Genomic DNA, 57,500 nt, shown 5'->3' with positions numbered 1-57,500 from the left:
CAGGGCCATGTAGGTTTGGATTTTGTTTTCCCTTAATAATAACAACCTTCATTTAAAAACTGCATTTTGTGTTTACTTGTGTTATCTTTGACTAATATTTAAACTTGTTTGATGATCTGAAACATTTAAGTGTGACAAACATGCAAAAAAATAAGAAATCAGGAAGGGGGCAAACACTTTTTCACACCACTGTAAATTTACTTGAAAAGCAAACTGACATAAGATATCAATTTTACCAAATTTAGCAGCGTTTTCCTTACCCCATTGGCAAATACTTTTTCTTGTTTTAAGTATAATCCACACCAAATGTTAGATTTCTTTGAAAGCATGACTTAATGTCTCATGCCATTTTTTGTTTTTAATATATACGTATTTTTACCAGATATTAAGACAAAAATACTCTGTAAGAAAAAGTGTAATCAAATCTTAAAATAAAGTGTTAAATGGAAGGCTAGCTATATTGCATAGATTGAAAACTTTTGTTGATTGGTTGGTCTCTGTGCGAATAAAAGTCATACCTTTTCGTACGAGCCAAGTTGTACGATATCTTGCGATTTCACCCTCTTTTACGAAATATTATATACTGTATGTACTGTATATATGGATCTCCAAGCATCAGTTTTTTGTTTTTTAGCCGTTCATTATAATTAGTTGGAGGTGAGTTTGAAAGAATGCTAGTGGAAACTGGAATGAGGCAATTGTTGCTTCACTTTCGTGCCATTTTGTACCTATTTTGCAATGTCAGACAATTGACCATCGGCTCAAAGTCTGGTCCTCATTTCAGCTGATTCTGGTAAAGAACTGCCCAGGATGATTCTGCCTGACATGTAAAGTGACCAACCACAGTCCTCTTTGTTTTTACAGGCTGTTAGAGGAGGGTTTGTTTGAAATGGATGCTATGATAATAGACTGGCATGGGAAAAAAACGTGCAAAAAAAGTGTGTAGACTTGTGTGATGATGGGAATTTCTGGTGTCCAAAAGTAATACGTACTGATTATTTCAAAGACAGTGTGCATGCCATCTGAAACAGAGATCGTTTTGTCCCAAATAGAGGCAAACTAAAGGCGAAAAAGAACTGAAAATGAATCATGCCTCTTTATAGGCAAATGTAGTTCAAGCTCTCACGAGGGACGTTCACCACATCAATAAATAAAACCCCAGAGACCTCGTTCATCTTCATACCGCTGTCCTGATCAGACGTCTTTATCTGCTGAGAGTCAAATTATTTAATGGACTCCCAGAAGGCCAGAACATCTTTGATTAAACTGTGCAAGAGGCCACAGTGTTCATCAACCTGAATTTTACAAACAAACTCTTCAACCATGTGTCCTGTTTAATGTGCTAACACAGAGACAGATTGCATTCAAAGCACAATTCTTTGGCACAAAACGTGTCTTCAAATCAATCTGTTTAAGTTACAAAAGCATGCAGTGAATGCTAAATTAATTGAGTCCATTTTTAACCATTTGGAAATGAAAATTAACTCTCTGTCTCTCTATTCCTGCATTGGCATCAGTGTTAAGTGATTTAAACCCATGCATTCTCACTTCAGTGCTGTATCCGTGTCACTGGGATTTACACAGACAAACGTTCACTGTCAAACACTCCCCTCGCCCACAGAATCCCTCACTTCTCAAACTTAATGTTTGACAAAAAGCCATTTCTCCCTTGAGAGATGTGTTTAGCTCATGATACATGCAGGTCGGGGTCAGTACACATTTTTTATTCAATTATGGAAAGAGATGAATGGATTACTGGAACTATCCGTGTTATAATGAAAGATATTTAATTTTATAGCATGACTTTCCAGTTTTTGTATTCATTTTTGCAAAATAGTATAGTATGAATAGGCATTTGTCTCTTTTGAGCAAATGCCTCCAGAATGTTCCGCAGCAAAGTGTTGAATATTACAAGAAAATGTTTCATATCTTTACAGGATGTGAGATGTTGAAATAGCAATAATCGTTTGGAAAATAAATTGACATGTATTTATTTGCAAGTCAACCAGTCTGCTAATTCTTCTATTGTTTGGGTGGTTTGCACATGTAACAATGAACAGATGACAGACAGATGGTGATTATTACACTAATGCTTTAATAAATTATTAAACATGTATTAAGTTATGATGCTCTTCCAGTGTAAGTCATAATGAGATATTGTGTAACAGATGTAGACTGATTGTTTACTTTCAAAGTTTAAACTTGCAGTGTGTCGTCATTTTTTGTAGTTTTTATTCTTAATATTAGCTGAACTTTATTACAGTATTGATTCTGTATATAAGGGAAGTTAATAAAGCAATTAAGAAGGAACCATTATCAAAAATCAAAGCACAATATCTTTTTAATCAGTGGTTTTCAACTGGTTTTGCTTTGAGAACCAGATTTTACTTTGGACATCAAGTGGGACCCGTCACAGTTTTAAAATTCTGTATCGTACAAAAACAAAAATGTTAACATGAACTGCATAGGCCCAAGAATATGCAAAATACTTCACATGACATAGGCTGAGTAGAAAAACAAACAACAACAGCAGAAGAGATTTACCAGCTTTACCAACATAGTCTCATAACAAGATGTAATAATTAGTACGAAATGGTGAAAAAGACTTGGCTCGTACAAAAATCGTTATCATATTGTTTGTTGGTTCTTTTATCTTTATCTATGAGAGTAAAAGTTTTTGCACGAACCAACTTGTATGATTTGGCAATCTCCAACTAATTATTATGACTTATCGCAAGACCGGGTTGGAATCTGTTTTTTGCTTGTTCCAGCCCCCAAATCATAATGTATTTTGGGTTTGTTTGCCATCTTCATTCCTTGATGTGGATGTCTCTTAAATTTTCTTCACTTTTTACCACCTTATTCCCTTTGGAATATCTGGACTGTGTCCCAAGAAGAAAGCGCTCCCCTGTCCATAGTTCACGTTCATCTGTGTCTGGGCAGAGACGAGTGGAATCGTTTGTCATAGCCGGGACAGTCCCATCACTGCGACGCCAGTGAAGTGTGAAGCAGCTTTTCAGAAATGCTGTGACGCTAAACGCTCGAGTTGTATGTAGTCTGTCTTCATTCACATCTATAGCTCTCACCTCTGCTCCTCATCTGCCACTCGTTTCCTCTATATGATCTCCACTTCCTCTAGAGAGAATCGTCAATTGATGAGGAACTTAACAAGAGTTTCTGAACTGTACTGGACATTGAACGCAGTGACCCTTAGAGAATAAAAGAAGTTTGATTGTCTTAAAGCCCCTGGTTTTCCTCAGACAATTTATAACCACCCAAACCACACGTCAGATATCTGATCTATTACTGTAAACACGACTATAGACACTGAACTCAGATTAGCTTCTCTTACATGACTCAAATCATTTGATTTCTAAATATAAAAACTAGATTGAAGGTGTAATTTAATATCCATAGCACAAACGGCTTTGGAGTTACACACCCAAGTTTAACTCTTAGGGTTAGGGATTTGTGCAAAATCCTAACTCTAATTGTGAGTAATAATAACAGTGATGCTTGACTTTACAAGCGCCACTAATAATCTAAAACCCAGCAGGAACTGACAGTGCAACAGACAATCTCACTGTCTTATAAGATCAGTTCACACAAGCGCTCGCCTGTAAACGTGGATAAACTCAATGTGACAGCAACAACTGGCACAGTTTTGAGCGGCAGCTCCCTGTGGAAACGTTCACTTGAAACATTTGCCACAAGAAGCGTTCAATCCAACTTCCAGATTTTTATGTCTCACCTCAACATGAACTCAATAAGGAGAGGAGATGGAGATATTTTTGTAGTGATTTTTGTCTACTGCACTGATTTTTGTAGATTCTGACTAGATACTGGTAGTATTCGTAATAGCCTTTACGGTAATAACCGAAGAGATGCATAATGATTGTAAATATGAAGACTTGTACAGCATCTTTAAGGATTTAATTTCTATTCAAAACTATTTTAAACAGCTCCCACCATTTTCACCCTTTCAGGTATTTGGTCAAAAACTTTGTAGCTTCATTAATTTCAGTATGCTTTTCCTCTGTCTTCTTCCTTGTACACCATTTTTATCAACATTTAACTTACTACTGATTTTATGTGTAGGTTATGGTTAGGGGTAGGACTAGTGGTCGACCGACATATAATTTTTTATCGATATATCGGCACGGCTGATAGTTGCTTTTTGGAAGACTGGTTTTACCGATATATTGGCACTGATAGTTGGTTTTTGGAAGACCAGTAGTTGCTTTTTGAAAGATTTGTTTTACCGATTTATTGGTGCTGATAGTTGCTTTTTGGAAGACTGGTTTTACCGATAAATCGGCACTAATAGTTGCTTTTTGGAAGACCAATAGTTGCTTTTTGGAAGACCAGTAGTAGCTTTTTGAAAGACCGGATTTACCGATATATCGATGCTGATAGTTGCTTTTTGGAAGACTGGTTTTACCGATGTATTGGCACTGAGAGTTGCTTTTTGGAAGACCAATAGTTGCTTTTTGGAAGACCAGTAGTTGCTTTTTGAAAGACCGGTTTTACCGATATATCTATGCTGATAGTTGCTTTTTGAAAGACCGGTTTTACCGATATATCTATGCTAATAGTTGCTTTTTGGAAGATAGATTGTTGATTTTTGGAAGGCCAGTTTTACCGATATATTGGTGCTGATAGTTGCTTTTTGGAAGACTGGTTTTACCGATAAATTGGCACTAATAGTTGCTTTTTGGAAGACCAATAGTTGCTTTTTGGAAGACCAGTATTTGCTTTTTGGAAGACCGGATTTACCGATATATCGATGCTGATAGTTGCTTTTTGGAAGACTGGTTTTACCGATATATCGGCACTGAGAGTTGCTTTTTGGAAGACCAATAGTTGCTTTTTGGAAGACCAGTAGTTGCTTTTTGAAAGACCGGTTTTACCGATATATCTATGCTAATAGTTGCTTTTTGGAAGATAGATTGTTGATTTTTGGAAGGCCAGTTTTACCGATATATTGGTGCTGATAGTTGCTTTTTGGAAGACCGGTTTTAACAATACAATAGTTGCTTTTTGGAAGACTGGTTTTACCAATATATTGGCACCGATAATTGCTTTTTGGAAGACTGGTTTTACCGATATATCAATGCCGATAGTTGCTCTTTGGAAGATCAATATTTGCTTTTTGAAAGACCGGTTATACCGATATATCAGCACCGATAGTTGCTTTTTGGAAGACTGGTTTTACCAATATATCAACGTTGATAGTTGCTCTTTGGAAGATCAATAGTTGCTTTTTGAAAGACTGGTTTTACCAATATATCAGCACCGATATAGCTGATTTTTAGAAGGCCGGTTTTACCGATATTTTGGTGCTGATAGTTGCTTTTTGGAAGACCGGTTTTACCAATATATTGGCACCAATATTAGCTTTTTGGAACAACAATAGTTGCTTTTTGGAAGACTGGTTTTACAGATATATCGGCACCGATAGTTGCTTTTTGTAACTATTGATTATTGGAAAATATCAGTGCCGATTGTTGCCGATAGTTTTTGTTTTTTATTATAATTATTTTCCTCTGTTTCTGGTGCTGGAGGATTCTAAAGTTAGAACTCCTTGGTTCTACAGTATAACAGTGGCCTCTAGAGGTGAAATAAAAACAATCACTTCCTCGTGTGGACTACAATTGATAAATGTTGATTTACAGTTAGAGTTGCTGCTCATACAGCATTTATTAGCCAATGTGACATTGTTTACTTTATATTGTTTATATTATAATACATTGTAGATGATTGTAAGAGTGCATGTTTTGTTTCCCTTATGTGTTTAAGTGAGTGCCAATATTTCAAAATAAGAGTCCCCTGTGTATTGCGGGCTTGTTCATAACTTGACCTCCCACGTGCACCAAATCTTATTTTTTCTGGTTATTATTGGGATTTTGGTTGCACAATAAACTGCATCTGGGATTTTGTTAATTTTGGACTCTTTTTGCCTCTTTGTCTATGCCCGTCAAAGTAAGGAAAGACTTTTTTTAATTTTTTTATTTAACATTTAATGTTAATACAGTTGGCTAATTAATCAGTTATCAGCCTTTTCCACTAGCTTAGTTGTCAGTTTTGGCAAAATATACTGTTGGCCAACCTCTAGTTAGGACTATGCTTGACTAGAATGTGTTTCCAGGACCAACAAAACAAAAGTTATAATAATAGTACAAGGTAGCAAAATCGTGCGAGTTGGCTACGAGGTACAAAATGTTTCACTTTTACACCCATAGAGAAAAAACAACATCAATGTTTTGCTTGGTCTCTATGGGAGTAAAAGCTGAGTCGAGCCAAGTCGTACAATATCTAACGAGTTCGAGTGGTCATGAGACTGTGCTGGGCAACACATCTTTGACACTTGGCAAAGTCACAGTGACCTCGTTTACACCTTTGTTTAGCGATGTCCACTTGTGATCGGATGGCCCAAAACGGATCTTATACAGGTGTAAACGGGGTCTAAAACAGGACTGACAACCGTATTCTGCTGCTGTGTGAACGTATAGCCAAAGAGGAGGTGATGTGTGAGGGGAGGGTGACCGTATTTCCACATCACCGCAGTCCTTCTAAGCTTTACCTCTTGATTAGCCTTTTCAAACTCTCCTTTATTGTCATCTAAGTGCATTTTCTTTCTCCCATCACCCACTATCTCTGTCTCTCTCCAACGATGCAGCACAAAGCAGCACCACCAATGAATCTCAACCTCATTTCATTTTCTCTGCCTTTTTCCCTACAAACCATTTGAGAGCATGATCATTGGTTGCATATGCATGCAGAAACGTTCCTTACCTTGCCGTTGTGTGATGAATTCAGAAGCCTCTCCTTGGAAGAGGCTTTGTGAGGCTGAATTAAAACACGCTCTCACACACGGTCACACAAGCGCTCAATCAGCCTCCCCACTGCAGGCAGCCGCTCACATGAGAGCCCAATGCATTTGTGCCTGCAGCTGCATGCATGCACGACCATCTCATCTCAGTGCTGTGTTATTGCAGATGTTACATTCTGCTCAAAACTGCCCATTGTATCTCCCAGAAGCCCTTGTTTCTTGTCCTGTGATGGTGCCATGTTAAAAATAAGATACAATCCACATCTAGAGGATACGAGAACAGCTTCCTCTACCCTCCCCTCTCTCTCTCTCTCTCTCTCTCTCTCTCTCTCTCTCTCTCTCTCTCTCTCTCTCTCTCTCTCCCCTGTGGGTTGTCTTTGGTGTGTGTGTGTGTGTGTGTGTGTGTGTGTGTGTGTGTGTGTGTGTGTGTGTGTGTGTGTGTGTGCAGGTTTAACCTCCATTGTGGGGACCAAATGTCCCCACAAGGATAGTAAAACCTGAGATAACCTACATTGTGAGGACCAGCGGTCCCCACGAGGGAAATGGCTTAGTAAACATACTAAACGATGTTTTTCTGAAAATGCAAAAAGGTCCTGTGAGGGTTAGGTTTAGGGGTAGGTTTAGGGTTAGGGGATAGAAATTATTGTTAGATCCGTATAAAATCCATAGAAGTCTATGGAAGTCCCCACAATGATATAAAACAAAACATGTGTGTGTGTGTGTGTGTGTGTGTGTGTGTGTGTGTGTGTGTGTGTGTGTGTGTGTGTGTGTGTGTGTGTGTGTGTGTGTGTAGTGGCAGAGACATGGCAAAGAAAGCATCCCCTAGGAGACTGTTCACACCCCCTCTGTCGCCGTGGTGAAGCGTTTCCACGTGAGTGGGTGATTTGAGACTGCAGGTATGGCCTCAGCTGAGAGGTGTCCTGCACTGATAAACTGGTCAGTTCATGAATAATTCATGAGATGATGAGAGTCATTATAGGATGGTGATGAGCTGTGTGACTTCTGAAATAACAGCCGTGTCATGACAGGGTATGAATCAAATTTCATAGACAAAGGTACCATGGTGACCATAGTTTCAACCAAAATCTCAGAAATACTGTACAAATACTATTAAAATGAAATATAAATACAAATTTAAAAATAATTTAAAAAATATATATATTTTATTTATTTTTATAAATGTAATATTTGTAAACAAAAATTCTATCTAAATATTAATCTAATATCTAATCTAATATCTTTATATCTAAATATAAAAAATACTTTATCAATGTTTTTCTCGGGTAAAATGTAGTAACATCTGAAATAGCTGGTTTTATTCAGTTCCAAAAATATTGTTTAATATTAATAATTGTATAAATAGCAATAAGTATATATATGTTTATTAATATCTTTATAAATATATTTTTAGAAAATATTATATGAATATAAAAATACTGTGAAATATTATTTAATATTATTACTATTATTTATAATGTTATTAAATAATGTATTAATCTTATTTATAATATTTGGCACACTTAAAAAAATATTATTTAATTTTAATATTATAATTATTCAATCACAATGAAAAAATATTATTTACAATATTATTTAATAATAAAAATCTTATTTACTTATTATTAAATGAATAATTTTAATGCTATTTATTTAATATTAATATTATCCTAAACTATTAAATCACAAAGTGAAATTTTTTTTTTTTTTTTTTTTACATTTTCTTCATTACGATTTCTGGGCGATTACACCACCAAGACATTTTTTACCTTAACCATAACCACTACAAAAAATATAAAAGATTGGTTGGTCTGTTAGTTAATCAGCAATAGTGTGAATTGCTTTGCTGTTAGCTGAAGTGTCCTTCATGAAATCTTTTGTTATGCAGTGTTAGGAATCAGCCAGAAACAAAGACATCAGGACTGGAGGGGGCATTTAAGTCCATTGCACAACAATGAAGCCCCAAAAGACTTTTGGGTGTGTTTTTAGCATATTAAAAGTACACAACCATCCTCTATTCACTGACTGAACTACATGATTTAAGGGATTTGGCTGATGTGGCATGTGTACATGATTTGGGCTTTCTCTCCCTAAAACATCATTCCAAAGCAAAAATATAAGTGTAACCTTACAGTGCAGTCAGTGTAGAAGCATCTAACAAAAAACAAAACAAAAAAAAGGAGTTTTAATATTTTATTCCAGATACAGTGTAAGCTCTTGGCTTCTTTGGCAGTATTGTAATATTTTACAATATATTTTTAAAAATCATATTTTTTTGAAAATGTAAAAGAGTTGTACGATAACAATGTTAAATTGGTGCAGCAGGTCATGTTGCAGATTTATCAGATAACATTTTTCTTTTTTATAATTTTTGCTCACTTTGTTTCTCCTGAGGGAAATGCTCAGTGTTTACTATTTAAAACCACAACGAGATCAATATTATCACATGAAATCATCAACTCCATTAGATACTCAAACATCATTAGCTGCTGGAAGGCTCTCAGAGGGGCCCAACATCACACTTCACTCCACCTGCTGACAGAGGAATTAATGACATTCACAATTTTCTTTCTTAATTGTTTTTGAGGGAGCCAACATCTTATTTGTGCACTTTTACAACCACAACACTTATAGAATAAGACATGAAATAAAAATACATTTAGACTTGAAGTGAGCAGACTGTTAATATGTCAAATCACAAACTAGTGCCTGAATTGCGATTGTTGTCTGAATACGAGTCTTGTTTTTGTCAGGGTTCCCGCCCCTTTTTGATCAATTAATTTCCATGACATTTCCGGACACAGATTTTTAAAGATTCATATAGATTCAGACCGATTTGTGAACCATTTGAACAAATTCATTGAAAAGATCTGACTCAATAGAACAAGTCACTGACAAATCAGACTAGAGGTAGACCGATATATCGGTTTTACCGATTAATCGGTGCCGATAGTTGCTTTTTGGAACGATCAGTTATCGGCAAAAATCAACGATAGTTGCTGATAGTTTTAGAACAAAATTCAACATTCATTCAATATTCATCCATATTTTTATCCGTCAATGCATGTGTTCTTAATTGAAGTGAGGGCATGCAAAGAAAAATGCGACTATATCAAAATGTGCCCTGACACGACATCATGTCTCCAGCTTCAAATCTTGTGAATAATAATGTAAAAAATTCACCTGGTGATATATATATATATTTAACCCTTCATCTGGTGAATATATAGACTATAAAAAGCTTAATTTGGTCAATACTTAATCTATTCTAGAGCATTGTAATGGGGCCAAGTCTCTGTCATTTCCCTAGTGTGTTTTGGGTTTGTATCAGCGAGTATTGACGCTGACTACCACCATGCTGAGTGACTCCAGCCAGGTCTCCTAAGCAACCAAATTGGCCCGGTTGCTAGGGAGGGTAGAGTCACATGGGGTAACCTCCTCGTGGTCACTATAATGTGGTTCTCGCTCTCGGTGGGGCACGTGGTGAGTTGTGCGTGGATGCCGCAGAGAATAGCGTGAAGCCTCCACACGCCCTAGGTCTCCGCGGTGACGCGCTCAACAAGCCACGTGATAAGATGCACGGACTGACGGTCTCAGACGCAGAGGCAACTGAGATTCGTCCTCTGTTGGATTCGTCCGGATTGAGGCCAGTCACTACACCACAACGAGGACTTAGAGCGCATTGGGAATTGGGCATTCCAAATAAATAAATAAATAAATAAATATCAGCCGATTAATCGGTTTTCTGCCTTTTCCATCCACTATTTGTTCAACATCTAAATCAGACATCACTATGGCTTGCAAGCAACTTTTACCCTCTACACAATTTCTACAAAAGAGCAATATTTACCCAATAAAATATTTTAAAACAGTAAAAAAAAAAAGTATATTCCCTATCAAAGTTTCTGTGATTTTCCCAGGCAACACTATTGTAATATTTCCAGGATTTACATGCTTTGCACAACGCACACTTAGACAATATAGTCACTCACGGTTAATAAAATTACTTTTTCCAAGAAAATGTTCTGATTATATAATTCGACAAAGTGCAAGCAATTTTGATGTTATGGCATGTTTTGCATTTATCCAAGTGTCAATTAGCACACCTTCAACACTACAGTATAAACCCCACAGAACAAAAATCACTTAAAGCAATGTTTAAAATGTGAGATATTCAAGACCGCTCTGTCCTCAGTGATCAAAATGTGGTTACAAAAAGCATGTACAAAAAATATACATCTATATATACACATATGTACAAAAACTCAGAGACTGTTACACACAAATATCTAAAACAAATAATGACTACATTTCTGCATTTCAAAATCTAGCGAGCTACCTATCCAGTAAGTATTTTAAGGCGTGTTTGGACTTTCAAATTATCCCAAAACTGTTGTCTAGGTAGTAAGCTCACTAGACTTTAAAACGCAGCCCTTCTGTCCACTTTTTCAGTTTGAATTAGAATCGAAACACTCTTTTTCGTCTGGAGCGCTGCTGTTGGTTAGTAGTTTGAGCGTTTGTTGTTTCTGTTGACATCTCTCGGCTCGCAGCTCTTCGAAGCAGAACTCTGTGGCTCCGCTGTAAAGCAGCTCTTTACAGTACATGCTCTGTTCACGCGTCTTTCTGTCCTCATTCTGCTCCAGCTGCATGTGTTGTTGTCGCTCCTGTAGCATCTTTAAGGGTGTCTGCTCCAGTTTACAGGGTTTCCTGGCCGACAGGACACTGTTCACCGCTGGGTTGATTTTACACGGAGTCCTGAAGAAAAATGGGCAAGAAAATAAATAAAAAGTACATCGAAATTGTAGGCATGCAAACACATTCATATTTGTCACTCACATTAACCAAGATGGAATTTTTTTAAAATATATAATATTAAAGTTAATCATATAGCACTGATTCGCAAATGAGTTGTTCAGACTGATTCATGAACTGTTAAGACCTTTTCATTGACTACGGTCTCCCCATCATCAAGTGAGCAAGTTTTACTCTAGCCAATGAGAAGAGGAAAAAGGTCTTCTCCAGGCCTGGAAATAAAAAAAATGTAATCTCCTTTTAAAATATTCGACGTGAACTCTAAGTGATGTCAGCTGAAAATGAGCGTTGTTGTTTTTTTGTTTTTTCAGAGACTGAGCAAGTTATTACATGATTAAAAATTACAAAGGCAAATGTTTTTTTTCTTCTTAAGAATAACTTGCAATGATGATTGATTCACAATAAGACCAAGGAACAAAATGACAATTCTCTCATTATTTACTCACCCTCATGATATCTCAGGTGTGTATGACTTTCTTTCTTCAGCAGAACACATTTGAAGAAAAATAGTAAAATATCTCAGCTCAGAAGGTCCTTAAAATGCAAGTGAATGGAGATTTCTCTTATGAAGCTCCAAAAATCACAGACAGTCAGCATAAATGTCATCTAAACGACTCCAGAGGTTAAATTAATGACTTCTAAAGTGACATGATCACTTTTGATGTGAAACAAGATCAATATTTAAGTACTTTTTAACTATAAATCATGCTTCCGGTCAGCATCAGTATGCACGTGTGATGTAATCATGTTGGCACGTGAGAACTGACACACGTGCGACACAGCCGGAAGAGCAGCGCTGTTTACAAGTGAGAAGGAGGAACACTGCACAGAAGCTTTGTTGGTTTTGGTTTAGATCTGTTATTATCTGTTTGTTTACTCACAATGGTGCGTTTGTGTGCTTCTCCTGGATGTCTCAAGAGAGAGAAGAACGTGAGATTACGTCCAAAACATGCCAACGTAAATACGTCACACGAGAGACCGCTTGAGCTCAGCGCTCTCACGTATAAGGCTGCTGACCGAAAGCATGATTTAGAGTTAAAAAGTACTTAAATATTGCTCTTTTTTCACACCAAAAGTGATCGTGTCGCTTTAGAAGACATTAATTTAACCGCTGGAGTCGTATGGATGACATTTATGATGACTGTCTGTGATTTTTGGAGCTTCATAAGAGAAATCTCCATTCACTTGCATTTTAAGGACCTTCTGAGTTGAGATATTTTACTATTTTTCTTCAAATGTGTTCTGCTGAAGAAAGAACGTCATACACACCTGAGATATCATGAGGGGGAGTAAATAATGAGAGCATTTTCATTTTTGGGTGAACTATCCCTTTAAGAAAGTACCATTTTGGGGGGCCTGGGTAGCTCAGTGGTAAAGACGCTGGCTACCACCCCTGAAGTTCGCTAGTTCGAATCCCAGGGTGTGCTGAGTGACTCCAGCCAGGTCTACTAAGCAACCAAATTGGCCCGGTTGCTAGGGAGGGTAGAGTCACATGGGGTAACCTCCTCGTGCGTGGCGAGTTGAGCGTGGTTGCCGCGGTGGATGGTGTGAAGCCTCCACATGCACTATGTTTCCGTGGCAACGCGCTCAACTAGCCACGTGATAAGATGCGCGGGTTGAGGATCTCAGACGCGGAGGCAACTGGGATTCGTCCTCCACCACCCGGACTGAGGCGAATCACTACGCCACCACGAGGACTTAAAAGCACATTGGGAATTGGGCATTCCAAATTGAAAAAAAAAAAAAAAAAAAAAGAAATACCATTTTTATTTCAGTTAAAGCTGATGCATGTATCTTTTTCTGTGTTAAAATACTTTCTTCTATTCCAGCTTAATGTGCAGACAACTATTAGCTGGCCATTCATAGGTTAATGAAACTGTAAACAAAAGGTGTCAAAAATAAATAAATAAATTTAACAAAATTTGAAGTAAGTTACAGCTTTATAAGGTCTGCACACAGCAGCCTTTACCCCTTTTGCAGAAGTGTGTTTGTTGTCACGAAATCAGACTGACCATTTGTGATCAGATCATCTGATTTGGATGCTAATATGAGTGTAAACAAAACATAGTATGTATATCTCTGATAGCACTCACACAGCAGGAGGCTTGACGTCCTCTTCTACAAAGGGCTGGAAACTGGGTTTGGGAGGCGGAACCACGAAACTGAGACCCGATCGTGACTTCAGAGGCAACTAGAATTAGATAGAGATAGAGCAGCATTTACCAAACAACTGATAACAGGTTTTTCCATTCTCTTTAAACTGCCCCAAGACACAAAACTAGCTAGAATACCTGTCAGGCTAACAGGTTAAGCAGGTATTAGATACTCATTTTTATCAAATAACTAACCGATTTGTACCTTCACATTGGTCCATTTCTCAGGTTTCTGTTCGTTCTCTTTGGCTTGGGCTGTAGGTGGTGCCATCCAGATCTCTAGTTTGGGTTCTTGTGATTCAGTTTCAGGTGCTTTATTTTCATCAAAGATCACTAGACGAGCGTTCTGTTTAGGGCCTACTGGCTGTTTAAACTGCAGTCCACGTGCATCTATGTCACAATACAGCAAGAGCAGGAAAGAACAGTTTATTGTAATAATATTAAGTTCAACCTCAGTTTGTTGAGATGCACATCTGTGTATATGATCTTTAATGGCCTGTTTAAAGAAAGTAATGACATCCAACTCACATCCAACTGACGCATTCACTCGGTTTATGGGAACTACACCTTTCTTCTTCCCTTTAGATTTCAGCTCAGCCAATGAGAATCTTTGAGGCTCTGTGGGTCCTTCATCTCCTCCATCCTCATCATCATCGTTCTGTTGTTCAGTCATTGATGACATCATCTGTCTGCACACACGTGCCTGCAAAGCTCTGGAGGTGAACACGTGGAATTATAAGACATAGTACACAGACATTAGTGCACAGGAAACAATTTAAGCAGTTAAAGCAGATCATTGTAATTTGAATACTTTCTCATGTCCCAGCTTAATATGCAAAGTTAACTACAAGCCATTTGTAGGTTGATTTCCCTGAAAAGTCTAACACGGTGATGCTTTTAAAACACTTTTCTGTTTCCAGACCTGTGAAAAGAGTGGAGTTTATCCGTCGGTTCTGCGCCACACTTAATGCCATCTTGAAATATGCTGTTGGCCATCTTTAAATTCCCCCTCTTCTCGTATTCTTCAGCCCAGGCGATGTACAGAACAGCCTGGGCAATCCCGATCCCTTGAGCTTGCATGTAGCGATAGACATCCATCGGGTCTGAACAGTTCACTGCCTGAATAAAAACGAGGACATTTAAGTTGTATTTAGTGTATTAAAATGTCCTGTGCAGGAATATTTGGGCTGTCACTCACATACTCGATCCAGAGTTCAATGTAGCGGATGTCATTTTGATATTTCTTGTCGTCTGTGAAGCACATGACCGCTCTTTCATAAAGAACCGATAAATTACTCTCCTTTCCTCCCTGCGGGTACGTCTGCTTCGTCCATTTTATATATCTGCAGAAAAAGAAGAAAGGTGTGATTTCCTATGAGTTGCAGCCCACACTGTACCAGATTATATCAGTTTTAATGATACATCACTGCCGATAGCTGCTTTTTGGAAGACCGGTTTTACTGATATATGGACGCCGATAGTTGCTTTTTGGGAAGACCAGCAGTTGCTTTTTGGAAGACCCGTTTTACCAATATATCGGCACCGATAGTTGCTCTTTGGAAGACTGGTGTTCTGACAATCTGTGCTACCTGCTCAGGTTGTGCTACCAGCAGTAAAAACAGTGATGTGTAAAGCTACAACATGGGTAGCACAAGTCGGGAGGCATGGGAGAACCTGTCGATATGTACTACAACAGCATGAAAAATTTTAAAAACCTAGGTAGCACATCTTGACAGGCAGATAATACCTATCAGGATGTGCTACCAGCATAACTATCATGTAGTGTGATATGGTGTGAGGCTATACTAAGCCCTAACCCTAGCCCAAACCCTAACCCTAAAACTATTTGATTATAGCATTGGTAGCTCATCCTGATAGGTAGCATATATTTTCAGGACACCGGTTTTACCAATATATCGGCACCGATAGTTGCTTTTTGGAAGACCGGTTTTACCAATATATCGGCACTGATTGTTGCTTTTACTGATCAGTTGCTTTTTGGAAAACCAATAGTTGCTTTTTGAAAGACCGGTTTTACCGATATATCGGCACCGACAGTTGCTTTTTGGAAGACCAATAGTTGCTTTTTGAAAGACCAGTTTTACCGATATATCGGCATTGATAATTGCTTTTTGGAAGACCTATATTTGCTTTTTGAAGACTGGTTTTGCCAATATATCGGCGCCAATAGTTGCTTTTTGGAAGACCTACGGTTGCTTTTTGGAAGACAGGTTTTACCGATATATCGGCACCAATAGTTGCTTTTTGGAAGACTGGTTTTACCAGTATATGGGCGCCGATAGTTGCTTTTTGGAAGATTGGTTTTACCGATATATCGGCACCAATAGTTGCTTTTTGGAAGACCGGTTTTACCAATATATCGGCACTGATTGTTGCTTTTTGGAAGACCGGTTTTACTGATATATTGGCACCGATAGTTGCTTTTTGGAAGACCAATAGTTGCTTTTTGAAAGACCGGTTTTACTGATATATCGGCACCGATAGTTGCTTTTTGGAAGACCAATAGTTGCTTTTTGAAAGACCGGTTTTACTGATATATCGGCACCGACAGTTGCTTTTTGGAAAACCAATAGTTGCTTTTTGAAAGACCGGTTTTACTGATATATCGGCACCGACAGTTGCTTTTTGGAAAACCAATAGTTGCTTTTTGAAAGACCGGTTTTACCGATATATCGGCACCGACAGTTGCTTTTTGGAAGACCAATAGTTGCTTTTTGAAAGACCAGTTTTACCGATATATCGGCATTGATAATTGCTTTTTGGAAGACCTATATTTGCTTTTTGAAGACTGGTTTTGCCAATATATCGGCGCCAATAGTTGCTTTTTGGAAGACCTACGGCTGCTTTTTGGAAGACAGGTTTTACCGATATATCGGCGCCAATAGTTGCTTTTTGGAAGACTGGTTTTACCAGTATATGGGCACCGATAGTTGCTTTTTGGAAGATTGGTTTTACCGATATATTGACACTGATAGTTGCTATTTAGAAAACTGGTTTTACAGATGCATCGACGCCTATAGTTTTTTTTTCTCCGTTTACAACGCTGGAGGATTCTAAAGTTAAAACTCCTTGATTTTACAGTATAAGAGCGTCCTCTAGAGGTGAAATTAATACAATCACTGACAATGTTTGACTATGACAATGTTTACTTTATGGTTTTTATATTGTAATACATTGTAGATTATTGTAAGAGTGTATGTTTTGTTTCATTTATGTCTTTGTGTGAGCACCACAATCCACTATCGGTCGACCTCTAAAACAGATAATCCTTAAAGTCAACATGAAACAGGATTCGCTAGCCATTTTAGGAAGGAACAGGTAAAGTCATTGTAGAGGCAGAGCAAGTTGTTACAATTTAATGACAAACATTTTTACCATTGAAATAACATGCACTGTTGATTCATTTACAATAAACCCAGGAATCTGCATTAAGCAAGTTAATAGGGTCAAATTTGATTTCATGTTGACTTTAAATTGTGTCTTTTTACCTTACCTTGTTTTCTTATTTTCTTTCTGCACTTTTAATATTGTTTTCTTCAATTTTTCTATCCCTAATTTTAAATGCCCTGTGAGGATTAACAAAGTTACTTACCTGACCCAAACATCGAGTGGGTCATCTCCATCATATAGCCGCAGCTCAGACTCAAAAGCTCTGAAAAAAGAAAAGATAATATAATTGAATTGTTCCAAGAGCAGAACAAGTGTCTTCTGTTGGGTTAAAAACACCACTCACTGTTTCTTCTGATTGAGAACAGTGTTGTTTCCCTCTTGTTGCTGACTAAGTGCCTGGTGCAGGGCAGAGATGGCACGACCCTGTCTCAGCGGCTGGATGTTTTCTTTACATAATTCCCATTCGGCATTGCACTCTGCCATGACTGATAATCTGTTCTGTCAGAAGAATAACAGCAAGAGTCAGAGCAAAAACTCAAAGTAGAATAATTCTAGTTCAACTGAAAGTGTAGGTAACTCTACTGGACATTCAGAGTTATTTGAGTGTTTAAATGCTTGAAAAACACATCAACATGAAATTTCAAGTACTACAGCCCGCAGGGTGAAACATTAAACTGTATAACTACTTCAAACAATCTTTTCCCATTCTTCTGTAATGATAATAGGCCTACATCGACTTTTATATGGTGAAAAGCTTAAATTAAATGGTGACCAGTCACAGCATGTCAAGTATACATTCTCCCTTAAGCTATACATGTCTAAATTTTAACCTAAAATATTGATGTTAAATTAACCCTTGTGCGACCTTCGGGACATTTTTGTCTTTTTCATTTTTTTGATCATTTTGGCTGTGTTTGATAATTTTGCCAAAGGTGTGTATTTTGGGGGGAATTTTAATATTTCAACCTCAGTTCCTATAATACATCTATAATACACTGTGTACACAAAATAGTTACACTCAGGACCTTCAGGACAAAAATGTCCCCATTGAAACCCATTAAAACTGTAATAATTGATCCCAGTGCCATTAAAGCATAAAATCATGAATTCTATGATATTATGATTTAATTCCTGAGCCCTGGCTTCAAAATTTACATTTAATATTTTCCACCAGATGGCGCCATTTTTCTCATGTTTAGCCTATGGAGCAAATACATGCTTTTCCCCTATTTTTGTTTGCTGTATTATAGAGCACTGCAGGCCAGGTGAATAAATGATGCAGCTAAAACTATGTGGGTGTGTTGGTATGGACGTCAGAGTGTGTTTTGTATGTGTGTATTGAGAAATTTGTGTGTCTGTAAAAAAACAACAGTGGCATTATGCAAACAAACTGGCATTTAAAGGGTTAAAATTCTGAAAATAGAAAATAATATTAATATATAATATTTTTATGCCAGTTTTTTTGATGCTGACATTTTGTCCTTTAAGGTCCCGAGTGTGTTGTTTTTTTTTGAGTTTTTTTTATTTTTATATCTGACACTGCACACAAAATAATGCATCAAAATCAATGTTTTAACTAATCATTGACATATCCCAGACTGTGATAATCCCAAAAAAAAATATTTCCCTTATCATTTAGTATATGGATATATGTTTTTTTTTTTCTTCATAAAAAAACAAGTTGCATTATATAAACAAATATTCATATTAATATATCATATTTGTATGGCAGTTTTGTCCTCTAAGGACCTCTGAGTAACTTTTTGAAATTGACGCACAAGGGTTAAAACACTGATTGTTTGATGGTCAAACATATAAAACACTGTAAAAACGCAGTACAACTGCCATACCTTTATAGCACATTAAACACATTTAATGAGGTGATAAACACGCAGTCGAACACATTCAACTGAAATATAAAGAGGAAAACAAACACCATAACATACTTTTTCACCAATAATCTCTTGATATGCTTCTATTCGCCAAACTCAGCGTCTTAACAGAGTAAAAGTGTACAAATATGAGTTTTATTTAATAAAATCTCTCACTCTATTTGATGCTGTTGACCAGAGATTCATGCAGCATCAGACATTTGAACATAAACCGGAAGAGCGCTTACGCGATTCCGATTGGACGGACCGTTCACGTGACAAAACGGGAGCCAACCGGGTGAATGCTAAATAGTAATCAATAATTGTTTTACTTAATTTTTGTGTGTGTTTCAAATGTATTATAATCGCTAAATTGTGTTTTGAACTTTATTTATGTACCTTTAGATATTTTGTCTAAAATAGAATTTCGTTACGTATGCCGTAGTATTTGCGTCATAATGCTTTCTGGGAAATGTAGTTTTATATTGTCATTTCAGCTTTAAAGTTTTACTCATACTGCTCGTAATTCATCAAATATTTTAGATATATAGTTTAATTATTAACATTCTCATATAATTCAATACTCATCTTGCATTGAAAATGTCAAACGATTCTTTTATTCACGAAGGTTCTTACAAAAAGACTACATTCCCCACAATTCCAGTTCTCACAGTGTTTCCTGTGTTTACATGCTCATGCAATCGAAATGTCAACTATTTCACATTAACTGTAACATAGTTTTAATATATGAAAACGGTATTTTAAGGATATTTAAGTTATAAAAGCGGATTACAGTGCAGTTCATAGATTAAAACCCGCTACTAACACATGCTACTGGGGGATAAACATATTAAATCTTGATGTTTTTGACCATCTAAAGTGGCACACTGGTGATATCAGCTGTACAGTATAATTGTTTTCTTGAAGAATTAGAGTATGGATCATCGCTGCTACTGTTGTGCATCAAAATTCACTCTCTTCAGGAAAGAGGTTTGCTTCTATAAATATATATGATTTAATTCAAACATTTACATTGAAATTATTTGACTCAGTTTTTTTTGTTTTTTGTTTTTGCAGTTGGGATGTAAAAACTGTGGCCATTCTTTCTGCTCTGGGTGTCTGACATACACTGCTGTGGTGCCAAAATATGGAAACAGTCAGCAGAAAGTGTGTAAACAATGTCATGGGAACTTAACAAGGTGTGGTAACCAAACACAGCTGATTTTCCAACGTAAACACTGTTTATATGATCTCTCTAATACACAACTGACAGATCCTTTTGTATATCTAGTACAGGCAACCAGAATGATGCTGGCAGATGGTCCCCACCAGAAAACTATAAAAAGTAAGATGCTCTGTTTACCTGTGAAATGCACCTGTATGACACTGTATGACATTTAGATGTTGTGTTACAGGCGCGTTGCTGCTCTTGAAGCCAAACAAGCTCAACAGAATCAGCCTCCAAAACCTGGAGGTGGTAAAATCAGTTCTGTGGGTCGCATTCCAACCAGAGGTCTCAGTAAAGAGGACCAGGTCATCGCAGAAAGACTGCAGAAGCTGAAAGAGGAAACCAAGCCAAGTAAAATGTGTTTCGTCCTGTGGTTTTTGGTCATCTCCGTGCCATCTTGCGTTGTTGAAGCATAATAACCGCAACCAGATGTCTCTCTCTCTCTCTTTCCTAACAGAGTCCATACCATCAGAGAAAGAGCTGGAGTCTCGTCTAGCTGCGTTAAAGGCGCCGGTTAAGCCGGTACCATCGGCTAAAGACATGGAGGAGCGTTTGGCTGCCTTACAGGGGGTACTCCCGCCCTCTCAAGCCCCACGTCCAGTAATTACACAATCAGCTTTTACTTGAATAACACTTAATGACATATTTCATGAATTTGACTCAGAATCTCATGGGATGTTTAACGTGTGCAGGTTCATCAGCCGCCCGACAGCAGAACTCAAACCGAACAGACCAATGATTTAATCACACAGATGACAGAGGAAGTTGCTATTGACAACCAGCATCCATCTGCGGACGGTAGATTCATAACTGTATTTAATTTCCTAATGTATTTTAAGTGCTTTATGTGAAGTGGAATTCTCTGAATTGGTTTCCAGGATGATAGGGGGAAAATAACTTTGCTTCCAACACATTGTTATTGGTTTCAGGGCACAAAAGGAGAGATATTTATTATTAAAGGAATGTTCCGGGTTCAATACAAGTTCAACAGCATTTGAAGCATAGTGTTAATTCAAAAAATTATTTTCAACTCGTCACTCGTTTATAAAAAATAAAAAAAACATGGAAGTGAATGGGGCCAATCCGTAAACATTAAAATACTCACTGTTTCAAAAGTATAGCCATAAGATGTAAACATTTTATCACACTAAAATCGTGTGAACACACGTATTGTTTATGTCTTTTGGCTATTTTTTTTTTTTTTTTTTTTTTTTCAATGTGGAATGCCCAATTCCCAATGTGCTCTAAATCCTCGTGGTGGCGTAGTGACTCGCCTCAATCCGGGTGGCGGAAGATGAATCTCAGTTGCCTCCACGTCTGAGACTGTCATTCTGCGCATCTTATCACGTGGCTTGTTGAGCGCGTTGCCATGGAGACATAGCACATGTAGAGGCTTCACGCCATCCACCGCGGCAACCACGCACAACTCACCATGTGCCCCACCGAGAGCGAGAACCACATTATAGCGACCACGAGGAGGTTACCCCATGTGACTCTACCCTCCCTAGCAACCGGGTCAATTTGGTTGCTTAGGAGACCTGGCTGGAGTCACGTGGCTATTCTTTTGAAACATTGAGTATTTTAATGTTTACGGATTGACCCTATTGACTTCCATTGTAAGTGTCTCACTGGAACAGCGATTATTGCTGCTGCTGCTGAGCGACAAGTCAGATATTTCTGTGCAAATCAATATTATGCCAAAGGGGCCTGGGTAGCTCAGCGAGTTAAGACACTGACTACCACACCTGGAGACACGAGTTTGAATCCAGGGCGTGTTGAGTGACTCCAGCCAGGTCTCCTAAGCAACCAAATTGGCCCGGTTGCTAGGGAGGGTAGAGTCACATGGGGTAACCTCCTCATGGTCGCTATAAAGTGGTTCTCGCTCTCGGTGGGGCGCGTGGTGAGTTGTGCGTGGTTGCCGTGGAGAATAGCGTGAAGCCTCCACACGCGCTACGTCTCCGGGGTAACACACTCAACAAGCCACGTGATAATATGCGCAGATCAGACGCGGAGGCAACTGAGATTCATCCTCCGCCACCCGGATTGAGGCGAGTCACTACACCACCATGAGGACTTAGAGCGCATTGGGAATTGGGCATTCCAGATTGGGGAGAAAAAGGGAGAAAAAAAAATGGATCTATTAAAACATTTTAAAAAATAAAATAAATATTATGCCAAAAAATGCTTATTGAGTTCATTGAAACTAGAACATTCCTTTAATAGCATGGTTTTACCACAGTTAAAGGCTGTTGTAAGGCTTACCATGGTAAAATCACTGTATTGCAAGGTCTCGAGTGGCTTATTGCTGTATTTTATGGCTGATTTTATCTGATTTCAGAGATTGAATCTGTTTCATTATCTATATTTTAAAGTAGTGCGTTCTCATCTGGTTTCGCTTACATTGAACATCAAGTGGTGACCCGTTTCCAAAACTGTTTATTGGACAAAAGTAACAAAAATGTTCTTGAAATCAAACTTTGAGATTTATTTTGAGATACAGCACAATGACATTATGGTCGGCACAAACCATATTTATCCTTGTTGCAAGTGAATTTGTGCTTAATGTAGTCTAGGTGCTATTTCCTTTTACCTTGTGTAGTTTTGTCCTGGCCAAAATACCATAGAGTTTGGCTGGATGCTCGGCCTTTTACATCAACAACAAAAGATATGGGAAGTGTTTTCTTTTCCCTTTTAAAACTTGAACAGCCTGCCGTACTCATTTTGCTATTCTAAATGTGCACGATTATATGGTTAGTTGCATTTCATTATTTGCACCAGTTTTCTTACTGTAAAAATGACAGAAAATGATGATGGGCTTCAGTGTTTATTTGGAGGTTTCACCATGTTTTCTTCTTTTATACTCTGTAAATACAGACATGCCACTAAATGATCTCAATAAGCTAGAGGGCAGGAACTTCAATGAGAATCTAGATGACACAGAGCTGTCAATCAAACAGCTGCAGGCGGAGAAGACCCATGTGCTTGAGGAAGCCATGCAGGAACTGCAAAAAGACCAACAGAACCAGGAGCAGATGCTGCAGATAGCCAAGAGACTGGCACTGCTGCAGGGACGAGACCCAGAGCAGGGTACACTCGCCTCTCCAGACTAGTTTAGTAGTCAATGGCTGAAGTTGTTCTGGTTTTAGACCACAATAGAGCTGTAAACCAGCAAAAACCTGGAAGACAATTCGTGTTTTTGAGCCGTGGGTTCCCTCTGGAATAGTAAAAGAAGTCCTGTGGAGAAAATGACTTGAAGAGGCTTCCACATTTTGTTCTAGAAGATCAATTACACACAGTCAGACCTCAAACGTTATTTTTAAAGCTATTGTGTTTGTTACAAATGCATGTTTCTATCACAGTGCTAATTAAGGACTACAACTCCCATCAGCATGTATGCTACTTTCTTTACAAAATGGACGATTGTTGTAGTCCTTATTTAGCGACGGGTTAGCAACATGCATTTTTAAAAGACACAACGGCTTCAAAATCCACGATTGAGGTCTGACTGTGTGTAATTTATGTTATAGTACAAAACGTGAAAATTTCTTCAAGTCACTTTCACCACAGGCCTTATTTTACTCATAATTTGAAAATGATCATTTTTGGGGGTTTGAGTAGCTCAGCGAGTAAAGACGCTGACTGCCACCCCTGGAGTCACGAGTTCGAATCCAGGGCGTACTGAGTGACCTGAGTGACTCCAGCCAGGTCTCCTAAGCAACCAAATTGGCCCGGTTGCTAGGGAGGGTAGAGGCACATGGGGTAACCTCCTCGTGGTCACTATAATGTGGCTCTCGCTCTCGGTGGGGCGTGTGGTGTGTTGTGTGTGGATGCCGCGGAGATTAGTGTGAAGCCTCCACACGCGCTATGTCGCCACGGTAACGCACTCAACAAGCCACGTGATAAGATGCACGGATTGACGGTCTCAGACGTGGAGGCAACTGAGATTCGTCCTCCGCTACCCGGATTGAGGCGAGTCACTACACCACCACGAGGACTTAGAGCGCATTGGGAATTGGGCATTCCAAATTGGGGAGGATACCTGAAGGAAGCCACGAAGAATTAGCCTTCCGGGTTTGTCTACAAATTGGCGTCACGTCAATAGCTCTAGTCCTCCATGATTATCTTTCAGCATTGGGTTGGTCACAAGGAAAATTTAGGGGGGCAGTGCCCCCCCCCAGTCCCTAGTCTTAAAAATAAGACCGCATCATGCTACAACTTACACCAGTGCTGTTTGTCTAATGTTTACTTTGGTGTTTGTGGGCATCATTTTGTGTGTGTGTCACACCTTAATTTGTTCATATGTGGTTTCGCTTTATTTTTCATTTATTTTTAGTCAGACTGTTAGATTTCCAACAACCTGACAGTGATGAAGAGAATGAAGAAGAGGCCATCAACAGAGTTTTGAAAAAGGTTTGTGACATAATAGGCAAAAAATTATTATTATAATGTCTGTGGCTCCTTCTAGAATTTATTGAAAGACTCTTTGTTCGTAATATACTTACTGTGAAACTTTGTCTCCACAAAAACGTTCTCAAGTCGCAGTTAACCATTACGGAGATTAAAATACTATACACTGCCAATTAAGTACACTCGACTGTATTTATGTTTCTAATGAACTTGATCTAAATGCTTACGCTTAAATGTTTGTAGGCAAATATGAATTGAGCATATGTATGAATTTATTTACAAAAACTGCAATTCTGAATAGATGAGTTGGAGCAGATATTGAAGGAAAAGTGTGCCACGAGTATGTAAAATAGACAAAGAATGGCTACATTGAGGATCATAAATACGTGTTTTTAGTCACTGCATACTTCCCATTCTTAATTGGTGTCATTTCATAGTTTTGAGGACTTTGCCATTATTCTAAAATGTGGAAAATACTATCAATAATGAGCAGGTGTGTCCAAACTTGATTGGTAGTCTGTTTATTACCTGTTTAATCAGTTTATTTTGGCCATTGCAATTCTCAGAAGTACCACAAGAGACTGCTGTTTAGATGTTTGTCAGTAGTCAGTAGCTCAATTTGAAGATATCATGTTGTGTTGCACACTGTCAGTTATCTGAGGAGGCGGCTCTAGATGAGGCCAGCGGCTACAACATCCCACCTGAGCTCAGGGGACCAATGAACAGAGAGAAGGACTCGCCCAACAGGAAACTGGTAATAAACCTGCAGTCCCACACATGTGTGCATCACACAAACACAAGCAATATCATCCTATAGACGGTCAGTGTGTTCATTCTAGAGTCGCAAGTAAAGAATAAAGGAATATAAATATTTTAAAAATATATACATATGTATATATATATGGATAAAACTACTTGGGAAACAAGTAATTAAATGTCATTATGATATTAGAATTATTATATTAGTTTTAATATAATAAAAAAAAATATTTTTAATTTTTTTTATGTTAGAAAAATAAACATACCAGTGGGTAACAAGTAAGCTCATTCTGGTGTCGCATTTAAAGACAGGAAAAAATAAAATAATATATATCTGTATTTTCTTTATCCGTATTATTATTTTTTTTTTACAGTTTTGTCATGTTTTCCTGAAAAATAAATAAAAAAAATACTTAAAAGAAACTGTGTAAGATATTTTTAGAGAATGTGTATATATACAGTATATATGTACAGTGGAGGTAGACCGATATATTGGATTTACAAATTAATCGGTGCCGATAGTTGCTTTTTGGAACTATCGTTATCGACAAAAATTGATGCTGATAATTGCCGGTAGTTTTTTCATCATTTCGCCATTTAAAAATAAGAGTCCCTGGTCTGTTTCGGGCTTGTTTAGACTTAAAAGTCCCGTGTTATGCACCAAATCATCATTGTTTCTGATTATTTTGGGGATTTGGTTGAACAATAAACTGCATATGGGATTTTATTCATTTATGACTCTGTCTGTGCCCGTCATAGGAAGAAAAGAGTACGTTTTGTTTTATTTATTTTTTTTACATTTTATAAATACATTTTTTAAACGATATGCAGATTAATCATTATCAGCCTTTCCCACCACCTTATTACACAGCTGCCTAGAATACTCTATTCTGATTGGTCAAAGGCGCCATCCAGGAGCCTGGGTATCTCAGCGAGTATTGACACTGACTACCACACCTGGAGTCACGAGGGCGTGCTGAGTGACTCCAGCCAGGTCTCCTAAGCAACCAAATTGGCCTGGTTGCTAGGGAGGGTAGAGTCTCATGGGGTAACCTCCTCGTGGTCGCTATAATGTGGTTCTCGCTCTCGGTGGGGTGCGTGGTGAGTTGTGCATGGATGCCGCGGAGAATAGCGTGAAGCCTCCACACGCGCTATGTCTCCACGGTAACGTGCTCAACAAGCCACGTGATAAGATGCGCGGATTGACGGTCTCAGACGCGGAGGCAACTGAGATTCGTCCTCCGCCACCCGGATTGAGGCGAGTCACTACGCCACCACGAGGACTTAGAGCGCATTGGGAATTGGGCATTCCAAATTGGGAAGAAAAGTGGGAGAAAATCCACACAATAAAAGGCACCATCCAGCGGTCAGATATTGCTCTGTGACAATCGCACATCCGGGATCATTCAGGTTCTGCTTCTCGGATCACTGTCCGAGCTAATAAAATAATTCCATCAATGTTTCATGTCCGTTTATTTGTTTATTTGGCAAGTAGTCTTGTAATAGTTTGAATTATGAGGAGTCAGACTGTAATTGTAAGTAAACACCAACAGAAGTCCGACACAAACCGGAGTTTGATTCCAGCTGTTCAGCGATTTCTTCTCAAATTACATCATTTCAACGCTTATCAATATTTTATGTCCTTGTATTTATTTATTTGGTTAGTAGCTGTGTAATAAGTGGGATAATGTACAGTCAGTCCCACAATAAACCCCTTTAGGCTGATACAAGTGTCTCCGCTTCACGTCGGGGTCCTGATCACCCCGTCGAGGTTTATTGTGCGATAACAACCGGCTGACTGTTATCCCTTAATTAGTTATCGGTATCGACAAAATCCACTATCGGTCCACCTCTAATATAAAGTATATACTGTATAAATATACTGTATTTTTGCCTATTTTTAAGATGTACGCATTTCAAATTCACAACAAAATTAAATGAATAAACCGTAAAATATTTTGTCATTTTATTTGATTAAAGATTACTCAATTAAAAAATTTTTTTTAATCGTAGACATCCGATTAAACATCTCTTTTCCAATATTGTAAGAAAAAATGTAACAATATTTAATTTAAAATGTCTCTTAATGTCTCTCTATGTCTGTATCTATGTCATTTTACCTCTCAAGTAAATACATTTTTTGTTTGAAGGTATTTTTATTGGAAAGCGATGCAAAAAATATTTACTATATGTTGCAAATAACGTTTACACTGCAGGATTGAGATATAAGTGTATGCATCACAGTTGTGTGTTTGTGTAATTGGAATATGGCTGAAATGTGCGTTATTTCTGATTTCTGCACAGTCATCTACATCAAAGCCTCCAGCTGCTGTTTCTCAGTCCCGCCGCTTTAATGACGATGATGAGGGTGATGATGGTGACGAAGAGTTGCCGTGGTGCTGCATCTGTAATCAGGACGCCTCCGTCCGCTGTCACACGTGTGATGGAGATCTGTACTGCAACCGCTGCTTCAGGTGAGAGGATGTCAGAGCAGCACAACTTCAGTTCAACCCCGACAAATTAAACTCCAGCTTGTCAACATTTTATAGTTTCACGAATCCTTCACTGGGTTATAAATGTGCTGCCTGTTGAGAAGATGATTGATTTATTGCTTTTTTCTTCCACACTGTCGCAGGCAAGGTCACGACAAATATGACCGAAAAGAACATCGTACTTCCACATATACAGCACCAAAGAAAACCAAGAAGAAAACATGAATCTCAATGTGCAATAACATACTTAATGTATTAACTTATGTGCTTTAAAAGAACTTATGTGCTTTCTAAAAGCAGACAGAAATTACAAGATGTCGCCAAAATAACGTTTGTGACGAGAAGCTCTCAATCACAGGCGTATTATTACAAGATAAAAGATTATTTTGTAGCCTGCTACAAAGAAACTTAAGAATAATAAAGAAGTGCACAAACAGCTTGTAGTAAATGTTCTGTGTTTGGCTTTTAAGCATCTATGGTGATAAAAAACTGGATCATTATGACATAAAACTTTAATCAAAAGTAGGTCATGTGTTTTAGAGAACTAGTCATGAGATTAGTCATGTGTCATGTGCACAGTATCATTCACAGCACATTTCCTCGGATCTCTGTCGTAGTTTAAAAATGATATTTTGAGCGTTTATGTTTAGCATTATAATAGCTGAAATGGCTCGCTCTCGTTCTCTTACGATCACACACAAAGTTTGGGTTGAGATTGAAAGAGGAAGCGCTGTCGTTTGTCATGTGATCAGTTTGTTTCAAACACGGAAATGTGCAGCTTTCTTTTAAGAGTTAAAGTCTAACTTATAAAGTCTCACCTGATTTGAGCTGTTCTCGTTGGACAGTGTTTAAGACGCTCTTGATGCATTTGTGTAGAGGCAAAATTGTGTGGCTAAATAAAATAAATGAACAAAAAGTCAATAAATGTCTTTTTAATATATAGTCTGCATACACACACACACACACACACACAAAGCAAATATCTGTACATCAGCTGGTTTTCAGTGTTGTCACTTTATGACCTCATTAATTACTCTGTTTGTGCGTGCATGTTTACAATTGCACAATAGTGTAGTGTTTGTCCTCCCCCCCCCACATGCTTACATCTGTAACAACACACCACAAGAACATACATTGAAAACCCTAATAAGTTGACTTTACTATAAGACAAATAATGGCGTCTCCAAAATGTGTGTAATTAAGTTCACTGAACTTGGTGATCATATTGAATTAACCTAACTATTTAAATTAAGGTAACTAAATGCAAATAGACTTAACTCATATTTGCTATTTAAATAATGTTGTTTCTACTCAGCAATTTTAATTGAATGGACTTCAAATGAGATCATACAAAAACACCGCTTAAATAAAGAAGGTTATAACTGATTCTAGGTCAGTCATTTAATAAGCTTAAATCTCCACAGAAATGCATATATGCATGTACTTCGGTTGTACATGCACAAGGAGAACTGAGATAGTGTGAACAGGGTCCAACTTGACCACAGGGGACACAGATCACCCTAGTGGTGAAATCACAACAAAACAACATAAATAATGCTATTGTACAAAAGATCTAAAACCTCTGTGAATTCTTAATAACAGCTATTTAAATGCCACCATATGTTCCCTTTGACCAAGGAAACACAATTAAATAATTCCAGCGCAAGGCATTATGGGTATTCCTCATAGTCTCAATTTTGTACTCAATATTTGGTGTGACCACCTTTGCCTTTAAAACAGCCCCAATTCTCCGAGATACACCTGGACACAGTTTTTCTTGGTTGTTGGCAGATAGGATGTTCCAAGCTTCATGGAGAATTTGCAACAGTTCTTCAATCTATTTCAGCTGTCTCAATTGCTTCTGTCTCTTTATGTAATCTCAGACTGACATGATGTTCAGTGGGGGGGGGGGCTCTGTGGGGGCCATGACATCTGTTGCAGGGCTCCCTGTTCTTCTATCTATTTAGTCTGTCTCAATTGCTTCTGTCTCTTTATGTAATCTCAGACTGACTCGATGTTCAGTGGGGGGCTCTGTTGGGGCCATGACATCTGTTGCAGGGCTCCCTGTTCTTCTATCTATTTAGTCTGTCTCAATTGCTTCTGTCTCTTTATGTAATCTCAGACTGACTTGATGTTCTGTGGGGGCCATGACATCTGTTGCAGGGCTCCCTGTTCTTCTATCTATTTAGGCTGTCTCAATTGCTTCTGTCTCTTTATGTAATCTCATACTGACACGATGTTCAGTGGGGGGGCTCTGTTGGGGCCATGACATCTGTTGCAGGGCTCCCTGTTCTTCTATCTATTTAGACAGTCTCAATTGCTTCTGTCTCTTTATGTAATCTCAGACTGACTTGATGTTCTGTGGGGGCCATGACATCTGTTGCAGGGCTCCCTGTTCTTCTATCTATTTAGGCTGTCTCAATTGCTTCTGTCTCTTTATGTAATCTCAGACTGACACGATGTTCAGTGGGGGGCTCTGTGGGGGCCATGACATTTGTTGCAGGGCTCCCTGTTCTTCTACTCTAATCTTTTCTATTTGCAAAAGTAATGTTTGGGAGTCTAACATTTATATTTCCTATTGACACACTAAAGCTGAAAATATAAATAACCATCTTAAGACAAATGTTTTTGTGAAGCATCTTAAGCGCCTAAAACTTTTGCACAGTACTGTATATTTGACTTATGAGCTTAAATTTGACATTTCAAGTAATGTTTAATAAAAACAACAGTGTTGTTGTATCCTGAAATATGGATGTTAAAGAATATTTTACCTTGAATTTTTTCCTTTATTGTTTAAAAAAAAAAAAAAAAAGGTATTGTTTTAGAAAACGAGAGAACATTATCTTTACTGCTTCAACTCGAGCTGTTGTTTCAACACCAACACAGTAAACATCAAAGGTTAATAACTAAACTAAGAAATGCAGACATCAGTTAAACTTCAACAACTAGCTTCACTTTTTATTACTGCTACAAGCGCTTTTGCTTTAGCATTACTGAATGATGCTGTTTTGTTTACTTGCATGTCATATTATACTTTATATAGGCAAGGCTAGCCCGTCCGGTCCGATCCCACAGAAGAGCAACTGTAGCACAAATTGCTGAAAAACATAATGCTGGGCATGATAGACAGGTGTCAGAACACACAGTGCATCACAGCTTGCTGTGTATGAGGCTGCGTAGCCGCAGACCGGTCACTATGGGTGCATTATGGGAAGAAGGCAGGACGGCGGAGGCAGTGTGATGCTCTGGGCAATGTTCTGCTGGGACACCTTGGGTCCTGGCATTCATGTGGATGTTAATTTGACACGTACCACCTATCTAAACATTGTTGCAGACCACGTACACCTCTTCATGGCAACGGTATTCCCTGATGGCAGTGTCTTCTCTCAGCAGGATAATGCGTCCTGCCACACTGCAAAAATTGTTCAGAAATGGTTTGAGGAACATGATGAAGGGTTCAAGGTGTTGACTTGGCCTCCATATTCCCCAGATCTCAATCTGACTGAACATCTATGGGATGTGCAGGACCAACAAGTCCGATCCATGGAGGCCCCACCTCGCACCTTACAGGACTTAAAGGATCTGCTGCTAACGTCTTAGTGCCAGATACCACAGGACACCTTCAGAGGTCTTGTGGAGTCCATGCCTCAACGGGACAGAGCTGTTTTGGCAGTACGAGGGGGACGTACACGATATTAGGCAGGTGGTTTTAATGTTGTGGTGTAAAGATCAGATTTTGTATTGTATTTTTTAATTTATTAATAAATGCTTGATTAAGTTATGCAACAAGATTGATTAGTGATCATTAAATATCTGTGAAATCAGGGAAAAGGCTGCATTCTTTATTGATTTTCAGCAGCTGAGACTTTTCACCACAAATCAAAAGTTTCAAGTCTGAATCTTTTATTTTGAAAACAAATTGTTTATTGTGACATACAACACTTGTCAAAACAATATATATATATAAATAGGCAACCAAAATGTACATTTCACAAAAAAAAAAAAAATGCATTTGAGTAATAGGCAATACATTTTATTTGCAATGCGACTCTAAATCTGCTGTCAAAACTGTACAGAATTAATAGTTGTTAAAAACACTGTTTCTAGAATATTCCGTCATTGTCCCATATGTGCAGTGAATTATGACAGTTCTAGAGACTTCACAGACTGACACTCAATGCTCTACATACAGGAAGATTCAAGGGTGTGGCTGGAGGTGGAGTTATGATATGGGGTTTGGTCAGGGGCGGGGCAATGTGGTTCACATTATCTTGACTTTGAACTAATCCTATTTCTTCAGCGATCCTGACATCTTGCGAAGTCCTTTTATCCGATAAAGCAGCCCATTGATAAAATCCTGTGATCGTGGAGAGATAGCAGGGAGAAATCTTGGTTATGGATTTGTGTCAGAAGATTTTGGGGAAATGTATTTCATAATCACCAGGATATAAAGCATAAATCAGATGGTAGTTATTAGATCTCAACAAGAAACTAAATCAAATGTGTTTTTGCAAGAACATTCCACTTCATGATAAACCTTGTTTTGCAAGTCACGCAAGATTTGCATATGCTGCTACTGGGTTAGGGTTGCTCTGGGACTCTAAGTAAACTCAGAATATGAATGTCGAATCTAGTGAGAATATTTGCAAATCCTTTTTCTTTTCAGGACTCGCTGACATTAGAAGTTTGCTTTCAGCAAATAAACCCTTTTCTGGTTGTGAAGTCATCACAGCAACATTCCTCAGTCAATATGGCCAATTTATAAAAAAAAAAAATAATAATAAAAAAATGAATATGGCCAATTTATAAAAAAAAATAATAATAATAATACAAATGAATATGGCCAATTTATATAAAAAAAAATAATAATAATAAATGTATATGGGCAATTTATAAAATAAATAAATAATAATAATAAAATGAATATGGCCAATTTATAAAAAAAAATAATAATAATAATACAAATGAATATGGCCAATTTATATAAAAAAAAATAATAATAATAAATGTATAAAAAATGATTATGGCCAATTTATTAAAAATAATAATAATAATAATAAAATATGGCCAATTTATAAAAAATAATAATAATAATAAAATATGGCCAATTTATTAAAAAATAATAATAATAATAATAAAAAAATGAATATGGCCAATTTATAAAAAATAATTATTATTATAAAAAAATGAATATGGCCAATTTACAAAAAATAATAATAATAATTATTATAAAAAATGATTATGGCCAATTTATTAAAAATAATAATAATAATAATAAAATATGGCCAATTTATAAAAAATAATAATAATAATAAAATATGGCCAATTTATTAAAAAATAATAATAATAATAATAATAATAAAAAAATTAATATGGCCAATTTATAAAAAATAATTATTATTATAAAAAAATGAATATGGCCAATTTACAAAAAATAATAATAATAATTATTATAAAAAATTATTATGGCCAATTTATTAAAAATAATAATAATAATAATAAAATATGGCCAATTTATAAAAAATAATTATTATTATAAAAAAATGAATATGGCCAATTTATCAAAAAAATAATAATAATAAAAAATGAATATGGCCAATTTATATAAAAAAATAATAATAATAATAAATGAATATGGCCAATTTATATATATATATATATATATATAAAAATAAAATGAATATGGGCAATTTATAAAATAAAAAAATAATAATAATAAAATGAATATGGCCAATTTATAAAAAAAATAATAATAATAATAATGATAATTGTGGCTCCGGTTCCCCTGTCGTCACTCCCTCAGCATCGGTAAGTAGTTTTTTGTAGGGCTATCAATTTAATGCCTTAGTTTTACATAAAAAACAACACGCTAAAAAATGAATGCAATAAACCATGGCCCCTGGCGTAATAAAAGTACATATTTTCCTACCATCAGAACAATTCAGACTTAAAGAATATGTAAATTCGTGTTTTTATGAGACTCATCAGCAGGAGGCAGTCAGCGCACCTCAACAAACCTCACAAGCAGCAATCACAGAAAGAACAGGATGCAGGGATCTCTAGACGAGATTTTCAAAGTTTTGAATGCAAAGAAACGCAACACTTATGACTCTGAAAACCAACAAGATGCTCCAAAAGCATCCATCTGACGCATATGTACATAAACTAAAAAGTAAACCAAAAACTGTGCAGACGAAACGCGGGAACGGGTAAGATTGACAAACTCACTTGTAAAATGGATTGCTGCTGTCCACTCAAAAAAAAAAAAAAAAGGAGCCAATTTGTAATAATTTCAGTAATATTACACTAATATTACACTAAGCATAATGTCATACATTTACCCTTAATAATCCAAAAAATGTAACATGGGAAGTAAAAAAAATAAAATAAATGTTGTTAAATTGGACAACTAAAGAGCTTCTCTTCATCTGAGTGGAACAAGAAATCTGTCGACAGCTTATAGGAACTGTAAGCGATTCTGTTAATTATGATAAAATAACTAAACTCCCTCGGGAACTAGGTAAACACAGAACCAAAAGTCATGTGATCAACTTAACAGCTTAACAGTTTAAAGGTCATTTCTGGCAAACAACATCAGAGTTTAACGGCATTTTACAGTTTAAGAGACAAGAGATGGAAAGCTGTTGCATGTGTGAGTTGCAGATGTAGTTCATTTACCAGAAAAGGCAATCTGGCAACTTTCACAAACGAAACTGCAATTAAACGTGTTTCATTTGTGAAAGTGGCTATAGAGTAAAGCAAATGAAAGCTCTTTATGATGTATTATAAGAACTTACCTCCTTTGGCTTGCCACATTCTTGCAAAAGCTCCTGTTAAAACAGCAAACGGCAAGAGCATCATCTCTTAATGCTTTCCTCATGTTTTTCAAGTTAGACTTTTTATAGTAAATGATTTTGTTTTGTAAAATTGTGGTTGTATATCATTGGATAATGCAAAGTTGCAAGCACTGACTGTAACAAGCTCAAAATGTGTCCTTCTTCTGTAACTTCTGTACCTGCAGTCTAGATCTTTGTTCTGTATCTGTGAGCTCTAGAAGTTCATCGATGTCGATCTCCAACTCTGGAATTTCCTCCTCCTGAACAGAGAGAATCAATGATATGGGGTCATGCAGTCATTAGTGCTCTATAGATCATTAAAGAAAATGTCATGTATGACATATATGTTTATAATGGTCCTTTAAAATGCTCTGTGAAGTTTAAGTTCAAAGGAGTATCGAGTGTCACATCTCTGCTGGAGTGTTTTTAATGACATCAGCTCTTAAAAGCATCTCAGATTAGACAGATAAGAGAAATTAACACGCTTTAGAGTCATCACAGCACATTAATAACCCCACGATTGGCGCACATGAATATTAGGTTACTACAGTAGGTCACCCACCAAAAATCAATGCTTTTATAAAAGTATAAGCTTCACGATTCTGCCTTTAAACCCTCCAAAAATTGGCCCCACAAAACTTCATAAAATGTTGGTTAATGGAGAAAAATAACATTGGGAGAAACCAGGCTCACTCTGACTAAACAGCATGAATATAATGCTAATATTAGTTATTTGTGTGCAGTGCAAGTCATGGTTTAACATGAGTAAACTAAGTAAGTGTTAAGGGTCAGTGTTTAAAAAAAAAGATTTTGTATGAACTGTAAGATTAATGACTAATGTCTTTGAAGTTCATTCTGGATTATCTGCAGAAGTTCATATAGATGCAATTGTCCATTGTTAGTTGGCTGATGAAGGCTTTTGTTGGCAATTAATTGATAGTCTATGTATTCCATTTCAGGAGTGTAGTCCATCATTAGACCGAGGTGATGCAGGCAGAGATCAGCCAGGTGCATCACAGTTCAACCGGCCAGTCATTTCAGTGAGGTTCGATGAGGTCTATCCTATATCCAAGGTTCAGGCAGTGGCATATGAAGTATCACATGTCTTATGGTTGGAGTTGGCATCAGTTCATCCTCTGAAGTTCATCATAATAGACTAAAGTGATGTCTGGCTGGCACCGGCTGCACTTAGTCATCATCACTCAGAGACACGTAGCAGTGGAGTCCGAAACCAAGCAGGAACGGAGGTGAATCTGGCTGGCTCTGGTGACCTCAGGATAGGAATCCCGAGATTGAGATAGGGATACAAATAGAATAATATGAGCGTAGATGCCATTCAATTTTTTGCAGATTTATAGAGCATGATAAATCTTTCTGCATTTTGAACCAATTGAAGTTTATTTATTGAACTTGCTGGACATCCTTCCAGTAATGCATTACAATAATCTAGTCTTGAGGCCATGAACGCATTAATTAGTTTTTCAGCATCAGCAACAGAGAGCATGTGTTGGATATCATCGGCATAACAGTGGAAACTTATTCCACGATTCCTGATAATATCTCCCAGGGGAAGCATGTATATGGAGAAAAGCAGAGGTCCTAAAACTGATCCCTGCGGAACTCCATACTTTCCTTTTTTTTTATTTGACAATTCCTCGTTTACACAGACAAAGTGGTAGTGGTCTGTTAAATAAGACCTGAACCATGCTAATGCAAGTCCACTAATGCCAACATAATTCTCCAGCCTATTCAAGAGAATGTTGTGATCTATCATGTCGAAGACAGCACTAAGATCTAAAAGCACTAGAAGAGAAATGCAGCTGCGATCAGATGATAAGAGCAAGTCATTTGTAACTCTGATAAGTAAAGTCTCTGTACTGTGATGGGGCCTAAATCCTGACTGAAATTGTTCATATATACTATTTCTCTGTAGAAATGAACATAGTTGGGAGGACACTACCTTTTCTAGTATTTTTGACATAAATGGGAGATTTGAAATCGGTCTGTAATTAGCCAATTCTCCAGGATCAAGCTGAGGCTTCTTAATAAGCGGTTTGATAACTGCCATTTTAAAGTTTCTTGGGACATGTCCTAAGGATAGCGAGCAGTTAATAATATTAAGAAGAGGTTCTGAGATTACAGGGAATACCTCTTTTAAGCGCTTAGTTGGTATTTGATCTAACATACATGTTGTGGCTTTTGATGTTTCAGTGAGTTTTGTTAGCTCTTCATGACCTATGACAGCGAAGGATTGAAGTTGCTCGTGAGGAAAATTATGAGTTACTGTTTTCTGAGGTACTGTGACAGTTGATTGCATACTTCCAATTTTATCAGTAAATCAATTCACGAAGTCATTACTCTTGCGCTGCGACAGAATATCTGGTTCAGTTGAGGCTTTATTCCTAACCAATTTAGCCACAGTACTTAATAAACACCTAGGATTGTTGTGGTTATTTTCTTTGAGTTTGCTAAGATATGCTGACCTGGCAGCTTTTAGTGCCTGTCTGTAGTTACAGATACTATCCTTCCATGCACCGCGAAATACCTCTAATTTTGTATTCTTCCACTTGCGCTTCATTTTCCGAGCTGCTCTCTTGAGAGCATGAGTGTGATCATTGTGCCATGGTGCGGGATTTTTCTCTTTAATTTGCTTTAATCGCAGGGGGGCGACACTATCTAGAGTGCTAGAGAAGACTGTATTTATATTTTCTGTTATTACATCAAGTTCATCTGGACTTTGTGGCTTACTGAGTATATGAGATAAATCTGGAAAATTGTAAATTAAGCTATCTTTAGTGGTTGAAAGAATAGTTCTACCTGAATGATAGCATGGTGTAGATTGAGTAACATTAGCTGATCGCAGCATACAAGAGACGAAGTAATGATCTGTGATGTCATCGCTATGCGGCAGAATTTCTATAGGATCAACATCAACTCCATATGACAGAATTAAATCTAGCGTATGATTATGGCAATGAGTTGGTCCTGTAATATTTTGTCTGACTCAAAGGGAGCTGAGAATATCAATAAATGTTAATCCCAATGTATCTTTCATTATCTATGCAAATGGGGGGGGTTGGGTGGGGTGGGGGGGACACAGCTGTCAGAAGATCGCTAGACTTACAGTGCAGTATTAATATAGTATATATTAATATATAAGTATGATATAAGTATTATATTCAGATATACATATTATATACTTTTAATATTTGTAGTATTTTAAAGATTCAAGTATTTGCTAAATAATTGCAAAATTAGCTGCAAATATAAAGGGCATCATAGATGCACTTGCTTCTGTTTTATACATGACAATTAAAGACTGAGCACAAGCTTGTCCTGAATACATTATTTATTCATTACAATAATGACAGTTGTGCATGTGCACAATTTTATTTTTTACTCTGTGCTTGTGCATTGCGGGATTTAAATATATCCATGTGGCTCGAGTATTTTGATTACGTTCACCAAAATTCATTCAGATCCATTTAATGATTCAGTGACCGTTTCTGGTGATGCCAGAAGGTGATGACAAATGAGTGTCTTGTGTGAAATGAGTTAGTCACTGAATCAATGATCAAAAGAAAATGATAATCCTTTAAAATGTGTATGTCTACAGACCTACAAAGATACTTTAGTAGAGGTTTTAAGCATTATAAGAACAAATCAAATCTATCATATCCATGCAATTTTTGAGCTGCTTAGCATGACTTTTATCAAAAGACAACAATAGTCTTATATTATTATGAGTTTAAATCATGTCTGTACGTTTTTCATGTATAAAAAGGTGTGTCTACATATCTATTGACTTCAGTAAAGTGTTCTAAGAACACAGCAGATCTATCTTTTTTCCTACAGTTTGTCGACTGCACACCAACATAGAGGTAAAAAACAGCAGCTGATATTAAAAATAGCTTTACATATTTAACACCGATCTAGTAATCTGCTTAAATTGGCAAAAACATCCGATCAAACTATTAGCTCACAAACATAATGAAGACTCATGCGCTGATATAAACTACATTGTGTGCTTAAAAGAAGGATTGTCCTTTGTTTATTTTCTGCAGTGCATTTCACATAATGCTGCCAATCAAGAACGAAATGACGATAAATAACTCTCGTTTGTGTTCCTCATTTCTAGATTATTAGTTTAGATCAACATCAATGCTGATAAAAAACATGGCTAAATGAGCATTGTTGAAAGCAACTTTGTAGAAATTAACGAAGCCACAATGATTAGACTGTCTGACTGAAGGCCTATTACGTAAGGGTCATTTCAGCTCATGAAACAGACCTGTGATTGGCTGGATGGTCACTCAATCAGCCCAAAGTAACAAAACATAAATAATACTGTATACAAATCCACCATTTGGACTCGATATGGGTTTAGCTTGAAAAAGTGTGGGGGACAAAATCATGGGGGACATGTCCCCCACATCCCCTGTGGCTGCTATGCTCTTGTTCCTAAATAAATAATTATTATTATTGAAATATTACAGTATACTGTATTAAAACCATGGTTTCCGCCAAAACAAAAATAGGTTGTTTAACTTATTCTTCATAGTTACTACAGTATTACTATAGAACAATGATTTCTACCAAAAACTATGGTTACATTCTACAATATTATTATAGTAAAATCATACTTAAACTATGGAGTTTGTATTGTAAAACCATACTAACCACAATATTATGGTTTTTATTACCATAGTTTTAATTTTCCTGTATTATTACTAAGGTTTTACTATGAATATCAAGGTTAAAATATGGTTACTGAAGTAAAACCAAGGTAAATTTATTGAGAGAGCACGCAAAACTATTACAGAAAAAATAGAGATGGCATGAGAGTAAAGCTTATCAGTGTGTGTGTTGTGTTTTAATGTGGATCCATTAATAATCTGATCTTTATTCCTCTGTTTCCTGCCCCAAAGAGCCATCAAAACAAACCAGAACACACATGCTACAGGCCACATTCACATAATGTGGAAAAATTCCCCAATATTAGCACTGCCCTGCTGGAAAAACAGCTTAAGCTGGTCAGGCTGATTTACAAAGATAACCATGTAACAGAAAAGGTCTCTTGCTCAAGGGAAAGGAGGAGGCAGGAACCGGATCCACTTTCAACAAGACTTTAATTAGACAGAACATCAAACTGAAAACACAGCAACATAAACACACACACAAAGAGCGGCCATGTGTGTGTCTCTCTCTCTGGCATCCCGGCTCTTCCCTTATCTCCCTCCCGCTGATTAGGCAACTCAGCGCCGGGCGTGCATCTTCATGGCCCGGCCACGCCCTTCTCCTCGTCACACTCCTCCACCGCCCGATTCAGGCCGGGGTGCCATCCGGACTGGCTTACTGCCGTCTGTCAGCCCCCTGGCGGTCGGCAGTGGTTCCTCCACCTCCTGGCAGACAGCAGCGGGTCCTCCGTCCCCTGGCAGACGGCAACGGCGCCTCTGCTTCCTGGTGGACGGCAGCTGTTGCTCCGGCTCCTGGTGGACAGCGCAACTCCTCCGACCCCTGGCAGACAGCAATGGCTCCTCCTCCTGGCGGATGGCAGCGGCTCCTCTGTCTCCTGGTGGAAGGCAGTGGCGAGATCTCCCGGACAGCATACCCTTCCTCCTTTCCCGGGTTTTGGCACCAATGTAACAGAGAAGGTCTCTTGCTCAAAGGAAAGGAGAAGGTGGGAACCGGATCCACATTCAACAAGATTTTAATTAGACAGAACATCAAACTGAAAACACAGCAACATAAACACACACACAGGGCGGCCGCGTGTGTCTCTCTCTCTCTCTCCCTCTAGCGTCCCGGCTCTTCCCTTATCTCCCTCCCACTGATTGGGCAACTCAGCGCCGGGCGTGCATCCTCGCGGCCCGGCCACACCCTCCTCCTCGTCTCAAACCAAATTCCTTTTTTATCTTTGGAAAGTATTCCTTAGGGTTAGGGTTAGGCAACCAGACCAAAACTATAACTTTATACTGAGACAAAAAACCGGTTTTGAGATTTGATGTCAGGGTTAGGCAGAGTAACTCCAGGACCCAACAAGTACATGCATAAATTAGAGATGCTCATGAATAATGCAGCGGCTGACACAGGGGGTGGTCAGTTAAAGGCTTCTACATGGAAGTGTTAGAGAACCTGTAGTGAATTCTTCCGCTAGGACATGAACAATTTATCACATTCACCAAAATGTGGATAAACACAGAGCCACTCCCAAACCACAGTCAGTACATGAGTCTGCAATTGGCTCCCTGTAAACTTACACTGAAACACTTCAACTCTGGGGCATTTTTGGGCTGCCACCTGCAATTTCTCACACTCAGATTTAAATTTACCATTCACACATACTGTGGACTAATTGCCAAAAAATTGGTCTCATTTTTCAGAGAGAAAAAAAATTATAAAAATACTCAAATTATTTATAAATAATATTGTATATGTTTACAATTTTATGATGATGTTTACAATCTTATGTTGTCCTAAATTTGTAAGCATGTAATTCTGGTTCTGTTCACTCTATTTCCCTGCAAAAAGTCATTTTTTATTCCACTGGATGGCAGAACGTTCTATAAAAAAATATTTTTCCTTTATCACCTTCCATCACAGTATGCAGATCTGAAATGTAGATGGCACTGTAATGCAATTTAGCCCTCACAGATGTGCTCGTCCATAGACATTCTTTCCAATTTTCAGTGCATGCACCACCCTCATTGTTTCATTGAATATCTCGGCCTCTGAGTGGACTAGAAGCTCAATCTAGGTGTCATTAGAAAGCAGAGATCCACCTCTACGGTGCATTTGATCTTTAATAGTCGATAACATATGTTTCTGATGATTTGTTTATAATGCTATTCCTGCTAGACTGCATATTTTGTTCTGGACATCTAAGATATAACATTGGATTATTCACAAAAGCAAGCTCACAGACAAGTACAAAATGGCTCGTTTTTAGAAAACTGCCCAAGGTAAGAGCAGATATGTCATTTTTAGCTATTTGTGGCTTACAGCAGCAGTGATCGGCACATAAATGAGACGTTTGTATTTGATGTCTTACAGAAATCATATTTCACTTTGTGATTCTTTTGAAAATCTTTCAAACTGTGGTATTAGGGCAACAAAATAAATTATAGAGTCGCATTCCTGAGAATTAGGGCTTTCATTTGATATATGACTTGTCTATTTAAGTGCTATGGGAAAAACTTTTATATTCATGGTAATATTTCTACCCCATTACCTCTAGGTGGAGCTTATTTGTGATGCAGATGTTTTCAAGCCTTATTTTGTAATTTTATGTAACAAAAATGCAGAATTGATGGTTATCTATGAAAAGATAAGATTCTAAGCTTTCAGATGATACCACACATGCCTGACTTACTGTATGTATCTGGGGACATTCACCTAAACGATGTAGAGAAATGGTTCAGGTCGTCTACACTGGACAAACTTGTTTTTGAGAAAGACAAGAAAGTCTGAATCCGGTGTGATTGAAAGTATTCTGCTCTGCTGCTTCACTATAATCTTATTCATTGTAATATCTAAAGCTAATAACTTTAGAGAAAACGATTTGCATTCACGTATTCATTAAAAACAAACGCAGATGGGCAAAAGAACCACAGAAAACATGAAAGCGTGCTCTTTAGACTGCTTAAGAATGTATTTAGGACACACTAAACCCTGCTGCATTTAAATCACTCGATATTCCTAGAAAAGAGTGATACATTTAAGATAACACTGTTGTTCTGTACATGTGTTCTGTTTTGATGTGTTTATCAGAAATCAGCTGTCTGTCTCAGCTGTGTAATCTGTTGGTCACAGTCGAGTAAACACACTGAAGGGATGCTGAATATCTGACAACACACACACACACACACAGCATGTTGAAAGATCTTTCCCACTGAATCCTTGAATGTCGCAGATGTTCTTGTCAAGTCAAGAGTTTGCTTCAATTCAGTAGTTTTCAACTGGTGGGTTAATATGTTAATAATTTTGTATATTTTTGGGCCTTTGCAGTTCATTGAAACATTAATAAATGTCAATGTTTTATTTTAAGGACATTTTAGTTTTTAGTTTTTTTTTTTTATCGAATGAATTACATGATATGCCAATTAATTAATCAAATGAATTGCAATTAATAATTTATAAATATTTATATTTATAATTATATATATTATATTAATAATGATTTAATAGGGCGTGCTGCGTGACTCCAGCCATGTCTCCTAAGCAACCAAATTGGCCCGGTTGCTAGGGAGGGTAGAGTCACATGGGGTAACCTCCTCGTGGTCGTGAGTAGTGGTTCTCGCTCTCAATGGGGCATGTGGTAAGTTGTGCGTGGATCGCGGAGAGTAGCATGAGCCTCCACATGCTGTGAGTCTCCGCGGTGTCATGCACAACAAGTCACGTGATAAGATGCGCAGATTGACGGTCTCAGAAGCAGAGGCAACTTATACAGTTTTTGCAATTAATTCGATTAATTAGCCTCTTAAACTATGCGGACACGCCGTCGGGGCTAGAAGCACGTGATAAGTTTACGCTTAAATTGTAAAAGTCCCCGAATACACAAGTCACTAATATGTGGTACCATTTGAAAGCTTAGAATTTTAACTTTTAATAGAATGCCATCACTGCGCATTTATTTTAGATTAAAAAAACTCAGCATTGCAAATGTGCGCCACCTAGAGGTGATGATGTAGAATGAAATTTAAATATAAAAGTTTTTCACATAGCACTTAAGTAGACAAGTCATATATCAAATGAAAGCTCTCGTTCTCAGAAATGTGACTGTATAGTTTATAGAACCATGAAGTGAAAAGTGATCTTTGTAGACAACAAAGACAAACGTCTCATGTCTGCTCTGATCACTGCTTCTGTAAGCCCTTAGTGGCCACAACCTGTATGTCAGCTCGTACCTTACGTTGTGTTCTTCAAAATGAGCCATTTTCTACTTATCTGTGAGCTTGCTTGGTTAAATAATCCAATGTTACATCTCAGATGTCCAGAACAACATTTGCAGTCCAGCTAATTAAAAATCAGCTTTCCAACGACACCTAGATTGAGCTTCTAGTCCATTCAGAGGCCGAGATATTTGACGAAACTGTGGGTAACATGCATGTGATCCAAAATTGACTGGATGTCTATGGTTTGAGTGCTCAGCTGCGTTAGAGCGCCACCTATATTTCAGATCTGTAATTTTGTGATGGAAGGTGAAATTATTTTCGCTTGTACTTGCTGCCATCTAGTGGAATGAAATACGACTTTTTGCAGGAAGATAGAGCAAACAGAGCCAGAACTACATGCTTACAAAGTGAGAAATGAGAATTATATATATATATATTTGTCACATGATTGTAAACATATATAGTATTATTAATTAATGGAATCTTCAGGTGATTTTATCAATGTAATAACTGTACTGTAAATAACTTTAGATAAAATAATCAGCTAAATGACTAATTAGTGTGAAAACCTTTGCTCCAGCATTGTACTTTTATCTCAAAGATGTTATAAAAATTAGTATTCTGATAACTTATGTCACATTTCTACAGCATGCTACTTGGAAGTCTAGCATGAAAAGAAAGTGTTTTTAATTATTAATGATCACTATTACTGTTGCTCATATTAACGTAAATAACTTTTTGTATGTTTGTGCTCCAGACATGAATGATACCTCAAATCATGTGTCTTATTAAGGAGAGGTATGCTGTTACATTACTAAGAGATCACACTTGTGATTTTCACCTGGTTGACAAAAACACAGGTGAAAAAAAATTCCATAGACTTATATTGAAGGAGGGACTCAAGTCACATCTAGAAACCACAATATCCCATTGAGTTGATGGTGAACAAATAAGAAATCAGCTACGTAGCAATCACCCAGAACACCCTAGTAACTGCATAGCAACGTGCCAAAAAACACTAAGAACTGCATAGCAACGACCTTGCAACCACCCACTACAGTCTAGCATTGTGGCGGTGAGTTTTGCATGGGCAAGCCCCACTCTTTTCTTCAGGTTTTTACTATGTGCATAATGTGGTCTGTTTTGCTCAGAATGAGCAGATGTTTATTATACAGTCCTGCAATAGTATGCAAAGAACAATCATACTCTGTATGCATGCTCACAACATCAGATTATTGCCATCGGTGTCTTGGAGGGATTTTTAAATGACGTTAAATCATGTTTGGAGTAGACACATTTTTGATGCTCATTATTGAAATTGGTCTTATTGTGAATGTCGTCATTGCATGCTGTCTTTGTAATCTTCCATCAAAATGTTAAAACTTGCTCTAACTTTTCGGCTGACATCACCAACCCCTCTTACTATAAACAGTAAATAAATATATAAAAATTACTTTCTTAATCAGTTGTTTTGTTTTCTTTCTCTCTTTTTTTTGGTTTTGTTTTTTTTGTTCTTGTTTTCCAGCAAAATATCTAAACATTCTTAAAACAAGATAATTGTACTCAAGAATCAAAATTGTAATGAGAGTTGTTTTCAGAGATTAGGTTTATCTTAAATTAAGTTTATTTTCTTTTATTTATTTTTTCTTTTATTTATTTTTTTTTGCTTAAAACAACAATCAAAAATATTTTGAAGATTTACGCATTTCAGTTGCATAACAAATGTCCATCAAATTGAATAGAGTAAACTTTAACAAAATTTTATTTAAAAAATATTTTTAGTCAATTAAAATTCACAAAACTTAAAAATAGGCTAAAGTATTTTTTAAGTGAAGAAGAAACAATTTGACAACAGGGTTAGAAAATAAGTAGTTTCAGAGGTTCACTGCAAAAAAACAACAAAAATAAATAAAAATAAATATATATATATATTATTTTATTTTATTTTTTTATTTTTATTTTTTATTAATTTGTATTTTTGTAGTTTTCCAGGAAAAATATCCTAATGTCCTTCTTGAGAACAATATGGCATATTAAGTCTTGTTTTCAGATAAATCTAAAACATAATTTTTTATTCTTAAAAATAACTATTTTTCAGTGGGGAAAGAAATATATACTGTACTTGTTTTCTCTTTGAATTAAGTTTATATATATATATATATATATATATATATATATATATATATATATATATATATATATATAGATAGATATATTTATTTATTTTTTACCTAAATGCAACCAAAAAATGAGAAATCTGCAAAAGTTGTGGTGAATGATAACAGAATTCAGGTGGTTTGTTGTGTACGTACTGAGTTTGGGGTACTGATTAAGACTGGCAACAGACCACCTGCGAGTACATGCATGGTTATTATCAGCACATGTAGGTGGAAGAGGCTTCAACTCTTGCATTTTTATCTCAGATAGTGAATGTTGAGGGAAAAAACACAGAAAAACACCTTTGATGCCTCTGCATGCAACCTGATTTGTCTTATTGTCATCACCTTCCGCATCTCCTCTCTAATGACACCAAATTAACAGAAGAAGAGAATAAATGTCATTATCATGACAATGTAGGGATCACACACACATTTAATCTCATCTGTGCTCCTCTACCTCCCTCTGAGCCAACCAGAATCCTGTTGCCATGGTTTCCCTGGATGCAGCTGAAAGCACTGATACAGCCTCTCTGATGTAACGCACAGATGTTGCATGTCCCGAGATGTCCTGGCAATGGAATACGTCATCGAAACATGCATCACTAGAAATGCAGATTAGAGTGTAATCTCTTTGTTACTGTGTATCTTAAAGGAATGTTTCTGAAGCTCTTGGGACAGCAATTTTGGCATATTTTCGTTTACCACAGACAAGCAAACATTGCATTTACATTAATGCACTTCAAATGGAAGTCAATGGGACAAGTGCCTCCGAGGGTTCAAAAGCAGAATTGTGAAGCTTGTATTGTTGTTAAAGCACTTAATTAATTCGTCTGTACAAAAATGTGTGTTATTTGAGCTTTAAAGTTTGTAAAAACAAGCAAAAATCGTGTTTTCAGTAATGCATTTACGAGGAAGTCTATGGGGTAAGTGTGCAGTACTTGAGGGTTAAATGCAGAAATGTGAAGGTCATGTTTTTGTTAAAGGACTTAATTCCTCTGTACAAAAAAAGAGTGTTATTTTAGCTGTAAAGTTGTCTAAATCCTTCTTTTACAAGTTGGACTGCTTTTTTAAGTGGATGCACTTTTGGTTATACATTAGCCACGTAATTCCTGTGAAGGATGTTTTCTCTGTGTAAACAGTCCTTTTCTGGATTCTTGCATGTATCATGCAAAGTTAAAAAGGTTTTGCTGTGTTTTTATTTTATTTTATTTTTTTTTATCCCTTTTTCTCCCAATTTGGAATGCCCAATTCCCACTACTTAGTAGGTCCTTGTGGTGGCATGGTTACTCACCTCAATCCGGGTGGTGGAGGACAGTTCTCAGTTGCCTCCGCTTCTGAGACCGTCAATCCGTGCATCTTATCACGTGACTTGTTGTGCATGACACCGCGGAGACTCACAGCATGTGGATGCTCATGCTACTCTCCACGATCCACACACAACTTACCACACGCCCCATTGAGAGCGAGAACCACTAATCGCGACCACGAGGAGGTTATCCCATGTGACTCTACCCTCCCTAGCAACCGGGCCAATTTGGTTGCTTAGGAGACCTGGCTGGAGTCACTCAGCACGCCCTGGATTCGAACTCGCGATTCCAGGGGTGATAGTCAGCGTCAATACTCGCTGAGATACCCAGGCCCCCCAGGTTTTGCCAAAATTTTTGTCTGTGGTAGTCGACAGCGTGTCACAGATGCTTTCCATAGAGCTTAACTCGTATTGAACCTGGCAGATTTCTTTAAGCGCCCATGTTTTGTGTAAGTGCTCTGCTAGACATCCACCCCTGCTGAGATACTGCCATTAAACCTCTCAATGTCTTAGAACTGCTCAGGGAGATTTTACATTTCTGAAGCTTTAAACTGTAAGATGTGCTAATTGACTCTGTATAGAATGAAGTTTTATAGCTTTAAGTGAGATGGCTCATCTCTAGTGCTGGATGACGAACAACAGGAACAACAAGGAGGGAAATAATGGAATAATATTACAAATGTTAATCAATGATAAGCATAAGGTTCCAACTGGCAATAATAATCAACCTAAACAAAATAGTAATGTGGCTGTACCATGGTACAGTGATGGTATCCAATAATTTCCAGTAGAAAGGAAAAATGAGGACCTCTTTGGCCTTCCATAATAAATGGTTTTCTTGCTTTGTCTGATTTTTTAAATAAGCAGATTTTTGGTAGTTATCAAAGCATTGATGTGCATGTAAAAACACACTCACTGTCTCAAACTGTGCTCAGATATGCCAAGATACCAAAGTCTTCCATCAAAAGTCAGCGATCTCAATGCAAACTCAAATATTTCTGGTCAGATTCTCATAAGAATAAGTGAAGCTTTCCACATTAACTGAACAGCTCAGTACACTTACTTTGTCAACACTTGTCCTATTTGTGTCCATTTTTTATCTCTCCAAAGGCATTTTAAGAGAACCATCTGACACTAACATGATGCACAAACTGCAGATTTCCATTAAGTTTCATGAGCTATAAAAGAGCAGCCTCTGAGCCATAAAATTCTTCTCTGTGTTGATACAAAACATGGTATAGAATGATTTCCATATTCATATATCACAGAATTTACATGCTACTGCTACATGACAAGGTACTTCAAAGGATACTATGGTAGAACAATGATATTACCATGTTTTGTTTTTTTGAGAAAATGCGAATTATTGTCTCCAATATGTTTTTTTTATTTCTCCAAAGGAATTTTAGGAAACATTTGACACTTACGGTACATGCAAAATAACTAAGAACACCAGTAGGTCTCATGATGAGGAATGAAAGAGCAATCTCTAAGCTTTTATTATATTACCAAATGATTTCCACCCTCATATACCACTGTATTTACATGCTAATCCAATGTACTTCAAAGAATACCATGTTGTCACCCTGGTACATGTCCAAAAGAAGCCGAAACATCTCTTCTTATGTACTTGTACATTATTAACTTGAGTCTGGACACATGCAGTAATGCATCTCAGTGTCTCACCTCACAGTCATACAGCAGGTGCAGCTGTCCGTCTATCCACTCCTCGATGTCCAGTCTCCTCTGCAGGTCTTTGCGGTTGTATTTGACTGTTAGTTTGCCCAGTTTGCGTTGGGCAGGCTCCTCTTTAGTCTGAAACATCACTCTGGACTGCGTGCCTGGTTCCGACGCCATGCCTGCCAGATGGGGAGAATCCCAAGAGACGTCTCTCTCTCTCTCTCTATGTCTGTCTGTCTGTCTCTTGGCACTCTGTCCTATGGTTTCAGCCCCTCTTGGTGTCCGTCCTGCTTTTGGTCCTGTGTTTTTCTTTCTCTTTATTCTGCAGTGTGTTTGTGACTCATTGTTATGTTCTCTCTGTCCAACTGCCTTCTTGAGCTGGTGTCTCGTGTCTGCGCTCAAGTAACACTGCCTTTCTCTCACTCTGAGTGTCTCTCTCTCTCTCTCTCTCTCTCTCTCTCTCTCTCTCTCTCTCTCTCTCTTCTCTGCACTCCCTGTCTGCTGTAATGAAAGAGTGTGTGCCTGTGCATGTGTGTGTGTGTGCATGTGTGTGTGTGTGTGTGCGTGCGTGCGTGTGTGTGTGTCAAGGAAGAACATAGTTCAACCCAAGATTGATAACATGCTCTGGCAAGATAAGTGACAAGGGACAAACCCATTTTTAAATGCATATTCATTGGTATATACAGTGGCCCCAAAAAGTATTTGGACACCCAAATCTCACTTATAAATGTCTGAATGTCATTACATTAGAAATCAGAATATTAAGTGTCCCAAAATTGCTCGAAGCACCATTTATGCACTTTGTTATAAGTCATATAAGGACATGTCTGCTAAAAATGTAAATATGATTTGGTCTGGCATCTGCGGATAGGTCATTCCTTGTCAACTTAACCCCATTTTTATTATTTTAAGGGTGAAAGATAAACATAAATTACAATTAAAGCCAAAATATTAAATGCAATGGGTCAATATTTACTGATTAATCCAATATTTTGTAGAAGGCAGTGAAAATGACAATTATCGCCTGTGATTTTGGACCAAAACTACAGATCAAAAAAATATCCTTAAAAAGGTGTCAGTGTCTTGATTTTAATTTTACACAGAGATAGATACGCCTATTACTGAAATCAGCTGACTTCAGCACCACATTTTGCATTATATGCCAATGGTGTGAGTACAAATATGGGAAAAGGCACTTTTTTGTGTTATTTTTCCAAGGTTGGAGTGCCTTTACCTTGAGAAGTATTAAAGTTATCTTAATATCCTTTTCGATTTTGCTTCAGAACAAACTTTCCCTTTTGTATCTTCGTTTTTAAGCCCCTGTATGGTTAAATCCCAGAGATATGGGGCTCTCAATGTGGCTCCATCTGCAAATTTTGCCCATTTTCAATGGTCGAAAACTGTGGTATGAAGCTAGTTTTTCTTGTCCAACAAAACAAATATGAATTTGACATGGAATAAATGTTAAGTTTTGGCAGATGTAAGATTGAATCTCTTTTCATTTTATAGTGTGATGAATCTGTCTACACACACATTTATAACAAGTGCTTTATACCACACACCATCAGACGGGAAAATGGTCTCACTAAATGGAAATCTTTATGATCTGACCAGCATGTTTAATTGACAACTGACATGTCAGCTAAATCGCACTTGCTAAGTGAGGATGATTTTGACATATGTGGCTCTTTAGTAATCTCCATTGTATAGAAACAGGGGAAAGTCACATCCATTACAATCCATTTCCTCCTGGCAAAGGTATTATACTTATGATGAAAGCTCCATTACTTCTGATAATGAAGTGTGCGAGTAAACAAAGACAGTCCCCTGTGCTACAAAATCATATAGAAATATTAGAGTATTTTTTATTATTTTAGGGCAAGCATCACTATTGCTGTTACTCATACTTGAGGTTATTGATTTGAACAAATCCCTAACACTAAATATTAAACTTTGGTGTCTTGTCTGGCTCTCGTACAGTGTAAATGATGCGGTTCTTCTATATCAGGATCAAGTATGACCGAAACGCAGTCACCTGTGTCTAGCAGCTCAGATAATCTTTACGTTCACCCGTCGGGGGTGTAGAAATGCTCTTTACATGCCTTAGGAATCAAGTGTGTCATTTATAGCTGCCTTTATCAGGTGTGTGACTGATAAGACCTGAAACTAAATGGACACTTCTTAATAAATGATGAATGAGAAAGACGTAGCAATGAAACAAATCAGCCTGCTGTCGTATGCACAGAAAGAAAACTTGATATGTGAGAAACACATTTATTGTGCATTGAGCATCGCTTCAAGCTGTCCAAACACAACTCTAGGGTGATTCCCCATGTCAAAGTGCATCCCAGAGCGGACAAAAGACGAGCTTCGGCTATTCCCAAGATCCTGTTTCGATAAAAACAATGGCTGCCTCATTTCTCTTTTGTTTTGCCTGGGCATATCAGTGAAGTGCAGCGCCACTGGTTCGCCTACTGATGTGCCATCTGTTACAAACTCTAAATTATTAAATGACACTGCAGCTCGTCTTTCACAGCCAACAAATTCTTTCATTCCAGCCAAGATGCAAAAATAGGTCCTGCTTCACAAACCCAGCTGATGAAACAGGGTACAAGTTTCCCAAAACATTGTGCCAAGACCAAAGTCAGTAATCAGAATGATAAGAAACAATGAAGAACTAATTTGTAAATTTCTCTGAAAATGGCTGGTACTTGCTTGTGCAAAACCTCGCTGTCATGATGCTGTGGTGTGGTGGGTGGTTGCCAGGGTATTGATATGCAGTTGCTAAGGTGTTCTGGGTGGTTGATAGGGTGTTGCTAGGTGGTTGTTTGAGTTTTCTGGCCGGTTGATAGGGTGTTGCTTGGATGTCACTAAGGTGTTCTGGGTGGTTGTTAGGGAGTTCTGACTGGTTGATAGGGGGCGAATTCCATTTGAAAGTGATCATCCCTATGCCCTACTCACTTCGAAGGACAGAGCTCTTGATCTGGGCACTCTGAAGGGCACATGAAAGTACAGTAAGAATGTACCCTTTGCTAAAAGTCTTGTAAAAGGGCTCTTCGTGAAAAATTCAAATAGTTTTCTTACTTTCATTTGGAACGGCCCTTTGAGTGGTGTTCTCGTCCCGCAGTGCCCTTCAAGGGTACAAAACTGCCATTTGGAAAATGTCTAGGGTGTTGTTAGGTAGTTGCTAAGGTGTTCTGGGTGATTGCTAGGACATCACTAGGTGGTTGTTTGAGTCTTTTGGGTGATTGATATGGTGTTTCTTGGATGTTGATAAGGCTTTCTGGGTCATTGCTAAGGCATTACTAGGTGGTTGTTACGGAGTTCTGAGTGATTGATATGGTGTTGCTAGGTGGTTGCTACGGTGTTCTGGTTGGTTGTTAAGGCATTACTAAGTGGTTGTTAGGATGTTTTGGGTGGTTGCTATGTGGTTGATAAGGTGTTCTGAGTGGTTGCTAGAGCATTGCTAGGTGGTTGTTAGGGTTTTCTGGGTGGTTGATAGGGTATTGCTAGGTGATTACTAAGGTGTTTTGGGTGGTTTGTTGGACCTTGCTAGGTGGTTGTTAGGATGTTTTTTGGTTGTTGCTAGGGTGTTGCTAAGGTGTTCTGGAGGGTTGCTAGGGTGTTACTAGGTGGTCATTAGGGTGTTCTGGGTGATTTGATAGAGTAACGTATAGCTGGTTGCTAAAGTGCTCTGGGTGGTTGCTAGGGTGTGAGTAGGTGGTTTTTAGGGTGTTGCTAGGTGGCTGCTAAGGTGTTCTCAGAGGTTACTAGGGCATTACTAGGTGGTCGTTAGGGTCATCTGGGTGATATAATGTTGCTAGGTAGTTGCTTAGATGTTTTGGGTGGTTACCAGGGCGTAATGGTCAGTGATGTGTTCTGGGTGATTGGTAAGGTGGTCTGTGTGGTTGCTAGGGTGTTACTGGTTTGTAAAGTGCTCTGGGTGGTTGCTAGGGCGTGAGTAGGTGGTTGTTAAGGTGTTGCTAGGTGGCTACTAAGGTGTTCTCGGAGGTTACTAGGGCATTACTAGGTGGTCGTTAGGGTCATCTGGGTGATATAGTGTTGCTAGGTAGTTGCTTAGATGTTTTGGGTGGTTACAAGGGCATAATGGTCAGTGGGGTGTTCTGGGTGATTGGTAAGGTGGTCTGGGTGGTTGCTAGGGTGTTACTAGGTGGTCTTCAGAGTGTTCTGGGTGATTTATAGTGTATTGCTAGGTGGTGGCTAAGGTGTTATGGGTGGATGCTAGGGCATTACTAGGGGGTTGCTATGGTGTTCTGGGTGGTTGCTAGGGCATCACTACTGAACAAGCCTCATGATTTGCAGTAGCATTCAAGATTTTTACTTATTGTTAAGGTTTTGTTTAAATACCCAACCTCGTGTGTAAGCAGTAATTATATTGATGCTTGCCCCTGCAAACACAATTAATAACACAATTATAATATAAAGACAGAGCTGTCTGGAAGTAGAACCTAGTATGTAGTGTGTGTCACTGTTTAATTAAATGTATGATCACACTCATTATGTCATCGGATTTCAGTGCTTTGAGTAAGATATTGAGGCAAAACAGAAAGATTAGTGTTAGTATGAGTCAGCCAGTGTTGACTGTGTTATCAAACCTTAATGGTTGCATTTTTACTCTCCCACAGCATATTGACGTCAGTATTCACTAGTTTTATGTGTCACTGCCATCTTCTGGCTCATGTGGAGTATTTCTGGAAAGACAACATCACAGTGTCATTTTACTGTCATTTGTAGGTTACATGCGGTTACTGATGCATTTTACAAATATTCAGCTCACAGCTGGGTTTCAGAGATACATTGTTCTGGGTATATTACTGATAGACTCTAAAGAAAAAAACATTATCTGATGTTTGCATGTTCTTACATGTTTTTGTTCCTCCAAAGCAATGTACAAAAACCAGTTGTTTGTTATGACTACCTCTACACAACTTGACCATGAAAACCATGAAATACTTGCCAAGAGAGAAACAAAAATGTAAATGGAAACATCTCACTTCCTGTACCAAATGCATCATTCACCATCCACAAACCCATTAGAAGAGTATGTCAGACACAAATGTCAGTCAATATGCCTTTGAAGGTTTTCGTTTATATTGGTCATCAGAATGTGAGATACAATTCTTCAGCTGGAGATATTTCCTTTAATAATGAAAAGTGCTCATTGTTGAATAAGTCCAGCTGACATAAAAATGATACAGGGGGACCACATCTTGACAATAAAAAAGCTATTCAACATTTTCATCGTAATTGCCCAGGAAAAAAGAACGCACATTGAACACTTGTGACAACTTACCCCAGAGATGGGGCATATTATAACACTATATGGGGCATGTTGTCACAGAGGAACTTGCCACTAAACCATGTAAATAAAATATCAAAGCATTTGGCCAACACATATTTTAATCAATAAATTGGATACATTTATGACATTTATAACACATGACAATCTGACTTGACTTTCATGAAAAATACCTTCATTGTTCTTCCTAAGAACACAATTAAACCTTTTAGTACAAATCAGCCATATTACAGTTTTCTCAATGGCTTTGGATCAATTCTCGAATGAGAATTATTTTTTTCAAAACATTAAGTTCAAATCTCTGAACAATTCATTTCTTGCTCACACCAGATTTGAATTTCTCATTTAAGCGAGTTGCACGTGTTTTGGTACATGTGTGCAGAAGAGTAAGAACAATTGTCTACAGTTTGCACAAGAACTAAATGCAAAACTGATGAGTTGATTCTCAGTGAAATTGTCTCTTCACAACTTCTAAACATTCTTTCATCACATGCAAAATGATCCATTCAAATATCAAAATCTGTCAGACATACATGTATATATTTTTCATTGTATACATACAAATGTGCATATCCTTTTTCTGTGTACTACAGTATTATACAGTATTGTACAGTATTTTACAGTATTATACAGTATTGTACAGTATTTTACAGCATTATACGGTATTGTACAGTATTATACAGTATTGTACAGCATTTTACAGTATTATACAGTATTATACAGTATTGTACAGTATTTTACAGCATTATACGGTATTGTACAGTATTATACAGTATTATACAGCATTATACGGTATTGTACAGTATTATACAGTATTGTACAGCATTTTACAGTATTATACAGTATTATACAGTATTGTACAGTATTTTACAGCATTATACGGTATTGTACAGTATTATACAGTATTATACAGTATTGTACAGTATTATACAGTATTTTACAGCATTATACGGTATTGTACAGTATTATACAGTATTGTACAGCATTTTACAGTATTATACAGTATTATACAGTATTGTACAGTATTTTACAGCATTATACGGTATTGTACAGTATTATACAGTATTATACAGTATTGTACAGTATTTTACAGCATTATACGGTATTGTACAGTATTATACAGTATTGTACAGTATTTTACAGTATTATAAAGTATTGTACAGTATTGTTCAGTATTGTTCAGTATTGTACAGTATTATACAGTATTACACAGTATTTTACAGTATTGTACAGTATTATAAAGTATTGTACAGTATTGTACAGTATTGTACAGTATTATAAAGTATTGTACAGTATTGTAGAGTATTATACAGTATTGTACAGTATTTTACAGTATTATAAAGTATTGTACAGTATTGTTCAGTATTGTACAGTATTTTACAGTATTATACAGTATTACACAGTATTTTACAGTATTGTACAGTATTGTTCAGTATTATAAAGTATTGTACAGTATTATACAGTATTGTACAGTATTTTACAGTATTATAAAGTATTGTACAGTATTGTTCAGTATTGTACAGTATTTTACAGTATTATACAGTATTGTACAGTATTTTACAGTATTATACAGTATTATACAGTATTGTACAGTATTTTACAGCATTATACGGTATTGTACAGTATTGTACAGTATTGTACAGTATTTTACAGCATTATACGGTATTGTACAGTATTATACAGTATTATACAGTATTGTACAGTATTGTACAGTATTTTACAGCATTATACGGTATTGTACAGTATTATACAGTATTGTACAGTATTTTACAGTATTATAAAGTATTGTACAGTATTGTTCAGTATTGTTCAGTATTGTACAGTATTATACAGTATTACACAGTATTGTACAGTATTGTACAGTATTATAAAGTATTGTACAGTATTGTAGAGTATTATACAGTATTGTACAGTATTTTACAGTATTATAAAGTATTGTACAGTATTGTTCAGTATTGTACAGTATTTTACAGTATTATACAGTATTACACAGTATTTTACAGTATTGTACAGTGTTGTTCAGTATTATAAAGTATTGTACAGTATTATACAGTATTGTACAGTATTTTACAGTATTATAAAGTATTGTACAGTATTGTTCAGTATTGTACAGTATTTTACAGTATTATACAGTATTACACAGTATTTTACAGTATTGTACAGTATTGTACAGTATTTTACAGTATTATAAAGTATTGTACAGTATTGTACAGTATTGTTCAGTATTGTACAGTATTTTACAGTATTATACCGTATTGTACAGTATTATACAGTATTGTACACTATTGTACAGTATTATACAGTATTGTACAGTATTTTACAGTATTGTTCAGTATTATACAGCATTTTACAGCATTGTACAGTATTGTACAGTATTTTACAGTATTATAAAGTATTGTACAGTATTATACAGTATTGTACACTATTGTACAGTATTATACAGTATTGTACAGTATTTTACAGTATTGTTCAGTATTATACAGTATTGTACAGTATTTTACAGTATTATACAGTATTGTACAGTATTATACAGTATTGACTTTCCCCAGTAAACTTTTACCTACTGTTGATATCGGTCTCTAAAAAGCTCAGTGTGAAACACAATAGCATTCAGCTAGACAAAACTTACATTCTTGTATACTACAGTAAGCAGTCAACAAAAAAGTAGAACAAAAATGAAATGTGTTTATAACAAACATTTCCAGAGTCAACTGCCATGGTGAAAGAACATCAAAACATTTTGACCAGTACAGCTCACATGATGACAAACAAATTTTTCATTTTGGTGGCATTGGCCAGTTTACTGACACAATAATTACTGTAGGTTTAGAAGCATGAATGAAATGTTTTGGGTGAGTTACTACATTCTGCAGACATGCAATAGAGTTGTGATGTCCCATAAAACAGTTGTGACAATTGCACTTACAGTTTAGAGAATGTTAAGACTGTTTCAAAAGAAGACTCTTGTTTGAATGTATGCCAGTGGGATTTGATTATGTTCACTTGTTTACACAAGAGCTATAACAAAAATGTTCTCATTTAAGAAGGTTTTATACTAGGTGCTTGAAACCAACATACAAAACCTCTGCAAGAGAAAACACACTTTTTAGCAATTGGACTTTTTACTTCAAATCTTATTGTTACTGACATTTAGCCACTTTGACAACTAGCCCCGGTCTCCCCTATTTCCTTCAAACCTCCAAAGACCTCAGAATAATAAAACAAATAGCTCACTACATTCACAAGTGTTCATGAGTTGATTGGATTTGAGCTTTTTATATTTTAAATGGTTTTGCAGTAAAAGATAATGCTGTCTGAGTAAGTGAAACTAGACATATATAAA

At 37.1% G+C, this 57,500-nt stretch overlaps 4 protein-coding genes across 9 annotated transcripts in view; 1 reads left to right on the top strand and 3 right to left on the bottom strand.

Moving 5' to 3' along the window:
• Window positions 1-7,048, bottom strand: part of LOC127410698 (serine/threonine-protein kinase PAK 6-like) — a 38,825-nt gene extending 31,777 nt beyond the window's left edge. Inside the window, exon 1 of the mRNA XM_051645871.1 lies at window positions 6,796-7,048. The gene's annotated coding sequence lies outside the window, so the exon portion shown is untranslated. The remainder of the gene's footprint in view (window positions 1-6,795) is intronic.
• A 1,969-nt stretch (window positions 7,049-9,017) lies between these two features.
• Window positions 9,018-19,303, bottom strand: LOC127410720 (mitotic checkpoint serine/threonine-protein kinase BUB1 beta-like). 4 transcript variants are annotated; one of them, XR_007892158.1, is made up of 11 exons: window positions 19,254-19,277; window positions 19,056-19,114; window positions 17,549-17,703; window positions 17,408-17,467; window positions 14,993-15,137; window positions 14,717-14,913; window positions 14,323-14,507; window positions 14,000-14,184; window positions 13,735-13,832; window positions 11,139-11,584; window positions 9,018-11,101 (listed from the first exon to the last, which is right to left on the bottom strand). XR_007892158.1 is itself a non-coding variant. In XM_051645916.1 (9 exons), the coding sequence occupies exons 1-9, from the start codon at window positions 19,281-19,283 to the stop codon at window positions 11,278-11,280; spliced, it is 1,362 nt and encodes a 453-aa protein (XP_051501876.1). In that variant the 5' UTR covers window positions 19,284-19,303; the 3' UTR covers window positions 9,018-11,277. The 4 variants fall into 4 exon arrangements, 1 of the variants encoding a protein (XP_051501876.1); XR_007892156.1 differs by lacking the exon at window positions 19,056-19,114 and having other exon boundaries at window positions 19,254-19,303; XR_007892157.1 differs by lacking the exon at window positions 19,056-19,114 and having other exon boundaries at window positions 19,152-19,289.
• Window positions 19,304-19,768: 465 nt separating this feature from the next.
• On the top strand, window positions 19,769-28,897 carry zfyve19 (zinc finger, FYVE domain containing 19). Of its 3 annotated transcripts, none has more exons than XM_051645919.1 (11): window positions 19,769-20,066; window positions 20,154-20,275; window positions 20,368-20,421; window positions 20,492-20,655; window positions 20,762-20,851; window positions 20,998-21,102; window positions 23,179-23,391; window positions 24,638-24,714; window positions 25,364-25,465; window positions 27,775-27,944; window positions 28,106-28,897. In XM_051645919.1, exons 1-11 carry the CDS (start codon window positions 20,013-20,015, stop codon window positions 28,185-28,187), a joined length of 1,233 nt encoding a protein of 410 aa, XP_051501879.1. In that variant the 5' UTR covers window positions 19,769-20,012; the 3' UTR covers window positions 28,188-28,897. The 3 variants fall into 3 exon arrangements, with proteins under 3 accessions (XP_051501879.1, XP_051501878.1, XP_051501877.1); XM_051645918.1 differs by having other exon boundaries at window positions 20,762-20,904; window positions 20,997-21,102; window positions 27,790-27,944; XM_051645917.1 differs by having other exon boundaries at window positions 20,762-20,904; window positions 20,997-21,102; window positions 28,106-28,896.
• A 2,963-nt stretch (window positions 28,898-31,860) lies between these two features.
• On the bottom strand, window positions 31,861-49,289 carry LOC127410752 (protein phosphatase 1 regulatory subunit 14B-like). Its single transcript, XM_051645973.1, has 4 exons — window positions 48,844-49,289; window positions 34,978-35,058; window positions 34,760-34,792; window positions 31,861-32,319 (listed from the first exon to the last, which is right to left on the bottom strand). Exons 1-4 carry the CDS (start codon window positions 49,012-49,014, stop codon window positions 32,251-32,253), a joined length of 354 nt encoding a protein of 117 aa, XP_051501933.1. The 5' UTR covers window positions 49,015-49,289; the 3' UTR covers window positions 31,861-32,250.
• Window positions 49,290-57,500: the final 8,211 nt, after the last annotated feature.

This window comes from Myxocyprinus asiaticus, chromosome 20 (assembly GCF_019703515.2).
Source record: "Myxocyprinus asiaticus isolate MX2 ecotype Aquarium Trade chromosome 20, UBuf_Myxa_2, whole genome shotgun sequence".
Lineage (NCBI taxonomy): Eukaryota > Metazoa > Chordata > Actinopteri > Cypriniformes > Catostomidae > Myxocyprinus > Myxocyprinus asiaticus.
Note: the sequence above shows the minus strand (reverse complement) of the source record. Positions and strands in the feature narration are given on the sequence as shown.

What these genes read in the sequence shown, in the direction of transcription:
- LOC127410720 (XM_051645916.1), bottom strand. Translation starts at nt 19,283, where the DNA reads ATGAATCTCTGGTCAACAGCATCAAATAGA. An exon ending in GGTCAACAGCATCAAATAGA is followed by an intron (nt 17,704 to 19,253) that starts GTGAGAGATTTT and finishes TTCTTCTGACAG; the next exon opens with AACAGATTATCAGTCATGGC. An exon ending in AGAAATGGACCAATGTGAAG is followed by an intron (nt 13,833 to 13,999) that starts GTACAAATCGGT and finishes ATCTAATTCTAG; the next exon opens with TTGCCTCTGAAGTCACGATC.
- zfyve19 (XM_051645917.1), top strand. Translation starts at nt 20,013, where the DNA reads ATGGATCATCGCTGCTACTGTTGTGCATCAAAATTCACTCTCTTCAGG. An exon ending in TCACTCTCTTCAGGAAAGAG is followed by an intron (nt 20,067 to 20,153) that starts GTTTGCTTCTAT and finishes TTGTTTTTGCAG; the next exon opens with TTGGGATGTAAAAACTGTGG. An exon ending in GAAAGAGGAAACCAAGCCAA is followed by an intron (nt 20,656 to 20,761) that starts GTAAAATGTGTT and finishes CTTTCCTAACAG; the next exon opens with AGTCCATACCATCAGAGAAA.
- LOC127410752 (XM_051645973.1), bottom strand. Translation starts at nt 49,014, where the DNA reads ATGGCGTCGGAACCAGGCACGCAGTCCAGAGTGATGTTTCAGACTAAA. An exon ending in AACAAAGATCTAGACTGCAG is followed by an intron (nt 34,793 to 34,977) that starts GTACAGAAGTTA and finishes CTGTTTTAACAG; the next exon opens with GAGCTTTTGCAAGAATGTGG. An exon ending in AATGTGGCAAGCCAAAGGAG is followed by an intron (nt 32,320 to 34,759) that starts GTAAGTTCTTAT and finishes CCACGATCACAG; the next exon opens with GATTTTATCAATGGGCTGCT.